Genomic DNA, 72,089 nt, shown 5'->3' on the forward strand with positions numbered 1-72,089 from the left:
TTTTAAAAACCTCTGAATTCGTTATGGTTCATGTTTTAGTAATTAATAAGAGTAGTGAGCCCAACTCGTAAATTTGTCGAAAGTTGATCACTTTTTTGTAAATATCCCAATTCAATATAGAAACCTAGTATTTTTTTAGTAGAAAACTTAAATATTGATTAAAACATGTATCTCAAAAATACATCTTGTATCCTTATGATACATCGGGATTGTTAGATTTTGTCTTTATAAGGTTGGGAATATGTGTTTTATATAAGTCCACGAATCCCGACTTCAAATGTAATATAAAATTGTATTATCCCGCTTGAAATACTTATTAATCATTAAGATCAACATCAGCTGTCATCCATCACGTTCAACCTGTTTGGCCCATCGCACGTGATGCTGATGCCGACATCATTCGGCTACTATTGGAGTACTCGCCTATCAATATACGATAGAACCTAAACAGCACGGAGTTTTCCGTGTCCTTTTCAACACAAGTTAATCTAAAGAGTAAGGCTAGCCTTATTAACTTAGTAAGATTTTTAAATTTTTCTAAAGATTATTGAACTCGGCGATATCTACAAACATGATTCGATTCCATTGGGATGTAGAGGAAAAAAATTCTATATAATTTGAAAAACAATTCTTAAAAAGGATTGTTTCTAATCATTAAATTTTACTTTTAAATTTGTAAGTTCGTGGGAGTTCAGTCCCCGCCCATTTTCAAAAACTAGGATTAAGCTCCGAAAAAAAAAAAAAATATTGAATCTTTTTTTAGATCTAATTATTTTTTCATGAAATCTAGAGGGTTTTCGTGATCGATTGCAAATTTGGTAATCCATTTGAACAAAACTACCTTAGTAATATTTGAAATCTTATTAAGCTAGTAAAGAAAGTGTTATTTTCATCTTAAAGAGGTTTTAAGTTTATGTGTCCTTTTCCGTTTGCAATATATACCTTTGAGAGTTAATATTGTCGCACCAACTTTTACTAACACCACACCAATTGTGTGCAATTCTTTAATGATTTACCTAAGAATTGATGAGGCATTAGTAAAATTTGGTGTGACAATACAACTAATTCTTATGTTGTTTTTCCCCTTGCTTTGTCTTCTCTTTAGAGTTTCTTGTCCTCCAAAAAAGGAAAAAAAAAAAAAAAAAAAAAAGACTTCAGCTAAAGAATCTAACTTCAAAAAATCCCAAATGGATGGATTAGCTAGTGAACTTTATTGATAAATAAGAGAAAATAAAAATGAAAATAAAGAATCCTTTTTCGTATGTAAGGTTTTAATATGAGTTAAAATCTCATATGATGTCTCATTTCTATAGATACGAACGGTGTCTACATGACATAATTTTATTAGAAAATAAACACATTAGGCTGCATAAACAACTTGATTAGGAGCCCAGGTGTTTTAAACACCAACTAAAGCGTGCGACATAGACACCTAAGCTATTTTATATAATAACAAGACACCGTATTGGACACGATGTCCCATTAATTTGCTTATTCAAATTACTTAGGAGTTGTTGATTTGACTTTACATCCAATAGACAACATAGTTGATTTGAGTTGAGTTTCAAAACTATGACTTTAGTTTTGTGGGTAGGAAAAACCTTATTTTTATGCTCATATTTAACATTTATGAGTTATATGATAAATAGTCTAATTAATTTTTATAGAAATATTATTTTTATATTTATTCAACAAATTTCAGACAACAAGTTACCAAACAGTACACTCAATTTAATAAGTTAGTTCAACAACAGAAAACAAAAGCTTTCTCTCAACATCAAACAATTCAATACCCTTTCCTTCAGAGATAATGTGAATCGAAACACAACTTTTGAGGTTTGAATTATAAATGTTTTCAAACTTATCCAAAAATGCCCTACCAGTGAAGTGGTGACCATTTACACCCCTAAATTTCATGAATAATGGCGACTTTGTCAAAGTCCCAAATAGAAAATTAGAAAAATCAAAAGAAAGGATCTTGGAAGAGATCGACCCGTCTAGGGTAGTGAGGTCACTACATCCATTAACAAGGGTTGTTTCCCCTTAGAAATAGTATTTGTGGATAATTACTATTAACTAAGAATTATTTTTCATTAAAATTTTATTTCTTTATCAATTATGTAGATTGAGAGAACATAAAGAAACTTTCTCTCTACCTTGATTGGATATATAAGAGAGAAAAAGAAGAGAATATGAAGTAATGTGTTCTATTTTCTCACTTTCTCTCCATATCTCCGATTTGGGGGAGAACAAAATTGAACTATTTTTTCTCCTACTTTCTCTCCATTAACTTTCTCTTCTCTCCTCACTTAACTTTCCAAACAAGTGAAATGAAGAGAAAACTGATTCCTTTCTCTTCTCTTCTCTCAATTTCTCTCAATCCAAACAGAGTGTAATGGATTTTTTTTTTTATAAAAATTTTGACCTTTACTGTCTTCGATGTAGGATTCAAAAATTCCCCTCAACAAGATGATGGTGACAAATATATTTTTCAATACTATGTAATAGAAATAATCGTATATGATAAATAAAATTGCCGACAAAGTTTAGTGCAAAGCTATAAAAGAACAAGAAGATTTATTAGATACATTTATTTGAGTATTAAAAAAATATATAAACAGACATATTTTAATGGACTAAGAAGTCTGGCATGATCATTGTTTATTTCGATTGTGTAGACATGAGACACACAATTCAACTAGTGGCATTAAAAAATGAACAAAAAAATTGTATATTTTTTTCTGAGAAAAATAATTCATAACAAACACCAATCATGCATCCCAAGGTGTTGACCATATTATATAGGGTATTTTAGAAACACCCCCTTAAAAATTGGTGATATTAGATTTACCCCCTTGACCATAAGTCAATGTAGTTTTTTTTCTTGATGATTTAATAGTGAAATTTTGATTTAGTATTTAACGTATATTTAAAAATCATTTTGAAAAAAAAAATCTCCATTAAATCATCAAAAAAATGCAATGTTGACTTACGATAAAGACGGTAAACCTAATATCACCAATCTTACAAGGGGGTGTTTCTAAAATACCCTATTATATATATTAAGTTTAAAAAAAAAAAAAAGTAAGAACATATCACTACCATTGGATTTTATACCTAAGGATCCTCAACAGATGATTGGTAATAGGAGCAATTCATCGGCCGGCCTTCAGAACAAGAAGACTTTAGTATTAGATTAAGCATCTAGGCACCATGAAGGAGATGAACTCTCGTTCCAAGGAGTCTCACTAACATGAATCTTATAGAGGCATCATTCTTCAACATGAATCAAATGTAAACCTCAAAGTCTCTTTGACAAGTCCCACATCAGAATCTTAGAGTAAGGAATCTAAAGGAGACTGGTATAATTGTATATCTCGAGGTGATTTCGACTAAAATAATATAATCATAAATCTAACTTAAACATTAAAGTCTCTTTAACATATACCATATCAATACCTTATTACATGGAATCTAAAGGAAAGTAGTATAACTATGTATCTTGAGGTGTAGGATTGAAAAAAAATTCAATCCAACATAATATAAAAAGCTTCTATTACGACATCAAATTATACTAATAGAATCCCAAGATGTGAGTTAACTCTTTGGAGATTTACATATGAATTTGGGTATTGTTAGCAAAAATTGACGTGGCAATAGAATCTCGTAATAAATTAGATTTTAAAATTGTTAGCTATACTTCAAATTTTTAAATCTTAATTATTTTATAAAGATCTTTTGATTCCTTAGCAAATGTGCGGTTGAAATCTGGTGGATGGGTACGATGGATCCAACCACACTGATCCGAAGTCGTTCCTAGCACCTCTCTCCTCGTGGCGGCGTGGTACCTGCCAAAATCACTCTGACGCTCAAGTTAGAGAAATAGAGGAATAGTCTCTAATATTGATTAGACTCTAATCTCCCATCAAAAGATCCCTTTCAATAATGCTTATTGTGCTATTTATCCCTCCTAGCCCCCTATAAGGTTTTTCCCTTTGTAGGATATAATCATGGGATCTCCATTGACTCTATGGAGTTATTTACCTAATCGAGATTTTCTGGATAGATCGTACTTATTTGTAAAGATCTCTTTCGGGATCTCTGGGATTGACGTGTCACATCAGTTTTACGATTTTCTTATAACCTGGCCTGCCTTACTTGGCAATTTTGTCCGGCTTATTGTTATGCTGCCCTACCAGTTAGCTAGGGAGATTTCTGTTCTGACTTGCCTTGCTTGTAGGGTTGCGCCCCGTATACTGTTCCATGCCAGGTACCACTTCGCCGATTTGGACACGTGTATGACTTGAATTAACACGCAATTATCTCCCTTTACAGCAAATATAATTTTAAAGAAGTTGTTTGCTTAAAAGACTTCAACACAAATAAGAAACTTTAAATAAATGAAAGAGCATTTCCAATCTACACTCTATGTCTTTACAATCCTTATATCCTCTTAAGAAAATTGTCCCAAAATGAAGAAACATCCTATGTTGTTGGAAATAGATCGATCGCCCAATTCCTTATAACTCAGCTCTTGTGTCGATGACCTCTACCCAAACAAACCTCACTAAAGAAAAACGATAAATAACTTGATCATGTCCAGGAATTCCATGCTTTGCTCATTTTCTTTGCAAGATATCGAGCAACATTGAATCCAAACACCATCTTTAGCCTTAAAGGCGTGCATTTGAGGTTTGCATTATTAATGTTTGAAACCTACTTAACCGAAAAATGGTGTTTTTTTTTTTTTCTTTTAAACTTTTGATTTTGTTTTTCTCCCAATTTCATCCCCATGTGACTTCTTATGGTCGAAGGAAGAGAAGAAACAAGGGATCAGGTCATGTAGATAAACCATAGTCCTGTTGTCGAGCCATTGAAGCAAATTAGAACTCATGAACCAACGTTCGGAAATAAACCATAACCAACAATAGCTTTAGCTTAAATGGGAACAAAAATCTAGTCCATTTTCAATTAAAGTGTAACCATGTCAACATGATAGGATATTAATCCTTGCTAGCAATTCTACATAAGAATCGTGATAATCTGACTCACCACGTGACATACTCAATCGACACCCCTGGCGTGACAGGCTAGGGAATAATAGATCTGCTCTCATGTGTAACTCTGAAATTCGATGGGAGCAAATCTATGGTTCTTGAACCTGTCACATCAGATGTGTCAATTGAGTATGTCACATGCGTACGTCAGATTATCTTGACTCATTTTGGGGACCCACACTCACCAGACTAAAATATCATCTTGACCATAATCAAATCAATATGTCAAGTGGACTCTGAGATTGTGGGTTCAAGTTCACCTTACCCATTTAAAAAAAATAAAAATGTGTGGAAGTATTTGTTTTAGTGGTGGACCCCTCTCAAGAAAATGATGACCATTGAAGGAGACCAATCCGACCTTGAAAGATATTTTTCATTGAAAGTGTTGACTTTGGATTGGACATTTTATACATTAAATAGTTTAATTTCCATGACTTCGAAAATATTATAAGAGTATTTTACCAAAATTATTGATTAGTAAAGGATCATATATCCATTTTGATATTTATTTATGTATGCCAAAATGGGTATCTGATAAGAGTCGTGCTAGAGTGACCTCAAGCTGGAACCTCACACTGCACTTCTTGATGTGAAAGTAGATAAGAACTCTTAGATGCTTTTTCATTCATATCTTGATGTTGCACCACCTCCTAATCCTGAGTAGACGATAATCCACACCGCTTGTCCATGCTAAGTCCTCTAATACATTTTTTTTCTTTAAGTAATTAAGTAATACCTCTCAATTGTTTGGTTTTGTGTTTTTACGATTGGGATTATGTATTTTATATAAGTCCATGAATCCCAACTTCAATGTAATATAGAAATATATTAGGGAGAATGACTCTGAAGGACTATTTATTGAGAATATCTATTGAATAGTTTCCTAATAAAGAATACGGATTATTTAAGTCCCAATTAATAAAATATTAGTCTATTAAACATTTTTGGAAGATTTTTTTAAAGAAAAATGCCTAAAATATCATTTTAACAACTTTACAAAGTGTTTGATCTAAAAATATAAGGAGTCAAATAAAAAACTTGAACAATTTATTCTGTTATTAATATTTTTATGAAAAAAAAAATTATTTATTAAAAAATTCAATATAATTTTATTTGACTCATTTGTGTTAACTTGTTAATGTTTGAATTGAATCAATTTGATGAACATTCAAGTCGAGTTTTAAAATATATTTTAATTATTTATATATTTTAATAAATCTAATTTACATAAATCAAATCAGTTTGATGATGATCATACTCATCTCTATCATCATCATTGGTGTAGTCATCATCATCTTTGTGTTTTAAAGATTACTAATTTTGGTGAGAGAAACAAATTTTTTTTTAATTGACCTATGAGAGATGGCCATAATTAAGGGGCAGGTCATTAATAATAAAAGATAGGAGTAGCTCAAATATTCTTAAATAAATATGTTTTTCCAAAGTTCAAAAAATCATTGAAAGGGTAATTGTGGTATTTTCGCTTCAAAAATGACTAATATTTGATAAATTGGATAATAAAGAGTTCAAATATTTTTAGAAAGGATTTTCTGATATATATTTTCAAAAAATATGCCTTTGCGGTCTTTGTCCAACATCAAGATCCATCATCATCTAATCCTTATCGAGCAACGACAATCCACACTACTTGCCTATTTATTTGCTCCATCCTCATTTTCAATGCTAAGACCCGCCAATACCTTTTTCTTGGTACCACAGTGACATTAAAGAAAAAATATTTAGTCTATCATATAGACATATATATATCGAAATCCTTATCCATTATAGCAAAAAGGACAATAAATATTGACAAAATTATCAATTGGAGTAAAAAAAAGACATTAGAAAATCCATAATCCTATTAGTTTTCTTAAGAATATGAGAATATTCAACTAACTCAATACCCTTCATGAATAATGTAAATTCAAACACCATTTTTGGCCTTAGTCATACATTCTTGACGTTTGCATTATTAATGTTTTTAAACCTACTTATCCAAAAATACCCCAAGAGGTGACCATTTTCACACATGAATTCCATGAATAATTGCGACCTCATCAAACCCATATACAAAATCAAAACCACTTGAAGGAAGGATCCCAGAAGGGATCAAACTATCACATTAGGACCTAGCGCTGTGGAGGATTGTCAGCATAATCCCATATCACGTGAGTCTCTTGGGTTGTGCAATATATAAAACGGGGACAACCCTCTCCTTGCAAGCCAGTTTTCAAGGAAGAGTTCGGCTCATAGGCTTTAACATGATATCAGAGCAAATGTACTTCAGGGATGGGTTGAGTTAGTATTTCCAACTCTGCGTAGAGGGGGAAAACCAGTCCTGACGTTGGGGTGGGGAGTGTTAGCATAGTCCGACATCGTCTTGATACTTTTGGGTTGTGCAAAGCATAGAGTGGGGACAAACCCTTCCTTACAAGCCAGTTTTCCTAAATGAGTTAGGTAAATGGGTTTTAACAATATAAAGGTTTAATTAGCTATAGAAAGCCTAAGTAATTCTAAGGAATAAAACAATATTTTGTTTATTTGCTTGTTCGAACCGATGAATCTATCATTTGTCATTCAATTTGTTTTACTTGAATATTAAAATACCTTTATAATCATTTCTTCGACCTTGGATTCAAAAATTCCCATCAACAATGATGATTATGACAAATATATTTTTCAATACTATTTTACTGAAATAATCCTATATGATAAATAAATTTTTTGAAGTTTAGTGTAAAGTTCTAAAAGGACAAGTAGAAGATTTATTAGATAGATGCATTTGAGTATTAAAAAAAGATTTGAACAGAAATATTTTAATGGATTAAGTCCGGCACCAAATAGTTCGGATCATATTTGTTTTGATTGTGTAGGCATGAACTATACAATTCAATTATTGGCATTAAAAAAAAAAAAATTGTATATATTTTCTGAAAAAATAATTTATAACAAACACCAATCATGTTGATAGAGCATGCATCCCAAGATGTTGACCATATCATATGTCCTGAATAAAAATGTAAGAACATATCATCATCGACGAATTTAGTACCTAGGGATCATCAACAGATAACTAGTAACCGGAGCCACTCATCAGCCCGACATTTGGACCATGAAGACTTTAGTATTAGATTAAGCGTCTAAACACCAAGAGTGTCTTTAATACAAATCTGACTTAGGCATCTGTCTTTGACATAAATCTTACTTAAATATCAAAGTCTCTTTGACAAATATCACATCAGTACATTCACGTAGGTAATCTAAAGAGACTGGTATAATTTTGTATCTCATGGTGATTTCGACTACAAAATATGATCATAAATATAATTTCGGCATCAGTCTCTTTTGAGGTGTAGGATCGACAGAAAATTCAATCATATATAATCTATTAGATTTTAATATTGGTAGTTGAACTTCAAAAAATTTAAATCTTAATTGTTTTATAAACATTGTTTGCTTAAAAGACTTCAACACAAAGTCCTCATGAGAAACCATAAATAAATGAACGAGCATTTCCAATCTACACTCTGTATCACTACAACCCTTATATCCTCTCAAGAAAATTGTCCCAAAATCAAGAAACATTCTATTTTTCTAGAAAAAAAATGGATGAAACAGATTGATCATCCAATTCCCTATACCTAAGCTCTTATGTCGATTAAAAAGATCGATGGCCTCTGCCCTAACTAACCTCGCAAAAGAAAAATGATAAATAAGTCTATCACGTCCAGGATTTCCATGCTTTGCCCATTTTCTTTGCAAGATATCGAGCAGCATTGACACCACCAGCCGTCAGTAATCCAGAGATAGCTTGCCTTGTGCTTGAAACCATAACCTTATGCCTCAACACCTTTTGCATGCACTCTGTGGTCTCTTGCCTTGAACTGACGACAACTTCACGTATAATTCGACCTGCAAATACACTCACGTAAATCAAACCATTTATCCCCATATAGGTTGGATTATTAAACATCAAACTAGTTAAGAGGTTGCATGTGAATCCAAACATACTGACTTAACTAGTTTGAAGATATTCTTTACTTTTCTCCCACAATATAATAGAACAAAAGACCAAGGTAGATTGATACCAGATTCAGTCAGTTTTTGTTTTTCTCCCAGTTTCATCCCCATGTGGCTTCTTATGGTTGAAGGAAGAGAAGAAACAAGGGATCGGGTCGCAGATAAACCATAGTCCTGTTGTCAAGCCATTGAAACAAATTAAAACTCGTGAACCAACGTTTGGAAATAAAACATAACCAACAATAGCTTTAGCCTAAATGGAAACAAAAATCTAGTCCATTTTCGAACTAAAGTGTAGCCATTTCAACATGATAGGATATTAATCCTAGTTAGCAGTTCTGCATATAACAAAAAAAGAGTAAGAGAAGAGCATGACCTGTGGCATCAAAGCTGTCATGAAGGGCAGTATCGTATTTATATTAATCTGTCCTTTTTTGGCTTCTTATGTTACTTATGTACATGTTGGTCGTTATAAAGTTCTTGTAAGGAGATTTTAAACCATTCTTGATTTTAGTTAATATAAATAGGAAAGAAGTGGGGATGTGGGACAGATTTCCCAAGAGTCCAACCAGCCTTAGTTACTAAAATTTCAACTCCTACTAAGGGTCGTTGAGCTCACCTTGTGGCATAAAAAAACATGATCTAATGACACAGGGTTGTAGAGAACAAAATTCTATGAACTTTGAAAAAAATTCAAAAATATATTATTTTTCACCGTTGAATTTTTATTTTAAATTTGGGTGTACTGTGGAAGTTCGGGAACCGTCCATTTTCAAAACCCTGGATCAAGCCAAAAAAAAATTTGTCTTTTGATTTTTTTTTTAATCTGAGTTCATCCATGAAATCTAGAGGGCTGTAGTGTTGGATTGCCAATATGATAACCATTTGCAAGGACCCTTAGTAATAGTTAAAATCTTACTAAGTTAGTAGGGAAAGTGTTTTTCATTTCCCAATGCCCCAGTCTTCACCTTTTTCTCCTTTGTCCCTTCTTTTTTCTTATTCTAGATCTTCTCCATTGAAAGCCTAAATCTACACAAAAAAAATTCACTGTCCCGGGGTCAAGTTCAGCTTACCTATGGAAAAAATTCCATCGAAATTGGCATGCTGTGGAGACAAAAAACTTAATACTTTGCTCAACATGTTAGATATGATGTTTGTGTCTATCTTGACTGGATTTGAAAATAAAAGGAGGAATTCCTATTCTTTATACCCTTGGAGACTTCGATCATGTTGACACTATATTACTTATACCCAAAGGATCTATGGTTATTATATTAAGGATCTATGGTTGTGACTCAGATAGAAGACTCAATAAGAAGTTTAATTATAACTGATCTGAAACTGAAGAAGCTTTGCAAGAGTCAATAATTTGAGGGTGAGAAGAAACCTGTGTAATATTTCCATGGTGGCTATCAGATGATGGAAGTCTCAGCAATTCTTCGGCAGCGTACTCTTCAAGAAATGGCTTATACATTGTCTGAAACAAATCAAACTGCCCTTGGACAATATTTTTCACCTGTGGTAGGTTATGCAAATTAGAAAGTAGAAAAAATTTGGTGTGTCTAGGAAGTTTAAATCCCACCGAATGTTTTTAAAATTATCTAGCTTTCTGAAAAATAAGGAAACAAACACAATAGAACCAAGGTGGGATCTAAAACTTTCTGAAAACTACTTTTTTATATATAAAATAGTTAGATTTATCCCAATCTAACTGCCCGTGGCATTTTTTGATTGCACTGGAGATGTTGTTTATATAACCAATCTTCAAAAAACTCAAAAACAAAACTTTGGGAATGTCCAAAACATATAATAAAACTACAAGAAACCATCTCTCCCTCAATCCTCGATAATGGTGAAACAAGTGATTTATTGATTCCTTGCTTTCTTTCCACAACATTCACCTGTTTGGGATCTGTGCTAATCAAATAGTCAATTGTGAAAACATTATAATGCAAACCCATCCAAAAACACAGCCACTTTAGATGGAATTTAGCACTCCACAAGCTTTACAGGGAAAGGAGAAGATCCTACAAGGGAAAACAACACTAGGAGCACTTCTCCAAATTCTCTTATCTTCCTCTTCGGTATATAATACCTCTTGCCCAGTCTTTCAAGAAAATTAGATTGAATGTCTATTTTATAATCACTGAGGTGCCCTCTAAGGCCCCAACTTCCTTGAGATATCTTCATCCAACAAAACCACAAAATCTCTATCAAGATACCCCTTAGAATCTGATTTGGCATACATCAAGGAGAATTTGACTTGAAGAGGACACTTATCTACCATAAATCCTCCCAAAATTTCACGGATTCCCCATAGATTTCGACTAAGTCTTTTCTACAAAATTTTACCAAAATAAGATGGACTGATACTAACCTAACCATGATTCATGGATCCGAAAAGTTCTAATAATCACCCTTTCCCACAACTTCCCCATTAATCTCTAAATGTTGTAGGACGGAAAAAATATGCCTACAAGTCATTTTGATTAAACCCAAAATATTAAAGAATATTGTGACAACCACTCAAGTCACCCTCCCCAACGCAGCATAGTTCCAAGTCACCCACAACCACTAATATTTCACAACATAATTATGAACTTCATTTGAGTCTTCAAGCCTCACCAATCTCCTCTCTCCTAAAACATGAACAACTTTCCCATCTAAATTTTCATGACATGCCAGATTTATTACCTCTCTATTTTTTGACTGATAAACCATCTATCACCTCTTCAATGAGATGCCTCTTCTTCCATTCTTCCACGTGTCTTTCGGCTTGCAAAAAAAAAAAATCTGGAGTTGACTCTTTGTTGACGCCTTCGTAAACTCACTTCCTATTGTCAATGTGGCTCCTTTCAATGGCTTTAAAAAGACATTCTGCATCTTACTCCAACCCATTATAGGATACTCCAAGAAAAGAACCTAAACAATGATTTTCTCAAGAACTAATAGAACATCTCTTATATGGTTCAGGTCTCAGCAAATTTAGGCCCCCATCAATTTGCAAGTCACCAAACTCCAATGTCCCCCTACAATATTTTTGTCAAGCTTCTGCACTTGCTCTTCTTCAAATAATATTTTTGTACCCTTCATTGTCCTGTGGTAGAGTGCACAGTGTTCGCCACTAGTAAAAGCTTATGCTTCTACTGATGATTGCCGTTAATATTTCCCTTTTTAAACGCAAATGGAGAGTTCAACCAACGAGATATATGTTTATTATTCTCCTTTAAATATAAAAATCTCTTCATAAGTTCATATGTCCCATTGACTCCCTTCTTATATTTCGATATTAATCCCCATAATCTCGTATCTGATGCATGGAAGTTTATACCTGGATGAAAGACATATAGAACCTAATTTATCCATCCCTCCCCCACAGTGTTCCATACATTTTGCCACCCGTGGGTCCTAGTGAAGCTAACTCATCACCATCATCATCGTCATCATCATCATCATCGAAGCCTTATTTCAAGGATTTTGCATCTGCTACAAGTGAAACTTACCCCTTATCTAAGAATTTGATTCACCATCTTCATTCTCCTCTGCCCACACAAACAAAGGCTCTCCACCAACTCTTTGGTTTTCAGTTGATGTTTTAACTAACAGCATGAAGATCTTGCTCGGCAAAACACTTTTGTATACCTCAAGGAAACCACTACATGTGCCTCTAGTGCTCTACAAATGGAATGACAGTCCTCATAAGGGAAATCCACCAACCATCCTTCCTTAATACCTCATATGTGATAGTGTGTAAAAACGGGGGTGGGAGGATATGTTGCAACCAAACATCTGAAGAGCTATAGGGGAGCTATACCTACTTTCCTTGGAAATTAAACTACTTTTTCCAGCTTTAATCACAAACTACCATTCTCGTCCATTCAATGACAACTGACATTCTCTCTGCCACATGTTCATATCCACTTCCCACCCCCAATTGTTTGAATGCTCCAACTAAGCCCTTACATCTCCTTTAAAGGATAAGATAGAAACTTATCCAAAAAAAAGGATAAGATCTACGGTTTAGTTGTATTTCTCTTGGCCAAGTTATCCAAAAAATCACAATATCCCTCAACCCTAGAGTTGATCTCCATCTGGAATGCAGACCAGTCTCACTTCACTCCCTATGCCCTTCTTGGAATACTCAGATTCTCATAAATGTCTTCCATTTTGTCTATTTTCAATCAGAAAATATTGTTTGGCATCCCTAAATCTCCAAAGACCTCTCTTCCACTCTATTGAGACATTCTGATATTGTCTTTCCCAGCCACAATGACACACGTTGCCTTTGGAGTTCAGTTTGAACCCAAGGCTTGAGTCCTTCAAGGAAGTCAAATAGCTTGTCCTTCTCGGACATGTCACGAATGTCAAGCATCAATGCGGAGAACTGCTTAACATAGTCATGCACGGCGCCAGTTTGGCGGAGTTGCCTCAATTTTCTTCGAGCAATAAACTCAACATTCTCCGGGAGGAATTGGTTCTTTAGCTCCCGTTTGAGGTCTTCCCACGTGTTGATGGCATGGTGGCCATTTTCCATCTCCGTGTATTTGGTGCGCCACCATAGCTTGGCGTCACCCGTTAGGTACATCGTGGCCGTGGTGACCTTTACCTCTTCTGAATCGGGGCGAGCTGCGCGAAAGTATTGTTCCATGTCAAACAGGAAATTTTCTAATTCCTTGGCATCGCGGGCGCCACTGTAAGCTTGTGACTCTGGAACACGCATTCTTGTAGTAGTTTCTCCCCAGGTAGGGTCTCCAGACCCAATGGCTCTCACTAGAAGGTTTACCTTTGTAGTGAGCTTAGTAATTTGCTCCTATAGGAGCGTTAAGGACCCTCGTGCATCCTCCTCTATATACCATTATTTTTTCCTTTCCGTTAAGGTCACTATCGCCTCCATACCTAAACTTCAAATACCTTCCTATTGACAACTAGGATATTTCAGTTCTTATCTAATATCTCCATATCATAATAGAGCCAGCAACCCCAATCAAACCTCATAGAATTATCTCTCTTAGTGTTTGTTCAGCTTCATTGACCATTAATTCACAATTTTAGGCATATATACTAGAAGCTTTAGTTTTATTTTATGAAAATAAAAGTAAAATAGTTTGAACACATACATGCTAAATGTCAGCGAACACAGCTTTTTCTTTTATCACTAAACACATAGCCAGTTATTTCAAAAGCAGTAGAAGTTTGGCAATTAATCTTATTTAAAAAATACTATAGAATGCTAGAAATTTCAATCATGGCATCTAGGTAAGCTATGATCAAGCTTACCTTATTTCTGTCCTCCGCAAACAACATCCGCAAGTCACCCATATACGAAAGGCTACAAATTTTAGCATACAGATCTTCCTGCATGAATGAAGAATATAGATAAAACATTCCATTATCATTAATTCATATTAGATTGACTGCACAATGACGAAGAAGGAGACCTCAGTGAATTCTGGTGGCAAAAGGAGGAGAGCAGCAGAAGTTGCGCCTTTCAAGTTAACAGAGTTAACATATTCTATGTCCAAATTATCCACGAGGATCTGAACCTGTAGAAAGAGTTAACAACACCACAGATAAAGAGAGAATGTTAACAGATGATATCTAAACTGCAACTTGGTCTGGTTCAATCTGAGAACTGAACCAGACTGATAGCTTTGGGCTCGTTTGGTTCGGTTTGGAACAAGTTGAGGTTCGGTTCTGGGTTCAGAAAATGGAGAACTGATTTGGTTCGGTTCTTGGTTCAAGGCATGTATAGAATTGAATCAAACCGAGAACCGAACTCTTATTGACTTACTACCTTTTAAGGATTTAAGACATAGATTAGTGATTTTTTTATGGTTAAATTAATTACTTTTTTTTTATGGATAGATTAATGACTTGTTATATGAAATTTTGTGTTCATTATTTACTTTATTCATTAAAAATACGTTGCTTCCACGCAGGTTTATAGGATATTGACAACCTATAGAACCGAACCGAACTAAAGACCTTAGATCGGTTTGGCTTGGTTTGGTTCAGTTCTATGGGCAATTTGGTTCAGTTTTGGTTCTTATTAAGTGAAACTGATCTTTGTCATCTGGCCACAAACCAAACCAAGTTGCAACCCCAATCTAAACTCATGGAATAGAAGCACTAAAGAATTTATGGCAGACAGTAAAGAATATCTACATAGCAGGTTTGACCATCCAACAAACAAGAGATATTAGTCTATATTTCTTCTACTAACCGACATGCTAAATTAACAAGGTAATCATCATCTATAACTATCCCAAAACTTGGAGTCAGCAACATGAATCATAGTGTGGCATTCAACTCTATCTAGACCCATAGCTTCAGTATAGGTATGTGCCTTCAGATATCTTCCTATTTTGTTGCACTCCACTTGCTTCTTAAGAGGCTTCAACTTGTGCCAGAGAATTCCCCGCTGGTGCTGTATGTTTTCTTCATTGTACATGCCCAAACAGTCCATGGCTTAAAGAAAGACTCCTAGTTGGTTATGTTATCCTATCTTGGTTAACAATTGTATGATAGACTTGTAGCCTGTTGCTTGTGGAAGGTTTGTCGTAGAGATAGATCGACTCTTATTCTAGGAGGTTAGTTGGTCCCTGATGGTCCATTAAAAGGAGTATGTGAATTACTCCTTTCATGGGTCACCCTCAAGGCTAAGCCACCATCGACATATGTAATTGTTTAAGAAACATGTGTTTGCATTACATGTTGTTAAGACACAAACTAGGTTCATTATGCTAACCAAATTAAAACAGGCACAACAAGCAATTATTCCTAAACAACCCATTGAATGACATCAAGGTTGTCTAAATGGAACATATATTTAGACACACAACTAGCAAGTCTGTTGTCCCAGGTGTGTCATATCCCAGCTAAGCCCCCGTGACCCTCTTATATTAATAGTTCTCCCCTTCTCCAATAGATTGGTCTTTTGGAGTAATTGGTTGGTTAACATAGTCATGTTGTGGTAATAAAAAGTGGCAAACAGTAAAGGGTGCATAGCATCAAAAAGTAGAGGTTTTTTAAGAAACAAAGAAAAAGTATTCTTAGGGAAAGCATACTGGTTTTTGTAAACGACCACTCAAGTAGAAATGCTCCCAGTTCAATATATCTTGAACCAAAGTATGCATTCGGACAACCCCATACTTTATCATCTGTTAAGAAATAAAAAATGGGAAATACATACATTCTATAAAGTAGAAAAATGGGTAAAATGAACAGAAAGGTTAGTACCTTGTCGTTCAAATCCACAAAGGGGTTGAAGTGTACTCCTACACCAATTTCATCTGCAACTCGAGTAATCTAACATAGCCAACCAAAACATGAAAGCTAATAACGGTTAGATAGAACAAAAACCACAAATGAAAATTCCATGAATAAGAAGAAAGAAAAGGAAGCAAAGGGACAATTGTGCACCAATTTTGATCCGCCGAAGTTTACCATCCATGAGGCATAATGATCCATGTTCATTTCTACATTCTACGTTTATAAGCAATAAAATCAGTTAAAGCTTTCAATTTGTTTCCTTTTGTTTTCGATAGGAGAAGAAAAGAAAAGGTTATTATCCAAAATTTACCTCGGAATGCCATTGCTTGGGATCTGATACACCTATAATGTAATCTACCATAGTTGTCTGAAAACCCCACATGCAGATATAGAAAATAAAATCCAACAAGAGAAAAGCACAATATTTTTAATTTTTAATGAAGTAACATGTGAAAAGAAACAAAAACATTTATAAAAAAAAAAAATCAAAATGGAAAACCTTGTCACGGTTGTTGGGAAGGAGGGATGAGCCATATGCACAACAGAATTCTACAGGAGGAAGAACATTTAGCAAACTTGCAATCTCTGATTTGGTCTCGTTCAAAGTGCTATAAGCACCATGTCTAGAGGATCTGAAACCTCTCACCATAGATAAATTGGATGGAAGACTGCTAGACCCAGAAACACACCCACAAGTTTGGTCTCGTTCAAACTTGATATAGTTGAGGCTCATTGCCCAAAACTAGCAGCTTGGCTCAAGTTTCTCCTAAATAAACACATGCTAAATAAATACATGTCAGGTAAAGTAAAACTCAAAAATTTCAGTAAGTACACGAAATGAAGAAAACGAGCAACTCATCATGGCACGCAATGTGCAATCATAAGGCACAATGTGCAAACATATGTACATAAATACAAACACATGCATACTCTAAGAGGGCATAAAGTTTGCAAACACAATGACATGCGGCTCATCTAAAAGAAACACACCCACAAGTGCTCACGCACGCAACACACATGCACCCCGGCCCACTGTTGGGTAGAATCTTTTTACACATTTAGATAAAGGAACTAGCCGCTTTACTCTTGTGGTCTCCCTCTATTGCTTCCGTGCTTTCCTGCCTTACTACTCTAATTCATTCGCTTATTAGTAGTATCCCTTCTCCCTTTAGGTTGACTTTCTTTCTTCTGAATTCGCTTACTAGTCTTTCTTGCCTACCGTACTCTTCCTGACTACTCTAATAAAAGAGCATCCTTTATCAAGAATTTGTCCATTTCATTGGAAGAGTTTGTAAGATGACTATGATCCTAACAAAGGAGAACTATGAAAATAAGTTATAAATCCACTTTGCTGCCTACTACTAAATCACCACCCTCCCACATGCGCACACACAACATGACAAACACCCATGCGCATGCACGTGTTCGTGTCGCTATGCATATACATGTGTGTTAAGTGATCGTCTAAATTTCTTTAAGCATGATATGAGGACAAAGACTAATGGAGATGGCTACGAAAATAATAGATATGCCATAAAATGAATCCTAGTAAGTGCATTTCTTATAACAATCTCTAATCATAAACCTCCATTCAAGCATGTAGAAGGCCAATAATGAGTCATTTCTTGTACGAGATATCGTAAGAAATCAAACTCCAATAGTAAGATTTATCCTATCTATTGAATTCAGTTGTGAATTAAAATCCATGTTTTAATAAAAAATCTCAATCCGATAACTGATTAGAAGACAACACTCATCCATTTGGAGCAACAACAACTTAATTTGTAATTAACACACAAATAAATAAATAAATAATAGCACAAAAATATTTTAAAGAAAATTTCCACAAACGTGAAAAGGTTGGTTTTAAAATATTTAATGTGTGAAGCATGTGAGACTCAAATTTTCTTTATTGGCACACAAATTAGAACAAATGATGAAAGCTAAGATTTTCATTGAAGATTTTTCTCAAACAGTTGAGGTGCACATCAGACTATTCTTATGGTTACTTAAACGGAAAGATTGTTGGTTCTTGTAATGGTTAGAGGAATAGATTTCACAATTCCGTAAGTTTTTTCTCTCTATTAATTTGAATCCAAAGAAATTGCACTAAAAAAAAAAATACCTAATTTTGGGTTTCTTGGACAAAGAGAATAAAGATGAAGGGAGGACTAAGATCATTGGATCGTGGTTTTAAAACCCTGTATATCAAGTTGACTCGTCCGAGTCATCTCGTCTGATTCAGACCCAAAATTTACTGATAACTCAATCATAAATCAATCGTGCTCTGTGAGGACATATAAATCAAATTACAAATTCTTAATTAAATGTATCGTGTATTAGGTATGGGTCCGGGTGCAATGGCCGTAGTTGAAGTTTAGGCCAAGAATCGAATGAAAAACGTATTTCAAATTATTATAATTTTTTTTTTTTTAAATTAACATATTATCTACAAAATAATTAACTTAGTCATATTCCGTTATATTAAATATATAAATCAATGATTTTTTTAAAGACAAAATTTTATCTTAGTTAAAAAGTAACAAATTTTTAGAAGAGATTACTTATTTTAAGTTTCAATACGGAGCAGACTTCAAATGAATATATATATATATATATATATATATATATATATATATATAATATATATATAATATATATATATATATTTTATATAAATTGTAGAAATTGAATTATTTGAAATAAAATAATAACTTAAATCAACTATATAATGAAAATAAATGATAAAATAGATTGGTTACGGGTATCCGTGGGTACCCATTGGATAGAACCTAAGGTTCCTATCAATTCAATTCCATTTAAGACCCAGTTCTAATTGATTCCAATAAAAATGAAAACGGAACTAGGGTTTTCGATTTCTATTCCGATTCCGTTTCTGTTAAATGGGTACCCATTAACACCCCTAGTCAGGGCCACTCACAAGGGTGCACCCTCACTTACCCAATGTGTGTGATGTGCAGGCATTGCACGTGCCTGAGAGAGGGACCAATATGCCTTTGCTCCAGCCCTAGTAGCTCTTCTGGTTCATCTAGTAGGACGTAAGTTCGGACACCCATATCATAAAAAAATAAAAAAGAAGACCTGTCAAACTTTATTTTCTTTCTCTTCTACTTCCCTTTCCAATAATAAGTCATCGAACATTATTTTCTTCTATTTTCATTTGTCAATAATACCCTTTCAATTTTATTGTCTTTCTTCTTCTACCTATTTAAGTTGCATAATATGAAAAAATTCTAGTATATATAATAAAACACAATTGTGGATCTCACTCTTTTTATTCCTTTAAATGGGGAGGTTATATTTCTTGAGTTTGTAATATCTTTTTAATCTTTAAGGACATAACTTCAGTACAGGGCCATATTAAAGGGTGTGAATACTTGGGGTTAGGCCCATTTTCATTTGGGTTGAATCATATAATTTGACTCCAACTCCAATCTATCTAAATTAAAGTATTCATCTGCTTCCAATCAAGATCAAGGATACATCGTCTTCAACTATGCTTCTAACAACGCATCCTTGAGGAGGCATTTGTAGGCATCCAAATTTTAAGAAAGCCCTTATAAACTTTGTAAATCAAAGTAAGGCCCCTAAAAAGTTGGAAATGGAATCATGTGTCCAAATTGGGCCCTTACTGGTTGGAATAGGATTTCTAAAGATTGAGTTTGGGTTTTCGAAAATAAAGCCCATGATCCAACAAATAAAAGCGATCCACATGAGTATTAGGCCTTACACCCAGATAAATGAGTTTGGCTTACCAACAGTCCATGGAATCTCTAAAATTGGATTTGGACAAATTTAACCATTAAATAAGCCAACCAAAGTTATTTAAGTTAGGGTATAATTGGAAAGTTAAATTATCATTAAGTCTATAAATACCAAAGATTCTCTCATTGAGGGGAAGGGGAATCTGGATCACTTTCTCTTAAAAGACAGAAGTTCTCCCTCTAGAGAAGAAGTAACTCTCAAGCCCTCCTCCAAAGACAAAGTAAAGTTTTTCAAAGATTCAGACTCTGATTAAAGAGAAGATCAAACATAAAGTCCTTCTCTAGAAACCAAAAAAACATTCTCAGTCGATAAAGCACAAAGTTCGAAGAGAAAAAAAAATCTACATAAACCTTTACAAAAATCAAGCTCAAAAGCCCTTCTCAAAAGCTAACAAATCATTCTCAATTGATAAAACACAAAGTTTGAAGAGAAAAAAAAATCTACACAAACCTCTTTAGAAGATCAAGCTCAAAATCCTTCTTCAAAAGCCAATAAAATTTTTTTAATAGATAAAACACGAAGCCCAGAGAGAAAATCTACATAAACCTATATAGAAGATCAGAGTTTTAAAGTCATTCTTCAAAAGCCAAGAAATCTTTCTTAGCCGATAAAACACGAAGCTCGGAAAGAGAAAAATCTATAGAAATCTCTATAGAAAATCAAATACAAACAAAGTCATTGTTAAAGCAAATTTCTCAAGCTTTAAAACACGAAGCCCGGAGATAAGAAAAGTTAAATACGTCAATTTTTTATACTTGACTGTTAATCAGAGGAAATCATTAAGGGTATGTTTGATTGCACATGGAAAATAGTGTGGAAATCAATTTCCATGGAAAATGACATTTTTCAAGTGTTTGATTGCACATGGAAATGGAAATTCATTTTCCACCCCAATCAAAAAGTCCACCAAAACATGGATTTCATTTTCCCACCCATATGGGTGGGAAAGTGAAATCCACCCATATTTTCCATCCCCAATTCTTCCCCACTCATATCTTCTTCTTTCCTACCACCACCACCACCATTACACTAACATCGTCATCATCGTCATCACCGTCGCCGTCTCTAGCCACCTTCTCTCTCTCTCTCTCTCTTTTCTCCATACCTCACCTCCCCCCACCACCACCACGTTTTCTCCCCATCTTCCTCATCATCTTCTTCCTCACTTACCTCTGCCGTCGTCACCATCACGTTCTCCCTTCTTCTTCATCACTTACCTCCATCGCCCTGTCGTCGTCGCCGTCACCACCACCACCACCACCGTCGTCACCACCACCGCCACCACCACCATCTCCGTTGCTGTCACCGTCGCCGCCGCCACATCCTCCCCCCTCCCTCTTCCTCCTCATCTTCTCTTCTTCTTTTTTCTTTCTCATATTGTTTCCATGATTTTATCCAAGTAAAATCAAACAATGGAATTTGATTGTCCAACCCTACCTATTTTTCACCACTATTTTTCCATGGATTTCAAATTCTATGGAAAATCACTTTCCATGCAATCAAACATACCCTAAGATCTGTATCTCCTTTTTATCAAAATAAATAATATCATTTGCGATCTTATGTCACGAATCTCGAAGTAGATTTGTTAAAACTTATTGTTGACAAAGATAAAGGTTGTTTGTTAAGATTAATAGATGGATAAAAGTTCTTGAGTTGAGGGTTGGATTGAAAGAGGGTTAAGAGATGGAGTAGGGATTTTGATAGAGTTTTATGTTGAAAAATGGGGGTTTTAGAGCATGAATTACTCATAGGAAATAATGCTATTTATAAAGTTTTTGGAGAATTTTTAGAGATAAAATGTTCCAACCCTAAAAATAAAGAAAATGAACATGAGATTTTTTGTTATTTCTTTTTTGATTTTTCATTTTTATGGGGGTAAAGGTAAAATTTGTAAGAAGAAACCCTAAAAACATTTTTGATCTTTGGTTTTTTGATAAATAGAGGTGAGAGGACAAAAGTACTTTTTGAAAGGGTGAGTAGGAGAGTGACATATGTAAATGTGAAGTGGTTGGTAAAAAGTAAATCTTGGTTCAGTTTTAAATAACTCATAAAGTAAGGGTGGATGTATATTTTTGAAATGGACTAATGAGAGAGCTCAATGTATGTACTAGAAAATTTTCACATTTTTTGTATAGGGTTGAAAGTTCTTCCAACTTTAGGGATTTTTACCAAAGACTAAAGTGTCTTTTTGGTTTGACCATATTTTTTGAGAATGGTATTCTTAAGTTTTCACAAGGAGTTAATTCTTCAATAAGGTTGTAACATTGGGCATTGGGACTTATGGGAGACCACCATGTGTCCTCTTTTGGGAGGAGATATAAGATAATGAGCTTAATATGGGCTTAGGATGAGCATGACTTTGGATTTTGATTTTGAACTTATGATGATTTATGTTTGAGCATTTCACTAGGCTTGAATGTGGATTTGGTTATTGGGTTAGGATATGTGTAATAAATTGGTTAATGGAGAGTGAATTTGGATTATGGAACGGATTTAAATTGGGTTAGTCCATGGATTTGGAGACATAGATTAGGGAAGTGGGTATGAAATTCGATTAGATTAAGGAAGTGGGTATGAAATTGGATTGGATTAGAGACAATGTTTGAGCATGTAAAATAATATGAGATGATGCATGTGTGAATGTATGCACGAAAAAAGTACTAAATGGCAATGTGGGCCCGTTGAAAGCTTTAAGTTCTTCATTTAAATCAATTTGAGAAAATTTTGAATTTTTCTAATGGATTCGTACAAATTGAGGTGTCTATAAGATTTATTTGGGAGAGATTCTATTTACACATAAACTTTTACTCATCACACATTAATCATTTTGAAATTGTATTTGCATTAGATTGGTGTGTTATAAGTAAAAGTTGATTTGCTAATAGAAACTCTCTTATTTAGTGATACCCTCCACATTTTGACAGATACTTGAGATACCCCCATGTTCTCAAAATGATTGCATACCTCCCTTGACTTTGATTTTTTTCTTATATACCAATAATAATACAAGAGTCTCTGTTGGACCCTTCATTTCTCGTCTTAAAAACAGCCATCATTACCCTTTTGAGTTAAAATTGCTAGGAACGAATTCTCTTTAGTATAGTTTTCCTATAATGGTTTTAAATATGGTCAAGATGACAACATCTCTTTTGCTTAAACTTGCGAGATCAGTAGCCATCCATTTTCAAAGCCTATGATATAGGCAAAAATATTTTTTTGTTTTTTTTAAAGAAAAATAATAATAATATGGTATTCTCTTGGAATAAAGATTTGTTGTTATAAAATTTAAGTGTTAAGTTGATGAACCAATGGTATGATGCCACATATATTGAACCATTTAAAATGCCACAAAATTTTCTCTCACATCCAAGTAAAATAGTGAGGAAAAAAAGCATTACTAAGCCTCATCCATTGTCAAAAATACCTCGAGATTCATAATATAACTTATCAACATGCATAACAAATATAAAAATCCCATTTTACGCATCTCGAGGTATTTTTTATGGAGGATGGGGTTTAGTAAGGCCTTTTCCCCCACTATGCTAGAAAGGAAAGGGTCTCCACTAACCAATCATTATTTATATTTTCACACACGTGGCATCTTGCCATTGGTTTGTCAGTTTAGTGTAGAATTTTAATAGGAAAAATTACTCGATGGACTTGACGGAGGTTTTTTTTTTTTTTTTTTCTTCTAAATAGTCCTTGAATTTTGGGCGGTAGCTTGATAGTCCATTTAGTAAACCTTTTTTCTTTCTTTCTTAATGGTCTCTTGTTATTGTCGAGGTCACCCACTTTTATTGTCAAGCTTGAGCTTACAACTTTTTTTATTATTCTCGAGGTCAACATTTTAATTGTCGAACTCACCATTTATTATTGTCAAGCTCATCAATTTTTATTTATTTTCAAGCTCACTGCTTTTTATTTATTGTCGAGGTCAACACTTTTTATTATTGAGTTCGAGATTTTTTATGCTTGAGTTCAACAATTTTTAAATTTGTTGAACTCTATACTCAACAATAAAAAATGTCGAACTTGACATTATCAAACCCACTCATTTTTATTTTTTTGAGATTTTTCGACTAAAATACATGGAAATATCAACTAAAAACTTGATATAATGAATTGTTTAAATGATTTCAAACCAAAAGAACCATCTTTGATCGATTTTCATCCAAAAACGAAATTAAAAAATGAAAAAATTATAGTTTTCTACATGTCTTCAAAATGCTTGAAAAACCCCTTGAAAAATGAAAATGACTTCTTCTCCTTTCTCAAATCCTTTACATTAGAATGAAATCTCCTAAACTCGTTGGGATGTCAAAAATCCAATTTTTTAGATGAAAACGATGAGTTTGGACGGTTAGGATGCATTCAACGTTTCCATTGTGAAAAATGTGAGAAGTGAGGTTCAAGCACTATTAGAAGAATTTTTTTTTTTTACTAAATGGGCTCTTAAGAGAAGCCCTAAAAGTTAGGGACTAATATAAAAAAATCCCTTCACTAGGGACCTTTAAGTAATTTTTCCATTTTTATAACAGCAAATCTCATTTCATTCTTTAGGCTATGGAGAAAATGCAAGGACAAGATTTAAGAAATACTTGCTATATATAGGATGTACGCCTAAAAAATTTACCTGGTACAAGATTCTAATTTAGATGGAGTAACCTTAGTGGAAGACACATAAGGGACATCTTGACATGGTGGTGTGCACATGCCTGTAGATGCATTTCTTCGAGATACAAGTAGAACACATCTACGGATATGCACACGCTACCATGTCAAGTTGTCTCCTGTGTGTCCCCGATGAGGTCATTCTATCACGATTCACGACTCCTTTATCGATTTCAACCCTTATAAACTCTAGACCAAAAAAATATTTTTGGACAATGTAGATTAAAATGGAATTTTTGTTAGAAAAAGGAAAAAAATTAAATCATATCTTTTTCTTTGTTTAGGTACATTTATTTTCATAAGTAAGTTTGGTAACCTTCACAAATCGGTGGTTCATAACCGAACCATTTTCATTAAACAATTTCCGGTCGAGCCTGGCAGACCACCGGTTCGACCCAGTTTTTAAAACAATACTGTAGAATATCCCCTAAAATGTGGCGTTGGTGGAGCAGTATCATTTAAAACAAGATTCTGACATAAATACTCTAGCATTTTGCCACTTTGTTGTTGTTTTTTTTCCTTTTGTCAAGAGCACTCAACAGTCAACAGTCTCTCTCTCTCTCTCTCTCACTGTTTCTTAAATATATAATTCTTCTTTCTTCCTCCCAAGTCCCAAGTCACCATCTCCTCTGTGTAGTAGTGATTACTAGGTACTACTACTACTATCATGTTTCTCTATCATCCCAATAATCTTCTCCTTCAAAATCCCAAAAGGTGGTGGACTTCATCTCTACCAGGTTCTCTCTCTCTCTCCCTCTGTGGTTAACATGTTGTTTTGAAGAGTGATTGACAATGTTGTTCCTCTTGTTTTTGTTCTTGAATGTCTTTTTTAAAGCATTTCTGTTAATGGGTTCTCTTTATTTTCCAATTTGGTGGTGATGTTTTGGTTTTTCCTATCTGAATTAGTTTATTCTTTCTCTTTCAGTGGCTACTACTGCATAAACTGTTCACCATTTTATTATAATTGGACTTGTTCATATATGAACGGTTTTTTGGGAATTTTTTTTTTTTATAGCATTTTTGTTAATGGGTTCTCTTTAGTTTCCAATTTGGTGGTGGTGTTTTTGTTATTTGAATTAGTTTATTCCTTTTCTTTCAGTAGCTGCTACTGCATGCAATTGTTCCCCATTTTATTGAAATTGGACTTAATCAATATGAAAGATTTTAGAATTCTATAGGTTTTTGGGAAAATGTTGTTCCTCCTATTTTTAATCTTGGATGAGTTTTTCTCAGGATTTCTGTTGATGGGTTCTCTTTATTTTCCAATTTGGTGGTGATGTTTTTTTTTATACCTGAATTCGTTTATTATTTCTCTTTCAGTGGCTACTACTGCATGCAACTATTCTCCATTTTATTTAATTGGACTTGTTCTTATATAGTTATATGAAATGGATTGTAAGGTTTTAGCATTCTATGGATTTTTGGGAAAATGTTGGTTTCTCTATTCACATCAAGTAGATTACCATTATTTGAATATTGGGTCTTTGCTTTCTGAAGCATTTTAATAAGCCCTGAATGCTAGGTTTTGGTTAGAAACTCATCAACTCAACATGATTTAATTCAATATTTTTGTATCGAGTTGATCTCAAAAACTTGAATGACCTAACTCAGTTCTTGTCAAAAGATCATGTTTTTTTGTACATCTGAATGAAGTCTTTGAAGAGATGATTTGGGTGTGTTCAATGAAGGCCAATTATAACCCCAATTAGAAGGAATATATAAGTTGAAGGTTCTAAAAGAGCGAGAAAAGGCCCAAAAGAATGTGGATTGAGATAGCGAAAGTACATATGAACACACTTTCAATAACTGAATATGGCTTGGAAAAAATTGAATGGAGGAACAGGATTTGTTTTGTTGACCCCAAATAGTTGGGATAAGGCTTTGATGATGTCAAAGATGTTTTCCTAAATTTATCTGTTCCTATCTCTCTTCATTTTATATTGGAAATTCTGTTTTCACATCATTGATCTCCTCCACGACATAAGTCAGCACACCCTCTCGGTTCTACCATGAAACATGACTCTCCATTGCTGTTCTCCCTTTGCCGGCCTTCATGTTCTTTTTATGTAGCAATGACACAATACCTTATGCTGTTTTTTCCCTTTTGGACACATGTTGACACATAAATACATGTCAATAAGGAAGGTAGTGCCCTTTATTTAAAGATTTAGATGAAAAAAAGACTTCTAAGATAGGGCTGGTGTATTTTACCCTTTATACACTTAAGTTGTTAAACTCAAGTATGGTTATTTATTTATTTCTATGATAGAAATTTTTTTATTAATCCATCAAATGGAACTATGGTTGTCTGATATTATAGATTTACTTATATTTACTAATTAATCAAATAGGTACATAGTGTGTGGGAATGTTTTCTTTGATTTTTATATGTACTTCTTTTCTATTTTTTTTTAATGTATCAGTACGAAGATTGTATTATTTTTATATCATTATTCCATTTCTATGGTTGTCTCCTTCCTTTACTTCCCTTGTTATTTGAGAGTTGGTAAATATCTGGCCTTCAGGGGAAGAGAACAAGTTCTCTGGCATTTAATTCCTTCTACAGTCTGTTGGGGACTATAGAAGGAGAGGAACACCCGTGTGTTCAAAGGGAAGGAGTAATTGACCCAGAAGATTGTCATTAGCATTTTTTGGCCATTGTTTTCTTTTGGTGTAAACTATTCAAGGAGTTTAAGGGTGTCTTCTTTGAAAACTTATTATTCAAATGGCAATCTGTTTGTAACTGAGAGGTTTAATTTTTTGAACTTTTCATTGTGATGGTCATCTCAACTATCTCTATATATTTTAATAAATCTTATATTTTTCAAAAAAAGAAGAAGAAGAAGAGAGAGAGAGTAGATACATTTACAAAAGAGACTTTCCTTGTCGCAATTTCATTTCTCTTAAGTCAAGCTTTACCTAGGCTCTCCAAACATGATAATCTTGTGGGGGATATTAGACAATTATGTTTTATTCCCTTTGTTATTGTACTTTTTTATATACTATCTTTATACTCATGTAGATACAATACTGTTCTTTTTTGTTCTCCATGTATTGGGTATTTATTTTCTAACACTTACTGTTTTTTATGGTTTTCTTGCTTTGGTGTTCTTAAGCCATTTCTGTGCACCCTGGTTTAAGCATGTTGGGAAGAGCTAATAACGCCATTCTGGTATGTTTATCTTCTTCTTTTTTATTTTTTGTTCTTTTACTGCATATGAACCAATAATAAGTTGAATTACATTATAGTGCTCCAAGGGGCCAAAGGAAAGAATAAGGGAGATGTTCACCAATGTTGAACTTTCGATTTCTTCCTATGACACTGCTTGGGTAGCGATGGTCCCTTCTCCAAATTCCTCAACATTTCCATGTTTCCCTCAATGTGTAAATTGGTTATTGGAGAACCAACTCTCCGATGGGTCATGGGGTCTTCCTCTTCGCCATCCGCTAATGATTAAAGATGCTCTCTCGTCCACATTGGCTTGCATCCTTGCACTCAAACGATGGAATGTCGGTGATGGACATGTCAAAAGAGGTATTTCCATTGTTACTTGTACTGATACTCATCATTTTCCACTTTTATTCTTCCATTCAATTATAAAAAAAGGGGTTTATCTATTTGCAGGCCTCCATTTTATCAGGTCTAATTTTGCTTTTGCCACCGATGAGAAGCAACATACTCCAATTGGGTTTGATATTATATTTCCTGGTATGATTGAATATGCTCAAGATTTGGGTCTAAATCTTTCTTTAAGCCCAACAGCTCTAGATGCTATGCTTCAGAAGAGAGAGATGGAGTTCAAAAGGTTTATTTTATCTTTGCTTTGGCTTTATGTTTGGCCTTCACTTTTAATCAAAAATTCCTATCAAAGTAGGAATCCTTATGCTTGAATTATCATGGGTTGGAGTTTAAGTTCATCTTTTGATCTCAAACCTTAGAATTATTAGTGTTACTCAAAAGTGTATGAATCCAAGCTTACTTAGATGTCTCTTGAATCAATTAAATGCTTTGATTACTAAATCTGAATTGCTATTTTTTGTACCTTGAGTTGGAAACTAGTAATTTTTCGTGATGTTATGGTTGATGATTTGATGGAGCCTTAACAGTTATAACTTGTGATTTAATGTACAAGGAAAGAAATTGGGGATGCTACTCTGGAAACTTCAAAAGAATTCTGTCAGGAGAAAACCAAAACAGTCTCAATTGAGACATTCCGAGTCAATCTGAATCATTCCGGAAGGGTCAATATTTAGTTCCGGTCTAGATCAAATCTGAAATGGGCCACCAAAGCTTTCTGAAATGGCATGAACCATTGAACCATGGTGCCTTTCTTGATGGAAGGAATTTTTTTATTTGGGTACCAACTATTGGGGTATTAAAGTTATGAGCCACACTAAGAAACTATGGGAAAGAGAGATTGAATTAAGACAACAAAGTCTTTTCCCAAAGATTTGGAGTCGGCTAAACGAATCCTATTCCTCCAATTTGATTTTATTCCGATGATTAACCATCAATGCAATCTTTCTACCTAGACAAAGGATAGAGAAGTATGGAGAAAAGATGAAAATATTTATTTTGTTTTATTGACTTATAGATGAGAAATTGAGAATGAATGGAGTCCAAATGGATACGTTGACATAATTAAGGCCATTTATGTGGGGTTTGTAACTAGTTTGAGGGAAATTAGAGAGGAAGCGATTGAGTTCCCTGTTACAATAGGTCTGCATGAGGGTTTGGTTTGAGTTTGTATTTATTTATTTATTTAGTTATTGATAAACTGATGATGTAATTGCTTGTATTCAAGTGCATGTTTATTAGTGTTTATTATTTACGAATGATGTAGTAGTAGTTGATAAAACTAGAGAGTGACTCCACAAAACTAAAATTATGGAGATAGATGTTGGAGTCCAAGGGCTATATAATATGTAAAATCAAAATCGAGTATTTGGAGTGTAAATTTAACAGACACCTACCTAGAGGAGGAATATCTAGTAAAAACTAATGGTTTAAAAATACTTTGGAATGGCAACTTTCGTTATCATGGGTCCATTATACATAAAGATGGAGAGATTGATGAACATGGTGCCCACAGAATCAGAGTTGGATGGTTAAATTGTAGTTGCACTTTTGGAGTGCTATGTGACAAATGCATACCAATCATCAAACTAAACGGAAATATTTATAAGGTTGTAGTAAGAGTGGCTATACTTTATGGAGCTGAATATTGGGTATCCAAGAAGCATCATGTTAATAAATGATCGTAACGGAGATGATGTAGAGATGGATGAATAGAAAGACTAGGAAAGATAAAATTGGAAACAAACTCCGAGAAAATGTAGGAGTAGCCCCACTAGGCTTTAAACTAAACAAAAGTTAACTGAGATGTTTTGGGCAAGTTCAACGAAGGCCTATTGCATCGCTAGTTGAAGGCCCTAAATAATGTGAGATGAATACCCAAAAGAAAACGGATGGAGATAGTGAAAACAGATAGGAACTCATTTTCAATGATAAAAGACTTGGCTCTAAATATAGTGGAATGAAGAAATAGGATTCATTTAACCTACCCCAAATCTTTGGAATAAGGCTTTGTTGTTGTTGTAGGATTTGTTTAATCAATTTGTTTTTTGGTTGGAAAAGAAACTTCTTGCTTTTTTTGGTTGGGTCAGTGTGTTCTCATTATCTGCATTCATAAAATTTTTTGCCTTCTTTCCTTTATGTTTTTTTCAGAGGCTTCGGAAGCAACTCTGAGGGGAGAAAAGCATATTTGGCATATGTGGCGGAAGGACTGGGGAAGTTACAAGATTGGGAGGACATCATGAGATATCAGATGAAGAATGGGTCACTGTTTAATTCACCATCCACCACTGCAGCTGCTCTTTCTCACCTTCAAGACGCTAACTGCCTCAATTACTTGCATTCAGTCTTAGAAAAGTTCGGCGATGCAGGTAACTTATCCACAATGACCTAAGTTAACTAAATTATGTTATTTTAAATTTATTTGGTTTCTTCTATTGCCCCTTTTCAGTTCCAACAGCTTATCCGCTAGATATATATTCCCATCTCTGTATGGTTGATAGTCTTGAGAGGTTGGGAATTGATCAACATTTTAAGAGAGAAATAAAAAGTGTTTTGGATAAAACATACAGGTAATGGTCCAATTACTAGATTCTTAAAATTAGTTAATTCGAAGTTGTTGAAAAACCAAACTTTTGTTGGTGAACAGAAGCTGGTTACAGATGGATGAAGAGATATTTTCAGACATCGCCACAAGTGCTCTGGCATTTCGGATCTTACGGATGCATGGATATGACATCTCTTCAGGTATATTTTTGTGAAGTTTCAAGACTTTTTTTTGTTGCTAATGGAGACTAAATCAGTTCATATATGTGGTTTAGATTCCTTTGCTCAATTTGACGAAGAAGAACATTTCTTGAATACACTTGGAGGGTATCTAAAGGATATCGGTATTGTTTTAGAGATATACCGTGCTTCGCAAATCATCATATTCCCCGATGAATCAATTCTCGAGAAACAAAATTCTTGGTCCAGCCGTTTTCTGAAACGGGAACTTTCCAATGCTCCAATTCATGCAAATAGGTTCTATAAGCATATTATTCAAGAGGTAATTTCTTTGTGAAAAGCTGGCATTTTCAAGCTAGTTTTGCCAATTTATTTTCATGATAATTTCAAATTTCATCTGATTAAATTTCAGGTGGATGATGCCCTTAACTTTCCCTACCATGCGGACTTAGAACGCCTAGAAAACAGGAGAAATGTGCAGCACTATGATATAGATAATTTAAGAATTCTAAAAACTTCATATAGGTACACTTTAAGTAATATTAAAAGAATAAAACTTTAAAAAAATTATTCACAGATAATATCGATAATGTGTTGATCCTCTTACCTTTGGCTTGTATCAGACCCTTAAATGTCGACACCAAAGATTTCCTAGAATTGGCTGTGGAGGACTTCAATATCTGTCAATCCATACATCGTAAAGAACTCAAACAACTAGAGCGGTAGCCATTTATACACTAAAATCTTCAAGGAGTAACTATTTTAGTCTCAAATGCTTGTGTAAGTGATGTATAATGTCTATTTCTACATAAGCAGATGGATTGAAGACAACAGATTGGATAAGCTAAAATTTGCGAGGCAGAAGTTGACGTACTGTTATTTCTCTGCTGCGGCGACGCTTTTCTCTCCTGAACAATCTGATGCTCGCATGTCATGGGCCAAAAATGGTGTGCTCACTACTGTGGTTGATGACTTCTTTGACGTAGGAGGTTCTAGGGATGAACTACTAAGCCTAATTAAATTGGTTGAGAAGTATGTTTCCTCCATTCCCTCTTTCTCTTTCTCTTTCTTGGCAATTTTTTTATTTTTTTTATTTTTCTGATTCACTTGATTAGTGTTCCTATCGAAAGATGATGGTGTTTAACTACACAGGTTTGATGGAGTTTTACCCACTGATTTTTACTCTGAACAAGTTGAGATAATATTTTTGGCACTTAAGAACTCAATTAATGAGACTGAAGAAAAGGCGTTCGCATGGCAAGGGTGCAGTGTCAAAAGCCATCTAATTGAGATAGTGAGATCGTATATATAGTTATCATCACCTCTCAGAAAAAAAAAGTGTTTATCCTTTATTATGAAAGATTCTATTGCCACACCAACTTTTGCTTTCACCACCTCAATTCATATGTAAATCACCAAAGAATTAGCACACATCTTGGAGTGGCATTAGCAAAAGTTGGCGAAGCAATAGACGCTCTCTTTATTATTATTTGGGACTAGAGGGTGATTTTGAGCTATTTCTCTATGGCAGTGGCTTAGTTTGCTGAATTCAATGATGAAAGAGGCAGAGTGGGTAAGAAACAAGTCCGTTCCAACAATGGATGAGTACACTACAAATTCCTATGTATCATTTGCTTTGGGACCTATTGTTCTCCCAGCTCTTTATTTTATCGGACCAGTTTTATCAGAGGAAGTTATCAGAGATCCAGAGTACCATAATCTATATAAGCTTATGAGCACATGTGGGCGCCTCCTCAATGATATTCAAGGCTTTAAGGTATGCATTTTCTAAATGAACTCTAGGTGCGGCTTTGCTTTCAATAGCAGTGTTTCTGTGGAATGATTCATCTTTGGATTGCTTTCTTTAAGAATGGGATTGTAACATAAAAATGACTTGCCCGAGTCATCTTGGGATCCTTCGTGGACGAGACGAGATATGCCTTCTTATTCTTCTCCTTTCTGGTTCACTGATCTTCAAATAGCTTTAAAATTCATCCAAGATGCAGGGATGACTCTTCTGAGCCATCTTGTTATCATTCATGAATCAAGATGAATCGTGAAACCAAGATTTAAAACCATGGGCGAGAGTGTCAGGGAATTTTTTGTGATGTGTGTGGGGTGGGGGTGGGGGGAGATCTAGAAGTGCTTCCAAATGCTTTCAAGGATATTTTGGTGGTTGGAAGCTAAAAAGACTCTCTTGAGAAGCTGCACCGGTGACCAAACACTACTTAAGTCTCTCATTTGTTATAAAATGTCTCTCATTATTGTTACTTATGTGTTATGTTGCAGAGGGAAAGCAAGGAAGGGAAACTGAATGCTGTAACCTTGTGCATGATCAAAGGCCCTGGTGTTGTCACTGAAGAAGAAGCCATTAGAGAGATGAGGTGTGTCATTGATAATAGTAGGAGAGAACTGTTGAGATTGGTGTTGCAGACAAAGGGTAGCGTGGTTCCAAGAGCTTGCAAAGAATTGTTTTGGAAAATGAGCAAAGTAGTCCACCTTTTTTACATGAGGAATGATGGGTTCACATCCATGCAAGAAATGGTCACAGCTGTGAATGCTGTTATTTATGAACCTCTCAATCTCCCTTGTATTGCTAGCAAATGTTGAAAGATGAAATCCCATATATAACTAGTTGTGAAAAGATATGAGTTCAATAAGTGAGATCGAATTTGATTATATTCCCTAATAATGTAAAGAGTTGTTGACGATAATCGTTTTCTTATTGTCTTATACTCATGGTATTGTTTTTTTATTTCAATATTGTGGAGTTTATATTTTCCCCACTCTTGGGTGTGTCCCTTATGGGTGAGGGGGAGTGTTGAGTGTATATTTTCCTCGACTCTTAGGTGTGTCGTGCTCTAGTTAAGCTCTGTGACTCTCTTGTAGATACGTGGATTTCAAAACCTATGGGAAAGGTTTGAGCTCATCTACATGGGCTTAGGAGTCGTTTCCATTCAATTAAAGTGTGAATGGATACTATAAGAAAATATATTTTGAAATCTGATTTTTGGCTTGTAGTGACTCACATATCCAAAAGTGAAGGAAATGGTCTACTTAGAGATCTATGGTAAGGAAGTTCGGTTGAAGGACAAGAAAGGTGTTAGGCACCTTATCCCACCCATCATAAAATGGTTATTAATATATGACCATAGATATGGTTTTGAAACATAAACTTAATTTTAAAAAGTAAAAGAAATTATGAAGAAAATTAAGACCTCAAATAATTATAGTCTAGCCTTAAGAAACTAAGAAAATGAATCAATGAGCAAGTCAAAATTGAAAAATGTGCTTGTTGGAAATTTTTGTTAGCCTAGGACTTTGGTGAGAATTCATGAAGATTTCACCTATTTTTGAATCCAAAGGCTATTTTTAGAAGATTTATAATATGGTTTTTGGAAGAAAAACAAAATGAAATAATAAGTAAAAAATGAAAATGTAGCTTATAGGAATTTCTTATGAGCCCAAGATCTTGGTGAGAATCCATAAGGATTTCACTTTTTTGGGATCCAAAAGCTTTTTTAGAGGTATGTGCTCACTTGGGAGTATTTTGTTGTTGGTTTAGTCTTTAGGAGGTATCCAATGGATCCACCATGGAAAGGCTAAAGACCTTATGCATGCAATGTGTCCATTTTGAATTATTTTTGTTAGCTTTAAATGTTGAATATAGATCCATAGGGACCTACACTTTTGTTTGCATCCCTTTTATAGGTGAGTGTGTGCAAAGTGTATTCATGTGGTGGACTTAAAAATAAAAGATTACCTCCAAAGAGAGATTACTCTCTAGCCCTTAAGCTATTGAAATAGGTAAAACAAGAAAAACTATTATTCTAAGAATTTTATGAAATTAAAAAAAAAAAAAAAAACAACTAATCTAAGAATTAAACTTGCAAAAAAGTAAAATGAACAATGATTTATTCTAATCCTCATGAAGCTTATTGAGGGTTATAGGAGGAGATTACCCCTAGGAGGTTTTACTCTCTACCTCTTTGTCTCAATTAAACAAAAATGGATGTACATTATTATGGAATAACTTGCAAGAATGTAAATAAGGGGGTTAAATAGAATGGGGAGATTGGAAAGGGAGAAAGGGGGTTCAACCTCACCTTGGTTTTCCTCTTCTTATTCTTCTTAGTTTGAGCTTTTTGAAGGTTTGGGAATGGATTTGAACAGAGTTTAGGTAGGTTATAATATTTTAGGAAGTAATTTGGACATAATTTTTTCTTATCTAGAGCTCATCCTCCTTGAAGAGAAATTTGGACAGAAATTTGGATTATTCATCCTTTTCTTTTTTCTCCCTTTGAATAGGGGTCATATTTATAAGAGTTTAGAAGATCATTGGGGATAAACTTGTCTCAAAGCAAGTAGTTCTCACTATTTGCAACAAAACCTTCATACAAAGAGTCATTTCCATCTTCTGACATTAGCTTTAATGGTTTTTATCCTCTAGTTGAATTTTACTAATTTTAATTACCAATGGGTATGATGGTAAACATCCCAAAAGTTATGGAGAATTTTTAATGAAGGTTAAAAGGATCCTAAGACATTGATCTTAAGTCAATTGAGAAGAAAATAACCCAAATGACATATAATTAGATGGTAAGTTTGAGAGAATCTTTAACAAATTAGGGATAGATTGCTCATTAGGCACAAGTTCTAGAGAGTTCTCTTAAGTGAAAAAATTAGTCAAAAATTATGAACATTGGTCATATTACATTGAATGCCATGAAAATTATTTGAATGGTGAAGAATTTAGGAGTAGAAAGGGAATTTGTATCTAATGTGCCACAACAAATCAAGGTTAGTGGGGTAATTGACTTCAAGTGGGGACCAATTTGATTAAAGGTCATTATTAGATGACTTGTTGAATTACTAAAAAAAAAGATAAAAATACTGTTTAGGCAAAAAAAAACAAAGATAAAAAGGTAAAATGACAAGATTTTCTTAAGGAAAAAGAAAGTAAAATTAGGCTTAAAAGGTAATTAACCCTTAACAAATTTGAATGCACATGGGCCTCCTAACTGTCTAATAGAATTGGCCTTAGGTGACCAATAGCTAGTGCAAAATTTCGTTTTGGCCATTGGTCATCTTCATACCATTCAAAATTTCTCCTGGCCATTGGTGACCTATGACCAGGCTAAAAATTAAGCCTGACCATTAGTCACGTCCATACTGTACAAATTTATCTTCTTGCTAGGTTAAAAAGTAAGCCTAACCATTGGTTACCACCATACTAGGCCAAAATAATAATAAAAAATGCATTAGTCTGTTGTCTCGTTGTGAGGCCCTCGCGATCATTTGAAAATTGATTCGAGTCGAATCCTTTCCCGAAAACTTTTGGTGCTCTTGGACTCTGTCTAGGCAAAGATTGGGGTGTCTACATCTCTTATATTTATAGTCCCCCCCCCCCCCCCTCTCAACAGATTGGTCTTTTGAAGTAATTGGTTGGTTAACATGATAACAGAGTGCTAAGTCCGTATAAGTCCCAAGTTCGATTCTTTCCCCTATTATGGGTGAGGGGAGTGCTAATCATACATTTTCTTCTACTCTCAAGGTGTGTCCCTTTTGGGTTGTGTAAATGAAGATCGTATATGTTTAATGCATGTTAGCACAAGTATTTGAGAGCTTGACAGTCAAAAACAAAAATATTTTGTATGAAAAATGAAAATAATAATGGTATATTAGCTACATGTCTTATGTAAGTAATTTTTATTATTTTATTTCATTGTCATAATTTTATTAATGTATTTATAAGAATTTCTACTTGAAATTGATTATTTAGTTTTAATTTTGAGTTTTTCAATCATATAGTTCTCAGATCGAATTTGTAACTAAATGTGAAAATATTATATGGACCTAATTGGAACGGACTCCTTTTGGATCATTTCTAAATCAAATTGTTATTATACTAGGTTTGAATTCAAATACCTAATTGTGAAACTCCACTTCTCGAGATCTTGGATGATACAACTGGTATGACCCTTGACTTTATCTGACAGTAGAAATATCTTTAAACAAAGCTAGACCCTTTGAATGGCTTAAACAAGAGTTGCCACTGTTGATGGAGGCGAGAAGGAGGAGGTGTTGTGCCTACCAAAGATTCTTTGACTGTCTACTTAATAAAGATGATGAAGGAAATGATAGATTGAAGAAGATGATGATAAAACGCTGACAATATTTTTATCCTATGTGGGTTAGAAATTTCGGATTGAGCTGATTTTTTGTGAGGATGATCTCTATGGTGAGAACATCACCATCACCAAAAATCAGCCCAATCTGAAACTTCTAAGTCCATCAAAAGTGGTATACAAATTTTTGATAAAAATTTGATGATTCACAATTCTAAAATAATTTTGATGGGGTTAGAAGTTTCAGATTGGGTTGATTTTTGGTGAAGATGATCTCCTCAGGATAGAAATCATTCTCACAAAAAAATCAGCTCAATCCAAAATTTCTAACCCACAAAAAACAAACATTTTGCTAGCGTTTTGTCATCCTAAGATTGTCGACCGAATGCCTTCCATATATAGATGAGTCCCGCTTGGTAGCCAATGTTAGGGAACCAACACAGACTAACGCCTTTGTCCTATATGAGTTAGAAGTCTTAGAATGGATTGATTTTTTAGAATAATGATGTCTATGGTAAGGAAATCATCCTCACAAATAATCAGTCCAATCCAAAACTCTTAAGCCATATAGGACAAATTTTGGCTCCCTAACGTTGGCTGTCGATCGCTACCCTGTATATAATACAAAAAATTTCAGGTGCATACCTGGTTGCCCTTCTGCTAATTGCCTCAAATTTTGGTGGGGTTACTTACGCTCCACGACCATAAAATGGCAAATTTTTTGCTTGCCTTGTGATTTCTCTTGAAAATTATTCAAAACCTCGCCATCTAAGAACTTTATGAATTTTCATTGATTTGATGGTGTACCAAGCTAATAATGGGTCTTGGGTTCGGATTGGATTGGTATTAAATTGGAACCGATCCAGTACGAAATTTAATGGATCCGGACCTGAGTGGATCTCTCATTTTATGCTCCAAATCCAATTCGGATATGATATAATATTAATTTGATAAGTAATCCAATAATATACATATTAAATCAAATAAAATATATAATATAATATAAATAGTGATTATTTCTATATTTTCAAACACATTATCTGATGGTTCTCTAGTGGATTAGGTCCTTGGTTGATCCGATAAGCTATCAAATCAGATCCTTATTGAAATCCAAATCCTTGATCCAGACCAATTTGGGATCTTAATATGATCCATTCACAACTTTAATATTAACATTTGATAAAAATCCGATCTGATTAGGATACAATCTAGGTTTATTTATTTATTTATCGTGATAGCAACATTTGATAAAAATCCAATTTAGGTTATTTATTTATTTATCGTGAGTATCATTATACCCTTTGTGATGGGACTAGTCTCTATGGTCGCATTGCATATCACAACCTCACGGAAGTTTCTCGATATACAATAGAGTAAGTCAGGAAGACATGTAGTTTCAAACACAAGATTTGAGGGAAGAAACTCTTATCGCTAGTTTCACCATTGAGCCAACTCTTAGAGAAGACTAATGATTTTTTGACTCCCTCACTTTGACAGACTCTCTTGACGTGACGAATTAGAATCATAGATCATATATTTACATAAATATATGCAGTTGTGTATCCCAAGGAAAAGTCTATGATTCTAGTACATGACACATCATCATGACTCTCAGGGTATCCTATCCGATTGATTTCAGGTCGGATCCAATCCGAAGCTGATCCATTGAAAGCCGTAGGAGAGACTTTCTTTTCCTTGCTTTCTTTGCAAGAACAACGGTCAAGTAGTGACCCTCCTCTCCCCTCCCACCCATCAATTACTTTTCTTTTTGACTGGTGGAGGGGAAAACAATTGAAAAAAAAGACCATTGACGCTCACCCAAACGGCTATAAACCAACGTCTCTCTCTCTCTCTCTCACTCAATGCGTCAGTTTTGATAAATATAGGGAAATGGGTATGAGCTAAATGTCTGGTTTTACCGAAATACTTCCTGAAACAACTCCTTTGTCCTTTAATTTCTCAACTTAAAAAAAAAAAAAAAAAAGATCCTCTTTTGGGTAGAGAGAGAGAGAGAGAGAGAGAGCATTAGATATTGTGGTTTGTGGAAGAATCTTTTTGTTTATCATCTCTCCAACCTCTTTCATGAAATGGGTTCGTTGCATTTAGATTGATGTCCCCCAAAAAACAAAAATTAAATTCAAGAAGAAATGGTTTTTTCAAGAATCAAAATGGCTTCTTCTTCGCCTTATTCTCGAGTTTTGAAGGATCACAACAGGCTTAGAGACAGAGAAACCAATTCCCAATCCCAAGGTGCTTTCCAGAAGAACTGCAAAGAGTTAGTGAGAGATCATCTCCACACCTACATTGATGAGAATTCTCAATATCGGTTCGATAACAAAGACAAGACCCATCATAATTTTCGCTCAATGAGTAGTACAAAGGAGACTCATCGAGTCAAGCCTTCAACTATTAGGAGGAGACAGTTGCGGGTACTTGATGGATGGGCAGCTCGACAAGCACACGAGGCCGAACTCCTGGCTCTCTCCAATTCACAGACCGTATCTACAAGTGAGTCGACGTTCTTGAGAGAGAGTTCACCCACTCAATCAGAATCTTCTGTCGATCTTCCAAATCTCCGGGCTTCGTCCCTTGTTCATAAGTGGAAGGAGTTTGAGGTGAATTCTAATTACAATTCCCTTTGTAGTAGTTGTAGGATGAATTCTATAATTAGCAATATTGAGAATTCTTCTGTTTGCGACTCAACCGATGAGAGATACGAGAATTCGTTCACAGATCTGGAGTCCGATCGGATTGCTCCAAGTGAGTCACTCTCATCCTCGCAGGGGCAAGTTTCGGATATAGGAGAAAGCGAGAGGGTTAGAGTGGCAGATATCATAAGAAGGCTGACTTCGTTTAATCGAAATCAGAGTTCTATCACTTCAAGCCATGACATTGATAGAAATGTATTTCCATTTATTGGAAATTGTCCTCGAATCAGAGGGCGGCAAGCAATTATGGATTTGTTTTTGCGAATGAAGCAGGAGAGAGAAAGTGAGCTTAGCAGACTGGAAGAACGTCGTGTAGTATCGAGATTCCCACAGTGGCGTCGCATTCAGGTAACTTCTTTCCATTTATTTGTTCCAAATCCATGATGAATATTATTATGGTTCTTGGGTTAGAAAATATGTTTATTGAGTTGTTAATTCCTTTTGTACACAGTCGTTGCTTAGGCTCAGATTACTGCAAAACAAAGTTGATGTTCAAGACCAATGTCGTCCTGCTTCAACGTCTGAACTAGACCAACTACGGCAACGAAGTACAATCTTTCACCTAAGGTACGATTCCATTTCATTTCATTTCCATTGTAAGCCTCAACATGTGTTGATTCATAAAAAAAGGAAAAAAAATTGTGTTTCTAGTTAGATTGGACACTAACCAACACAAACAATGTCTATGCATCGTCTGCTTGGACATCTGTTCTTTATATGTGACACTGATATGAGATGTAACCATGAACTATATGTGTAGAACTTGTTGTGAAATGTCTAGTATTCTTTTTGGGCTTGGGCTTGGGCTTCAAGAGGCAAAGCAGTATCAAGGGGGACCAATTCCTCTCGCTCATGGCCTTGGGCAAGCAAATTTTTTTTTTTTGGGTATATATGTATGTTCGGATAAGGGTTTTAATGGTTTTTGTTCTGTGATGTTCCTTGCGGCTAAGTGAGTTGCGAGTTTGTAATCTTTATAGTAATGGGGCATACCTTTGACAAGTGTGATTCTATGTTCTGTTGCTACGATTTTGAAATTTATTATGACATTCAATCTCTCTAATTTCTTCTGACATTTTCGAATCTTGGGTCTAAAGATCCTGACCACAACTTAGCTTTTGGCATTAACATAGGTTTTGATTTAAACCAGGCAGAGATTCAACCCAAAAGTCAAATGGGATGATGGTGGGGCAGTCCTGAGTCGGGGAGATAACGTGAGATCACATACCGAGTTACAAAATAGCACCCTGGATTCACAACACTCTGTTATGTCTGATGAGCTCACGATTCAAGACATTCATCAACAGGTGGTAACCACATTTGAGCATAACCACTCAATGCCATCTATAGGTGAACATCTGCAAGAAGAAGCCAATGTGTCATGGCAAGGGTCAAGCTTAAACGTTAGCAATATTGATTTACAAGGACCATTGTACACTACCCCACATGGTTGGGATGGAAAGGCAATTACCGAAGAAATAGACCTTGATACACGACAGCATGAAGGATCCATTGATGATTGGGAACGGGTTACAGTAACAGAAGAACCAGATCTCAATACGCACATCATAAAACCCATTGATGAAACCTGCCTGAGTTATGTTTATCCTCCACATGGAGATGGGAAAGATTGCTGTCAGGACATGCTTGAGAATTATTCAGATAATGAAGAAATTTGTGAGCTTCTTGAAAGGTATCAATCTGGTTTGATTTTTTTTTACATTGTTTCCATCTCCAAAAGGAATTTCTCAAGTGTTATAGGATTATAAACTGTTAGTGTATATTTTCCTCCAATCTCGAGTGTGTCATACCCCAATTAAGCCTCATGACCCTCTTAAACTCATAGTTCTCCCCCTCTCCAACAGATTGGTCTTTCAGAGTAGTTGGTTGGTTAACATGCTATCAGAGTACTAGGTTCGTATGGATCACAGGTTCAATTCTTTCCACCCTTATGGGTGAGGGGGAGTGTAGAGTGTATATTCTCCTCCACTCTCGGGTGTGTCATACCCCCAGTTAAACCCCATGACCCTCCTATATTCATAGTTCTCTCTCCCTCTCCAACAGATCGGTCTTTTGGAGTAGTTGGTTGGCTAACATAAACAACAATTTTATTCATGTCCAGATTGATCATCAATGACCATTCAATTCCTAGGTAAAAGAAAAGCTACAATATAATGTCTTTTAATGATCAGAGACCTTTTATGTTTGCAGAAGAAATGTATCAAATTTGCTTTCTAGTGGTTTCCGAGAGAGAATGGAGCGATTGGTCTTTTCCTACTTACAAAGACAAAGGCATTGGGCAAGAATCCAGAATGTCAAAGAAGAGGAAGAAAATAAACCCAGCGAATTTCACTATCATGAAGTCAGTGATGATTCTGATCGAGTTGCATCTTCATCATTGCAATTGCCTCAACTGTGTCAATCTTACTTCCAAGATACCCGGCAATGCTCCCCATTCATAAATCGTCCTTTGCTTGTGAGATTCATTTCATTCCCTTATTCGTAATTTTCCTACCAAGGTTCTAACTTTCTTGTGAAGTAAATAATCTCGTTGTGTCTTTGGTTACAGGAGATGGAACTCATATACGAGTTGAGAGGGAATATGGCAAGGCTTCATCACGAGATGTCTGAGCTGCGAAAATCAGTAGAGAGCTGTGTGGGTATGCAGGTGAAGTTACAGAAGTCTATTAAGCAGGAGGTTTCAACTGCTGTATCTCATTCCAGTAAGTATAAAAAGATGCTCTTTTTTCAAATTAGAACCACAAATTACTTGAGAATTCAGTTTATAAGAACGTGTATCATCAACCCCTAATGATCACATGGTTCCTCTGCTTTCGATTTTATATTCTCGTCAAGGTTCATATCTGTTCGTGTATGAGTGAGCTAGGACATTCCATGTGTCAACAACCTCAGAATATTGGGCTTAGACCCATAGTTCAGTTTGTTTGACACATTGCAAAGAAGCTTTTGAGGTCATGGGTTCAAGTCTAGCTTACCCACCCAAAAAAAAAAAAAAAACCAACTCAAAATATTGGATCCCTCCTGGAACATTGATAATGGACATTCAGAAAGCTCACATGTGCATTACGTCAATCCACCTCAAACTTTTTCTAATACTTTCTTATTGATCATAAATCATTAAGCTTTTGAAGGACCTCTACTTTTCTGATTGCAGTTCGAGGAGTGGAGGAAATGGAGGTCTTCAATAGGGTACCAATGAGGAAAGGCAATTGTTGTATCTGCTATGAAATGCAAGTCGACTCGCTTTTGTATAGGTAATTGTTGTAAACTTCTTCTTTTTTAAAAAAAAAACTTTTGAAGTACCAAATTTTAGAATTTTCAGCCTTAACAACATTTAAGAGATTTCTTTTATTCCAATGTTTTTTTTCCAGATGTGGGCACATGTGCACTTGTTTCAAGTGTGCCCATGAGTTGCAGTGGAGCAGCGGTAGATGTCCGATATGTCAAGATACCATTGTGGACGTGGTGCGGGCATATTCTGACTCATAGTGAACGAATTCTTGCTCTGGAGGACCATTTCTACTTTACAAAATTTAATTTGATGATACCTGAATAGAAAAATGGAAATTTATTTATTTACATGGCCAGCTTAACTTATATGTTTTGTGTACAATACCAAATGTTATACATTGAACTGGGTGTCTCCCTTATAAACATACATACTCTGTATACGTTGAGTTTGACGAGAATAAATGAAATTATTCATTTCCATTACTCTCTCTTTGTGTGTATGGGTGTACATGTGGTCTTCACGGGGGAAAAATCATATAAATTGCAGAGGAACCGAAGAGATGGATAGAGATAGGAGGGGGGCGGGGGGACACTGGTATCACTATTGGTCTCCATGGTACATATTGAAACAATCTCAAACGATTTTCGTTCGTATTATTTCATAATGGAGCTATTCCTAAATTCTCTCGAATACACTTAGTTCTGATGACTTTCTTTCCTAGTCTTAACTGACATATAGGTAAGCAAAGTTTCTTTGAAAAACAACCAAGCCCACAACAGAACAAGTAATTGTGCCTTTTGGAGGAATAGACATGTTGACACCCCATCACTACTCCATTTGAGCCAAACAAGAAAGCAATTGTTATGTGATCAGATAAAGATAATTTAATTCTTCTACTTATTTAGGGAAATTTCAAGTTATCATTAAGTTCACATGTGTGCACTCAGTTGTGGCGAATTTGACATGCTTGTGTAGGATGTAATGGTGTGTATGTGTTTTCGAGTGTGTATACCCAAGTGGGAGGTCATGGGTTCAATCCCACAATGGGCAAGTTTCCTCTGTGGAGTTGAAATCACCTAATCCAGTCGAGCACAACTGTTACTACCTTGTATAAGTAGTTGCCACCTTAATGAAAAAAAAATGAAGAAAAAGTAACCCTTTACTCTAACCGTTGCAATGTCAGGATCTTTAAGTACATAATTAACTAGTTTTATATGTGTCATTGAAACTACTAGGAAAGCAAAAGAACTTCAAGGAACTATGACAGTAAAGAACTTGGAACATAATTGAAAAGGAAGCTACGAGTCTACTCTCGAGAAGACCTATAAGTTTGGGGTTGGTTGAATGAATCTTGAACCTCCATTCAATTCTTCCCAAAGCCTCATCTATTGTTATTGGAAGTGAGTTCATATATGTTTTTTTGGGTCTTTCTTTCGTTCTTTTAGAACTTTTAACTTGCATATTCCTTCTTACGTGGACTGCAATTGGCCTTTCTGAAAGCGTGCCAAAACCATTTCAATCGACTTTCTCTTAATTTGTATGCCATATTTAAGTTACTAATACATTTTCTAGATTGTGTTCATTTCTTTTTTCTTTTTTTTCGTCTTTCCACTCATCAATCTCAGCATCATCATCTCAGCTACGCTTAATCTATTATAACAATTATCTCCAACATTCTCTAAGGTGGCCTTGGAAGGAATCTCTATATATTAGTGACGATTGAGAGCAGTTTTCCATGATAGATTTTTGGATCAATACGGGGATTTTTTATTTTGTAGAATTTATTCACTTAAATTAAGCCGTAGACTGATCGATGAGAGGATTCATACTATTTTCGAATGTTTAGACACACTTCTAGTTTGGACCTACACCTGTTAAGAATACCACTAATTAAGAAAAAGGAGACAACATATGCAAGGTCTATGCTATTGCAAAAAATTGGGAACTAATAGAAGATTTTTAGAAGAATAATAGTCAAGTTACTTTGTGAGAGCTTGACAGGAATTTATATTAATTAAAAGAGTCAAATTACAAAAAAACCCTTACAAGTAAGAAATAAATTAAAGACTATCACTACTAAATAATTATGACTAAAATAACAACTAACTAGATTATTTCAATACCCCCTCTCAAGCTGGGCCAAATATATCAACTAAACCCAATTTGACAAAGTGAGAATTAGTGATAGACGGACTAACAGACTTCGTAAGCATATCAACAAGCTGATTTGAAGAAGGAACGGAGAGTGTCTGAAGGTCACTAGATCAAACTTTCTCTTTGAGAAAGTGAATATCAACCTCAATATACTTAGTTTTTTCATGAAGAACGGAGTCAGAAGCAAGCTAATAACAGACTTGTTATCACAAAAGAAAGTAGAATAACCAAATATAGGAAAATCCAACTCTGTTAGCAAATATCGAAGTCAAATTAGTTCACATGTATCGAGAGCCATAGCACGATACTTAGCTTCAGCAGAAGAACAAAATACCACATTTTGATTTTTACTTTTCTGTGAGATAAGATTATTACTATAAAAGGTATAAAAACCAGAGATAGATCTCATCTTTATAAGAGAGCCAGCATAATCAGCATCTGTAAAACAGGACAAATGGAACTGAACAGTGAAAGAATAGAAAAGCCCAAGACCAGGACGTGACTTTAAGTAACGAAGAATGCGATAACCTGCATCAAGATGAGAAGTACACGGAGTATGCATGAACTGGTTGACCACACTGATCACAAAGGACAAATCCGGTCTAATGTTAGTCAGATAAATCAGACGACCTATAAGTCTCTTATAAGAAGAGGGATTCGATAAATGGGTCTTGCAAAGCCTCTGATACAGACCGAGGAACACGAATAGAATTAGTGACTGCAAGGTAGGCCTAATAAAAGAAATAAAGATCCTAATAGGAAACAAATTGGGCAATAGGATGATCACTTACCTTTACGAAGGACAATAGGTAAGTGAGAGTCAAAAATAGAAGGGATAGAACATGTATATGTGTGAAGGTAGAAAATGGCATACCTAAATCCAAGAAGGGGGTTGGCAAAGGTGTAGAAAGGTGAATGTGACGAGTGTAAATCTTAAGTGACAACGAAGATAGAGGAAAAATAAGAGAAGGCATCACGATAGGAGACGGGTCCTGCAAAGTAGAGAATTTTGCAAAGTAAATATAGTATGAAAGTATGAAATATTTTCAAAAAAAAGTAACATCAAGAGAGTAGATGACACAGTGAAAAACTTGATCATAACACCGATACCCCTTGGACATAGAGGACTTGTCACGCCCCAAAAACTCAACCCGAATCCCCATGATTCCCAAGTTGAATTCCGATGCATGATATAAAACCCATGTCATGATAATCAATACATAAACTTAAACGACAAATAATATAACTATATGTCATACCTGATCATTTCTCAACAGAACAGACACGTATCCTCAAACATCAGAAACACTTGATATATATACATAAAACAGTAATGACATACTATGGTGTTCATAATTACATAACCAAAAACGATAATTAAAGACTTAAACCTAACTCTAGTTTTAAGATTTATTACTAGTAATACCCATGCTCCACTCTTGGAAGCTTGGACTGATTATCTATAAGGCCTTGGCACTGAGCCTCCTCGGAAGGATCACCTAAACCAGGTGTGCCTGAAATTTGTGATGTTGTAGGGGTGAGTAACAGAGGAGTTACCCAATAGGGGAATCTTACAATTCAAAATAACAGCATCCTATATGCAATTTAAACATTCTAAGAATTCATAAATCATGCATATTTGATATTCAACACATAGTTGAAAATAATTGAACACCGATATCATAAAATTTAGTAGGAAATTAAAACACTTAAAAATCTGAAGAAACAATTGTTCATAATATAATCATCAAATAATAGAGTACTATAATAGAGAGTTGAGGGTCACGACTGATGTGAACATCTCAGTCAAAATACGATTATTCCAATACTTCACTAGTATGGAACCCCACCGTTAGTTCCTGATTTTATGGCCAGCCTCTGCCATAATTTGGGTAATTGTTTTCTGGCTCAAGTTGGCCGTTGACCAAGGCCTTAAGAAACGGGCCAAATCAAGTAGGTCATTCTTTCTTGACTACTCTAAACTATTAATGATCATTAACTAGCCATCTTCATCTATGCCAATCTGGCGTGCATGTGATCCTCGATATTCTCTATCAATCATACAACTATCTACATCTTGTTCTCTATTAAAGATAGAAAAGAAACTCCCGGATTCCTGTTGTGATGTTGTGTTCTTATGCATCCCATAATACATAAGAACTCAAACAACGCAACTGTTATCCTAGAATAATATATCATTCCGGAAATGTCATAACATATTATTCTTTATAGGTTTTCACAATCTCTTTAATAAATCACTAAAATACTATATATAAGTATTTATTTTCTTTTCAAAACGTAATGAAAATAAAACATACACGTGTTTTAAATACCCAGTCCACTCTTAAATGTACAATCTCATTTCTCATTTCTTTTTCTTTTTTTCGTGTCTTACACGACCTTTAGTCGAAGCATTTCACTCATTCGTGTCTTACACAGTCTATGACTGAAGCATCACTTCATCTTTTCTCTCCTTTTCATATCTTATACGGTATACGCCGAAACATATCACTAACTGGGTATTTTAAAAACACAACAATCAATTAAGAACTCGTTCTCATATTTATTTTAATAAATTACTTTTCTACCCAATTTTTTAATTAAAAATATTTCTTGGAAATCCATCACTAAAATGATTAAAGTAAACTGTCCACCAGTTTAACTTATTAAAAAATCATGTATGTTTATAAAAAAAATGTGAACAAAATATATGTATTGTGTGTAAAAACAACTTATATAGTTGCTGTATTTTCTTTTTGACAAGTACAAAATACATATAAAAATACGTATAAAGTACTTATAAAATACGTATAAAACAACAAATATTTTGAGCATTCAATTAAAGTATATATAGTAAAATATTATATAAAAACAACAACTTTCATAGTTGTTGTATTTTATATTTAACACGTATAAATACGTATAACGTATGTATAAAACAACCATTTTTTTTAATCCAATCTAGCATACATGTTGTCAATTTTATACAAAAATAGCAACTTTCATAGTTGCTGTATTTTATTTTTGGCATATATAATTACGTATAAAACATGTATAAATCAATTACAAACATGTAATAATTCTTTTTAAACAAAATAACAAATACTAGCATGCTTTAAAATCATAAAAATAATAATATAAATATGTATAAAGAATATGCATGTTGTTAAAAATTTACAAAATAATTTTAACTTTAAAATTACTAAATCAAAATTATTTTAAAAATAAAACAAATTCAATTTTTACAATTATAAAATCAGCAATATATATTGTAAAATCCCGAATTTTTAATTCGTATCTCAAGGAAAAAATAAATAGTGGAATTTTAAGAAAATCTTAAAAGTGGGATTTAGGGGTAAAACTTTAGGATGTTTCTGATCATTTTTAATGGAATCTGACCTCACCATTAGATTCAAAATGATCGAAAAACATAGTTTAACGTATAAGCACGTTCAAATGCGAGTCCGAATATAAAAGTTACAAAATCCTCGATTATCGGATCGGACCAGGCTAAAACAGTGACTTTTTGTTAGAGTAATAATTTTTAAAATTCAATTATACCATTAGATTCATAACGAAAAATTATTCAACATGGACTATTTTATTTGTTATTTTTGGAGATCAGGAAGTCGAATTATCGCCAAAAACGATACGACATCAAGTTGAGGGGTCACATCAGGCTAAAAATGTAAAATTTTTATGGAGACATAATTTGTAGAAATTGACTATAACATTAGATCCGGAACGAAAAATTAGGTGAAATAGAGTATTCATTTGTCAGTTTTGGAGTCCGGATGATCAAGTTATCATCGATCGAAACAATTGACAAAATACCGAATTCGTCCCACATTTTATTTAAATAATAATTTTAATTTTTTTTTATATGTCATCTTCCCCAACGCGTCCATACGGTCGAGACATATAAAAAAAACGAATTTTTTTCTCTTCGATCTTCAATCTCAGATCTCTCACAAACGATTCGCCGTAGACGATCGACGCAGAAGGGAGAAATGTCCGCAGCTACGTTCTCTACAAAACCCACCCAACCTTTCTTTGTTTCACTTTCTATTTTACCTGATATCGTCAAAAATCAGCCGTATTTGGATACAAAAATTTCGAAACTTTGACCTCGGATTTCGTCCGTTTTCGGGTCAAACCGTTTTCCGACGCAGAAGGGAGAAACGTCCGCAGCCTCATTCTCTATATAACCCACCCAAATTCCTTTCGTTTTCTCGCCTTTTTCACCCCGTATAGTCAAAAATCAGTCATATTTTTATACGGAGATTTCGTAACTTCAACCTCGATTTTCATCAATTTCGGGGTCAAACCGTCTTTCATCGTAGAAGGGAGAAGAGACGAGCACATCGAGATCTTCAAAATCACCAAGCCGGTTTCAAAAATCAGCCGCTTCGAAGTTCGGTCCGTCTCGATTTCCGTATCGTTCGCCTCGATTTCCGCGCACGTGCTTCAATTCCGTCGCCTAGTGATTGTAAGGAAATCTCAATTTCTATTAGTAATCATAGATTGTGAAAATTGCATTTATGATTTTATTGGAAAAATTTGGATGTATTTCCGAAATATAGAATTCTTTGTTTATTTCAAAATTCACGCCAGAAATTGCATGTTTGGTATGTTTAATTGTATTTTTAACAAATTATACGTGGGTAGATTATTATAACGGATTATTTCCATAAATTGGGTCTTGTGCACTGTTCGGACCCCGTTTTGATATAAAAATTGTATTCTTTTTCAATATTATTGATAGAAATAAATTCTATAGTTGGAAAATGTGATTTAATATTCAATGAACTCATTTTGAGTTGATGAATATCAGAAAATGGATGTTTTATTGAAGAGATTGAAAATTGTAAAAAAATCGGAAAGAGGGAAAAAAAGGTATGAAACGGTAAAATGTCAGAGTCACACCCAAGGGGTGATGTCTGCATTTTACGTTGTTGTGTTGTGTGTAGGTTGGTGAACAGATATCCAGGGATAATGTTATTGGTTGCATGTTTATTTCCTTTCTGTTAGCGCGAGGCGCTGTTTACGTTTCCATTATGTTATTTATTTTAGGCCGGGTGGCCACACTTGCATGGTAGGAAACTGGATATCTATTCTCAACCTTGTATTGTTAATTTCTCTTTTGTTTTCAAATGAAAATAATATATATATGTAGCTATTTTGTGAGCTGTTAAAGAGTTTGTGAATGCCTGAAGGGATAGTGCGTCATATCATCCAGAGTGATGTACTATCCTGGGATGTACGGTAGGGACCACCAAACTCATACGTGGTATGGGACGCGTATGAGAGTGGAGTCACAACTGGAATCCGAGATATTCCTCTCTATCTTTACCAGTGAACTTGTAATGTAAAGGTGGTCGTATACGAATGGTTTGTATATTTGGGAATCATATGCACGCCTGATAGGCATAGACGAAGATGATTGGTCAGTGATCACTAACAATCTATAGTAGTCGAACGTTCTGACACATCGAAAAGAGACCCATTGCTTACGGTCACGTCAAACGGCCAACCTGAGCCGGATAAATGGTCAACCAAGTGTGGTAAGTGCAGCGACCGACCACAAAATCAGGAACTAAAAACCAGAGAAGAATTGTAACATTATGTCCCGACTGGGAGCGATCCAGTCGTGAATCCCAACTCTCTAATTCCAATACTCCACCATTGTGTATTATGTATCTGTTGTTTATTTTGATATATAAAATGAAATCCATGTTTATTATTTCCCTTTGATCAATTAGATTTGTATAAAAAGATAATGTTATAGTGAGTACTGCTGATCGATGTAATGTGAGTTTTAAAATGTTTAGTTGTTCATCCCTGGCTATATGTACCAGTTAATCGTAATTTCTTCTGTAAAACTTTGACTATTTTAAAATGATTCAGTATGCTTATTCGTTCATGTTAGGAGGGGTTATTGGCAGAAATTGTTTGTTTCCCTACTGGGTTACCATTGTTACTCACTCTTTCTTTCTCCATTTTTTAGTTTCAGATCCGAAGTTTGGCGAGGCAGATATAGAGCACGAGTGAGAATCATCTGGTGGGTCAGATAGACAGCCAGAGTTCGTCACTTGGTGAGTATTGGGGTTATTACCCCTAGTGGTGTCGATTTATCTGAGAGTATTATACATGTTCTGAGTGTTAGGATTTCTGTTAGAGTGAGAAATTTTGTATAATCCTGTATCCTGGTTATTCTTCCGCACTCTGATCTTTCGTAAGTTATTAGACTTATATAGGCTTCCGCTAGTATTATATTTTATATCTGTATGCAGGATTGTATGCCGTTTATCAGGTGCTGATTAAACGCCTTGGATTGCTAACATAAACAGAGGAGACCATGTCGAAATTTCGAGGTGCCACCTAGTACCTCGAGATTTGACATGGGGATTTGTGTTAGCGTTCGGCGGGGCGCCACATATATATTTTTAAAACTATTATAAATAGTTGCAAGGGCCTACCTTTTTCTTTATTTCTCTTTCTTTTCCTTTCCTTCTTTTCTTTCTCTTCCTTCTTTTCTTTCTCTTCTTTCTTTCTTCTTACTTTTCTCTTCTTTCTTTGTGTAAAAATGAAACAATCAAACAAAAATTCAGCTAATATCTTATTTGATATTTTCAAAAAAAAAATATCTAGATATTACAAAAATTCTAATTCTTTTATAATTTCTTAAAAATATCTTAGTCAATTTGACTTAGTCAAAGTTGTTTGACTAGTCAACAATAATTGACTTGACTTGACTTGAGTCAACAATAGTTGACTTGGTCAACATTTTTTTTAAAAAAACATTACAGGAGTAATCCAAGAAAACATATCGAATGACTTTGTCATCCAATTTTGTACGATTGGGTGTTTTGTCTTGAACAAAGCATGTGCACTTAAAGACTCGAGGTGTAATAGGGAAGAGAATACTATCAGGTTGAATGACATGAAGAGACACCTGTCCCTCTAAGGTATGACTCAAAACACGATTAAAAAGAAAAGTTGCAATGAGGACTGCTATATTCTAATATGCCTTTGGAACATGCATTCCGAGAAAAAGACAACGGATAATGTTCATGAAGTGGCGATTCTTACGTTTTGCCACCCCGTTCTACCTAATAATATATGGACAAGTCAATTGGAGAAGCATACCATTCTTACGAAGATAGGAGCAAATCCAATCAGATGTATATTCCCTCTTCCTCCATTATCAAACCTAAGGGATTTAACAGTGATATTGTACTGAATTTGATCATTTTAAGAAAATTAACAAAAATTGGGAGCACCTCAGAACATGAACGCATCAGATAAACCCAAATGTAACAAGAATAGTCATCTATAAATGTAACATAATATCGATGACCATTAAATATAATAACAAGGGAAGGCCCCACACATCAGAATGAACTAAATCAAAAATTACATTAAATCGATGCATACGAAAAATATAAGAAATACATGTGTGTTTAAAAAGTTCACACAGTGCATTAAAATTTATGTCCGTTATAGACAATTTTTAAAATAGGAAATAAAGAACATAAGTGTTGAGAATTGACATGTTTTAAACGAGCATACCATAAATCTAGAGTCTGTGATAAAAATGTGGTTGCTAGATGATGGAAGTACAAAAGTCAGAGCAACAATGGGCTGAGATCCAAACAAATATAGCCCATCTCTCTCATACCCCTTGCCAAAAATCCTCCTCGAAGTCAAGTCTTGAAAAATACAATGAGTAGGAAAAAGATAACTAAGCAATTATGAGATTTAATAATACTACTAACAGACAAAAGATTAAGAGATAGGTGAGGGACATGAAGCACAAAATCTAGAGAAATCCTAGAGGACAAAGGGATGATAAAATAGGTGTAAAAGATCCATTAGCAAGGCAAACCTCCCTATGGGTGGTGGAAAAAATAGAAGAAGTAAAATAGATAGACTTACCAGTCATGTGATCAGAGGTATCAAAATCAATAACCCATGTTAGAGGATTAGAACTAGACTAAGTGAAATTAAATGCAGAGGATGTACCTGAAGGCGTAATATCTGAGGCTATAGTCGAAGAGGTTTGAGTGTGAGCTTGAATCTGATCCCGGATAATATAGGCAATATGAGTTTGTAGTTGTTGCAAGTCAATTGTGTCAAGTAAAGAAGAAGGATCAATGAGAGGAATAGATGAGGACTCCACTGTAGGAGCACGATAAATAGTCTCTCCCAAAGATAAAGTAGATGAAGATCATGGTATTAGATGAGGATAGAGCTGAAAACAGTGAGCCTTCTCATAATCAGTTTTTTCATAGTGACTGCAAGTAAAGCCACTCCCTTTACCATTACCACGACTATCACAACCACGATTCCCTGATCTAAAGGTATGAGAGTCGGAGAAAATCAAGTTGGCAGCTAAGGCCATCTGATTTGTAGTTGGAGTAAAAAGAATGTCAGGGACCTGAGTCTAAGAAGGAGAAATATAGCGACGACGCTCATCATTGTCAATGGTCGTAAATATCTCAAATAAAGAAGGTAAATGGGTAGTTTTGAGGATTTGTTTCCGAAGTGCATCAAATTCTAGATGCAGACCCATAAAAAACTGGTAGGTATGATATCAAGCAATCCTCTTAACCACATAACCGGTTGCCTCTAAAAACAACTTAATCATAGACTCATACTAAGAAAGTTCCTCCTAACGTGACTGAAGGAATCTGAAGTAATCGACTACACTTTAAGTCTCTTTAGTAGCCTGGGCAATGTCTTAATAAAGCTCATAAATCATCAAGTCATTCCTGGCATGTGCATATGTCTGAGTAAGTGTTGGCCATAAAAATGGAACTGTCTTATGATACATGAACATTATATAAATGCGCTGCTCTATAAAGTCAAATAACCATCTAAAAATAATGCAGTTATCGATCTCCCATGATTCAAATTTAGGATCAGTAAATGTTGGTTTGGTAATAGTCCCAAAGAACCATCCAGATTTCCTTCTACTACTTAGATAGAGTTGTACAAATCGGGACCATAATTGAAAGTTTCGACCATCAAGAAGGGCAATGGTGATACGTTGGGCTGAAAAATTTGCCCTAAGAATCGAATTAAAATTCTTAGACTCTGGATCTGTCGTCATTACTTGTTAAAAAAGAAGTAACTTTGGTTTAAGGGGAGATCTCCCGTAGTATTGGCCCAAAGTGGAATAAACCACAGGTAGAAAGGGCAACAAAATTATCGTAGGGCTTCTACACAGTTTACACAACAGTTCTGTTGTTGTCGCAGGTCCCAAACAACAATCTTGTTATTATTGTAGGTCTCCACAGCAACCTAAAATAAACAAATAACAAATATGTTGCTATCGCAAGTCTCCACAGTAGCCCAAAACTGCCAAACAACAAATCTGCTACTATTGCAGGTCTCCACAATAGCCCAAAATAATCAAACAACAAACCTACTGCTATCGTAGGTCTCCACGGTAGCCTAAACAACAGTTATGCTATTGTTGCAACACCCAAAGAGTCCAACAGGTATGTTACAACACCGAAACATAAGTCTTGTTGTTGTGGGAAACCCACACAGTAGTTATAAGTAGTCTAAAGAGTCATGTTGCTATCGCAGGTCTCCACAGGAAGACTAGAACCTAAATTGTAAACCCTCAAACATTCCAGAAATTGTTATTACTACTGTCGTACATCTTAAACAGTTAAAAAATTGTTATCATAGTGAATGTTTACAAAAACTCTAACATAGGTTAGAAACATAATGCATTACTATAGCATGTGACAGAAAAAAGAGGTAAAACAACCCCAAAGGGGAGAAGATCGAATGAGGCTAACTCTAGGTTAGGGTTTAGTGAATATAAAGAAAAAGAAGAGGAACCAAAGATGAGAGAGGAGAGGGGGGCGAAATTCCTTGACTCTGATACCAAGAATAATAATAGTCAAATCTCTTTTGAAAGCTTGACAGAAATTTATATTAATGAAAAGAATTAAATTACAAAAAAAAAAAAATTGCTTACAAGTAAGAAATAAAAAAAATATTATCACTACTAAGTAATTATAACTAAAATAACAACTAGCTAGATTATTTCAATACTAGTGAGAGAAGAGTAGTGGCCCTCTAAATAATAAAATTAAATATTAAGAAAGTTGTAAATAATAAAAATAAATAAAAATAAAGTGTATTTTACACTTATTAAACATAATTAATGTTTGGAACCCCAAAATGCACCAATTTATACATGCATTAGTCGTTCGAGGACACGATCATAGAACTATTAAGAGTTATAACCAAAAAATCTAAACTATAAACTAGTTCAAAAATTGAAACCCCCTCTTCATGTTGTATCTATTTGTCATTATGACTCCATATTTAATTAATTAAAATTTTGATTGTTACAAACACCATTTTACTTAGTTGAATTATCATGAACGACTATGTTCATAAGAAGAATGAGTGACAAAACACTTGAAGTTGAAGTGTGACAAAGAATTGCTCAAAAGGTATATGTTATTGTAAACTTTATAATTAAAATTGTTTGAATATCTAGCAAACAACCCACTGATAATGGAATTATGTGAGACATAAAACCCTGAAACAAGCACCTTTGTGACTTCAACTAGGTAAGTAAAATTACAATTGATGAGAAAATTATATTTTGTGTGTGTGTGTGTGTGTATGCACGAGTTATGACTACCTCCTTTACAAAGGTACACCATACAATAACAAAAATGGTTAATTTCGACTACTTTACATATAAATATGATGCACTAGACGTCAAATACAAGAGGAATAATGGAAATTCAGTGCGAAAATCTAGAATTATCATGTCATACATGTTTAAAGGTTGTTTTGGATTAATTCATTTTGGCCTCAATCTCAAGGTGATTGCATCATTTCAGAGTTTTGTGGATTGTTCTGAATCTAATTGGCTCTATAGATATTTCCCCAAGTTTGGGGTTTTACTAACATTAAGATCTTGTTGACCTAACCAAGAGCAGAGCCAAGTCAAGTACATCATCATGAAATCCAACACGTATCTTAAGGATACATTACGCCCTCTATGATAATTCCAACCATTGGATCTCATGTTTTTTCACGATTCAATGGGATCCCAACCCAATATATAAAAAAATGATTGATTGTTGATTCACTGTTGAATAGGCTTAACACTAAGATCTTGGTGAGACCAAATCGTAATCGCTCAATCCAATAAAAGGTGATCCTCTAGATCATAAATAAAGTGACATGAAACAAATAATAATAAATAAATAAACTTAAAAAGGAAATAAAATTAAATGCATTATCATCATCTCACATCTATCAAATTCAATAATCCAATGTATACCATTTCTTAATACACATTGTGGTGTGCCAACTACTTTGACAACCTTTTTTGTTCCCCGTCAGTTTAATAGTTGGTTGGTTGTAGTCTTGTAGTTGTATGTATGTAGAGTTGAAATAAGAAAACAACAATATTTCCCATCTCCAACCATCCTACGTACTATTATGTCTTTGTCTTTATCTTTCTCTTTCCCTCCAAAATGTTGAAAAAGTCCTCCCTAGCTATATTTTATATATTTTCAAAAACTACTCACCACTATTAGTAATTTTTTGTTTTTCATTCTTAAATCAACTTCCTTCCCTTGTCGTTGCATCAAAACCTTATCCCAAAATTAATGCGCATGTCTAATGGTTTCACCATATTAAACTATCAAAAAAAAATTAATGTCTAGTAATAAGATATATATCAATCCATCATATCAAGGATACATTATAGTAGAACGTACAATCATTACCCTCCAGGGGATTTGTAATGCCATGAAATTTATTACGTATATCGAGGAATTAAGTCAATTATATTAACCTATTTTCTTATTAAGTTTTAAAAGAAAAATAATTAAAAATAAATCATGATATTATCGATCTAAAATAAAAATTCCTAGAAGGAAAATTTACTAAATGAACTATACAATTAGGAGAACCTTATAATGATTATGATTAATGAATTTGAACATTTTGTCGAAGTAGATAAAACTCAAAATTTTATAAGAAATTCTTTTGATCAAATGGACATTATTGTTGAATTCAAAAGCATCGAAAAGCATAGTTTAGACTATCAGCATGCTTAAATCCGAGTTTAATATGATAAGTTATGAAAATATTAATTTTATCAAGAAAACTTAGGCATAAAGGGTATTTTGGTCAATAGAAAAAAATCGGTGAGGAATTTTGAAAATCCGAGATGCTCAATTCAAATTGGTCTAAGGTAACGGACATAACGGAGAAAAAAATATATTATTATTTAATAATTTTTATATTATTAAAATATTAAAATAAATTATTTTATTAAAATTGGGTTTAATTATAATTATTTATATAAAAATGATAAATTTGAAAATTTTGAAATGTTAAATGGGTAGAATGTAATTAAAATAAATATAAATATTATTATATTATATTATATTTTATACATACACACACACACATATATATGGGAAATGTTCAGCAACAAACATTTTGGCAAAACATTTTTCAAAACATGGGTTAGAGGTTTTGGAATGGGCTGAGTTTTGGTGAGGATGATCTCTACGGTGAGGAGATCATCATCACCAAAAATCAGCCCATTCCAAAACTTCTAATCCTATCAAAAATGGTTTACAAAAAATGGACGGTCCATGATTTTTCAACTTGTAAACTGAGGTTAGAAGTTTTGGAATGGACTGATTTTTGGTGAGGATGATCTCCTCACCGTAGAGATCATCCTCACCAAAAATCAGCCCATTCCAAAACCTCTAACCCATGTTTTGAAAAATGTTTTGCCAAAATGTTTGTTGCTGAACCGGACCGTATATATATATATATGGGTCCTTTTCACCACCCTACGCTTTACCAAACGTGTTTTGTCCTACATGGGTTAGAAGTTTGGGAATAGGCTGATTTTTTGTGAGGATATCATCCTCACTAAAAATCAGCCCATTCCAAAACTTCTAACCCCATAAAAAATGGTTTACAAAAAATGGACGGTCCACGATTTTTCAACTTGTAAACATAGGACTAGAAATTTCGGAATGGGATGATTTTTGGTGAGGAGGATCTTCTAATCGGAGAGATCATCCTCACCAAAAATCAGCCCATTCCAAAACTTCTAACCCATGTAGGACAAAACGTGTTTGGTAAAGCGTAAGGTAAAGTGTAGGGTGTTGAACATTTCCCTATATGTATATATATTTCGAATTGGTCTAAGGTAACGGACATAACGGAGAAAAAAAATATTATTATTTAATAATTTTTATATTATTAAAATATTAAAATAAATTATTTTATTAAAATTGGGTTTAATTATAATTATTTATATAAAAATGATAAATTTAAAAATTTTGAAATCTTAAAGGGATAGAATGTAATTAAAATAACTATAAATATTATTATATTATATTATTATATATATAATATTATAATATTGATATGTTAAAATGCATTAGAAGATGTGATATACAATTGTATTCATTTATATATTATAATATAAAATATTATATTATTATAAAGTAAAAACAACAAATTGATGTCCATTATACTCATGAGATTGAAATCGAAATAGAGACGTGTGAGTTCGAAAGTGGATTTATGCATGTTGCATTCAATTAATATTTAAATGCGTTTAGGGTGTGAATTAAGATTCATCATTAAAAAAGAAAATATCCATGATTTCGAAATCTACTTAGTCACCGAATTATTTGGTCGAATCGTCGAGAGAATTAGCTAAAAAAAATCATTTTAATGTCATAGGGACGAGTAAAACCCAATTGCTAAAGTAGAAAACTTATAATTTCAAATTCATAGTATAGTTTTCAATAAAATCTGTTTTATTTTAATTTTGATAGTTAGCTTCAAATTTATTATGATTTAAATTCAAAATCATGCATTAAATTATAGAATAATTCGTTTTATATCTTTTCTCTGATATTTAAATATCATGAAACAAAAATAAATGAATTTTGGTGAGTATAACCAGAAAATCAATTTGTTTAATAAATTGATTTCCATAGTAATTTTCGTAGAGTGTCCGCTTTAAAAATTATTTAAACGTCTTGTTTTGAAAATGTATTTTCATTGGGTGATTATAAAAAAAATGTTTAAATTTAAATTTGAAATCGAGAATGAAAGTCTCGATTGTTTATAATCGAGAATGAGATTTTCGATTGGTTGAAATTGAAAATGAGATTCTTGACTATATGTGATTGTATTTAGGAATTTCTAGGTTTAGAGTACTTTTGAACATTGTGTAATAGAGCATGGGATACAATTAGGATGGCAATCGTGGGATGATGTACTTATATATTTATAATTCTAGAATACTTGGGAATATCCTCACATTTGCAAATTTATTTTAATTTATTTCAAATGAATTTTGAAAAATATAATTGTTATTTTTGTTATCAATTAAAGGGGATAATGAATGCCCATAAAATTAATCGGTAACTCTTTTCGGAAGTAACCAATCAATTGAGAATAATAGGGATTTGATATTCTCTCTGGTAGTATGGGATACCACTTGAGAATATCTTTATACATACTATTCAGAAAATTCTTATCATTTTTGGAAAATAACAAATTATACTATAAAGATGATTTGTAGATGACTAAATTGATTAAGAACACATGCATAACACAGAGGTACGATGAATCTAACTTGTCAAATGATCATTCACAGTTTATAGTAGTCAAATGATTAATCTCCATTAGAGATCAACGACTAACCTGAGTAGGAAAACACGGTCAACCAATTATAGCAAATTGTTAAACCGACCATAAAATCGGGAACTAATGATAAGTTTCAAACCAGTTATGTACTAGAACATCAATATACAGATCGTTATTTTTGTATCGATTGTGTACCTCGTCATTCTTATCACATACATTACCAGGATTTATATTCTTATGACATGTTTATGTTTTCTTATATTTTATTATTAGACAAAGATATTTCGTTAATGTTTTATTAAAGATTAGCTAGTTTTGAGTGTTATTCATTTTGTTTATTTATTTAAAAACCTGCATTATTTATAATAAATTAGCTTGTTCATTTATTAATATTATGACTATTAATTTGAAATGTGAGTTTATTATTTAGTAATTTCCCTGTTACTCACCCTATCAACAAAACATTACAGATGTCCTAACCATTGAGATGCATATTCTTGATAAATAACATTATATAGAGGGATTGCAAGATCAGAATGATGAACGCTATTTCTATTATATATAAGCTGAGATTTGAGTTTAGCATAACTATTTTGTATAGTTTTGGACTTCCTTGTATATATTAGTGTGTTATGTATTTTTGTATGTATATGTCCAGAGAGTGAGAATTAATGTTTATGACGTGGACAACTGTTGATAGATTTGAGATGTATAATTGATCCATGTACACTTTTAGATTGTAATTATAGTATATATTTTTTAAATGATGTATATTCATTATAATATGGTGGTTGGAATACAGTGGATATATGAATTTTGATTATACAAGTATATTTCTATATGTGAAAATTTTTCATAAGTCTAATTTTTAAGAGAAATTCAGTCAAAATTATTTAGAAGAAATCCATATTGTATTTAAATGTTGAAGATCTTCATTTTGATATTTTTTCAATTTTTCGCTCTACCCTTGAGATTTAGGAAAAGCTAGATCCTAAATTAAGGGCATGATAGGGTTGGCTCAACAATAAATCTAGCAACAAGGATTTGTTTACTTTGGTCGTTTGTTCTTTGAAACTAAGCTGCCTTCTAACTTACTTTGTTGCATGTTAGGAATCTTTTGTGGAGTCGAGATGTGCGACCGTACGGATTAATTTTGAAAGATAATATAATCACACAAAACACAAGGATTTATTTGGTTCAACAGTGTGCATACGTCCACGGAATAAAATAAGAACAATAACTATTTTCTCATAAGTTTTACAGTCCTAGAGATCTCTATTTATATAACTGAGAGTTACTAAAACATATAAAACCCCCCAAAATAGAAATCCCCCAAAACTAGAATACCCTTAACAAAATATTACACGATTGCCCTTTTCACATCCCCTTAAAAATTCGTGTCGGGAGCGTTACCTGATTCACCCTCATAATTATGTGTAGTGCAACAGAATACAAGACATTTACACAACACTAATCCTATCCCAAAGGGTTATCTAGGCTTGAGACTATGTAATGTAAAAAAAAAACACTACATAAACGAACACAGAGTTACTTAAAAAAATATCAAATAAAGACTACTACACCTTTTATTTTAAATAGATTAAAACACACAAGTAGATGGAGGGCTTCTATAAACATTTCAAATCATGTATTTTTTTGTTTTATTTTGTCTATAAATTACCTATAACAAACATCCTAAAAAAATTCTAAATAAATAAAAACACACAAGTGGATGGAAGGACTATAAACATTTCAAATCATGTATTTTTTATTTTGTTTTGTCTAAAAATTAGCTAAAATTATTGATGACAGGAGATGGGGATAAAGCACATGATTGGTCTCATTTGTGATGACAGTTTTCAAAGGATGCTTAGTTGAGTTAATGAACTTCACAAAATTTAAAAAAAAAATGAACTTCACAAAATTAAAAAAAATTAAAAAATATAAACAAAAACAAAAGCAAAAGCCCAAAGAAGATGTGATATCAATTTTTCATTACAATGTATCATTTTATTTCTTTGCTTTCAATCTTTGCTCATGTGAGGGACCATTTCCTTAATTAAATATCCAAACAAGGGGACAAGTTATCTTAATTAAACTAAAATAACATATATTAATTGAATTCTTTCTATTACATTTGTAAAAGGTTGGCCCCTTCATTAATTTGACATGTAGAATACATTTATACTAGTTGTATAGTCCTCATGTACATCAAGATTTATGTCTTAGCAATCACAAATTTCAATATTGATGCATTTTATTTATGTAGAAAAATCTAGAAAGTGAAAGGAGAGTGACGATTTCTAGTTAAGTTTGTCTTCTAAATGACAACTACATCCCTAAGTTCAAGAGACCTAATCCACTTTTAAAACACAGGTAGGTCTGTTAGTGTCATATTGTTAAATTGTCATTAGGGTCTCATGCATCTTAAATATCGTTGGAATGAACATTTGCGTTAGGACGGATACATGATGTCCCGCTTGCCTTGGTTATAAAGTGGCACGATAACGTGGGAGTGTAGGATGATAGTGCCGTGTTCTCCAGAGTTCGAACAAGGATAGGAAGGCTATTAGAGTATTAATATGATGCACTGTGATAAGGTTTACATAATACATTATGTCCATATCAATATAGACGCACATATGTTATAGGTTTAGTAAAATAATCAGAGTGATTTATGTGTCATATATGCTTTTTATTACAATGCATCATATTAATATTCTAATAAAGATATTGTAATTTAGGTTTAAATGAGTTACAAAAGAGTGTATATGTGTTAGGATTAGGACTATAGTGGAACAAATTTTAGTCATGTATGGATAATAACACTGAAGTTACTATACCATTTTGGTGCAAAAGGTAACCAATTTGAATTTTATAACATGTGTGATAGCATAGAAAAAAAAAATGTGAGAAAAATGATTTTTTGGTAAAATGTATGGTTGTGCATTTCAAAGAAAATGATTTTGCTTTCTTTGTGGGAAATATTTTTCGACCACAAACGTTGGGAAAATGATTTCTCATATGGGTGGGAAAATTCTAATGTTACTATTTCCTCAACTCCCAAAACTAAAACCCAACTCTTTTTTTGATATTTTCTTAGAATTCTTTTTTTCACAACGATTTTATAGATAAATTTATTATTTTGTTTTCAAGAAAATGATTTTTCTCCAATAATATAAACCCCTAATTAGATTTTTTAGGGAAAATTACTTAAATAGTCTCTAAGTTTGGACGGTCTCTAAATAGTCCATTTAGTAAACTTTTCTTTTCTTAACAGTCCATAGACCTCATCTCCCACATTTCTCACGATTGAATGCTTTAACTTTTCATCATTTTCATCCAAACTTTTTTTTAAATTTGTCGAATTCAATACTCAACAATAAAAAATGTCAAACTCAACGCTGTAAAACCCACTCGTTTATATTTTTTTTGAGATTCTTTGACTAAAATACATGGAAAGATCAACTAAAAACTTGACATAATGAGTTGTCTAAATGATTTCAAACCAAAAGAACCATCTTTGATCGATTTTCATCCAAAAACAAAGTTAAAAAATGAAAAAATCATAGTTTTCTACATATGTCTTCAAAATGCTTGAAAAAATCTTTGAAAAATGAAAATGACTTCTCCTTTCTCAAATTCTTTATGTCATAATAGAATCTCCTAAACTCGTTGGGATGTCGAAAATCCAAATTTTTAAATGAAAAAGATGAGTTTGAATGATTAGGGCACATTTAACATTTCAATCATGAGAAATGCGAGGAGTGAGGTTCAACCACTGATTAGAAAAAAAAAATGGTTTATTAAATGGGCTATTAATAAAAGCCCTAAAAGTTAGGGACTAATTAAGAAAAATTCCTTCGCCAAGGACTTTTAAGTAATCTCCCCATTTTTATAATATCAAATCTCATTTCATTCTTTAGATCATGGAGAAAGTGCAATGAGAAGTTTTAGGAAATACTTGTTATATATAGGATTTAGACCCAAAAAATTTTCTTGTATAAGATTCTAATTTAGATGGAGTGACCTCAGTGGGGGACACGCAAGGGACATCCTGACATGGTGATGTGTGCATGCCTATAGATGTGTTTTCTCTAAGATACGAGTAAAACGCATCTCCTGGCATGCATGCACCACCATGTCAAGGTGTCTCCCTTGTATCCCCAATGAGGTCATTCTAGCATGACTCTTCTATCTATTTCAACCCTTATAAACTCTAGACCAAAAAAATATTTTTGAAAAAAAGTAGATTACAATGGAATTTTTGTTAGAGAAAGGAAAAAAATTAAATCATATTGTTTTCTTTTGGTAAGTACCTTCACAAATCTGCGGTTCATAACCGAACCATATTCATTAAACAATATCCGGTCGAGCCCGGTCAGACCACCGGTTCGACTCAGGTTTTAAAACAATACTCTGGAATATCCTCTAAATAAAAACAGTATTTTTCCACTTTGTTGTTGTTGTTTCATTTTCTCAAGAGCAGTCAACACTCTCTATTGCTCTGTTTCTTAAACATCCCCTAAAATGTGGCGTTGGTGGAGCAGTATCATTTAAAACAAGATTCTGACATAAATGAAATTAAAAAAAAAGTATTTTTCCACTTTGTTGTTGTTGTTTCCTTTTCTCAAGAGCACTCAACACTCTCTATCCATCTGTTTCTTAAATATATAATTCTTCTTTCTTCCTCCCAATTCCTAGTCACCATCTCCTCTGTGTATATAGTAGTGATGGACTCCATCACTACTATCATGTTTCTCTATCATCCCAATAATCTTCTCCTTCAAAATCCCAAAAGGTGGTGGACTCCATCTCTACCAGGTTTGATCTCTCTCTCTCTCTCTCTCTATATATATATATATATGGGAAATGTTCAGCAACAAACATTTTGACAAACATTTTGGCAAACATTTTTGAAAATATGGGTTACAGGTTTTGGAATGGGCTGATTTTTGGTGAGGATGATCTCTACAGGGAATAGATCATCATCACCAAAAATCAGCCCATTCCAAAACTTCTAACCCATCAAAAATGGTTTACAAAAAATGGACGGTCCACGATTTTTCAACCTGTTAACATGGGGCTAGAAGTTTTGGAATGGGCTGATCTTTTATGAGGATGATCTCCTCACCGTAGAGATCATCCTCACCAAAAATCAGCCCATTCCAAAACCTCTAACCCATGTTTTGAAAATGTTTTGCCAAAATGTTTGTCAAAATGTTTGTTGCTGAAAGGGACCCTATATATATATATATATGTGTGTGTGTGTGTGTGTGTGTGTGTGTGTGTGTGTGTGTGGTTAACATGTTTTGAAGAGTAATTGACAATATTGTTCCTCTTGTTTTTGTTCTTGAATGTTTTTTTGAAGCATTTCTGTTAATGGGTTCTCTTTATTTTCCAATTTGGTGGTGTTGTTTTGGTTTCCTATCTGAATTAGTTTATTCTTTCTCTTTCAGTGGCTACTACTGCATAAACTGTTCATCATTTTATTATAATTGGACTTGTTCATATATGAAAGGTTTTTTGGGATTTTTTTAAAGAATTTTTGTTAGTGGGTTCTATTTATTTTCCAATTTGGTGATGGTGTTTTTGTTATCTGAATTAGTTTATTCCTTTTCTTTCAGTGGCTGCTAGTGCATGCAATTGTTCCCCATTTTATTTAAATTGGACTTGTTCAATATGAAAGATTTTAGCATTCTATAGGTTTTTGGGAAAATGTTGTTCCTCCTATTTTTAATCTTGGATGAGTTTTTCTCAGCATTTCAGTTGATGGGTTCTCTTTATTTTCCAATTTGGTGGTGATGTTTTTTTTTTTTTTTTTTATCTTAATTAGTTTATTATTTCTCTTTTAGTGGCTACTACTGCCTGCAACTATTCTCCATTTTATTTAATTCGACTTGTTCTTATATAGTTATATGAAATGGATTGTAAGGTTTTAGCATTCTATGGATTTTTGGGAAAATGTTGGTTTCTCTATTCACATCAAGTAGATTACCATTATTTGAATATTGGGTCTTTGTTTTCTGAAGAATTTGAATAAGCCCTGAATGCTAGGTTTTGGTTTCTTCAATGTTAGGTGCTCTGTTTAGAAACTTGATTTAATTCAATATTTTTGTATTGAGTTGATCTCAAAAACTTGAATGACCTAACTCAGATCTTGTCAAATGATCATGTTTTTTCGTACATCTGAATGAAGTCTTTGAAGAGATGGTTTGGGTGTGTTCAATGAAGGTCGATTATAACACCAACTAGAAGGAATATATAAGTTGAAGGTTCTAAAAGAGCAAGAAGAATGCCCAGAAGAATGTGGATTGAGATAGCGAAAGCACATATGAACACACTTTCAATAACTGAATACATGGCTTGGAAAAAATTGACTGGAGGAACAGGATTTGTTTTGTGACCGCAAATAGTTGGGATAAGGCATTGATGATTCCAAAGAAGTTTTCCTACATTTATCTATTCGTATCTCTCTTCATTTTATATTGGAAATTCTGTTTTTTTTTCACATCGTTGATCTCCTCCACGTCAAAAGTCAGCACGCCCTCTCGGTTCTACCATGAAACATGAGTCTCCATTGCTGTTCTCCCTTTGTTGATCTTCATGTTCTTTTTATGTAGCAATGACACAATACCTTATGCTGTTTTTTCCCTTTTGTACACATGTTGACACATAAATACATGTTGATAAGGAAGGTAGTGCCCTTTATTTAAAGATTTATATGAAAGACTTCTAAGATAGGGCTGGTCTATTTTACCCTTCATACACTTAAGTTGTTAAACTCAGGTATGGTTATTTATTTATTTCTATGATAGACAAAATTTTATTAATCCATCAAAAGGACCTATGGTTGTCTAATATTATAGATTGACTTAAATTTACTAATTAATCACACAGGTATATAGTGCGTGAATGTTTTCTTTTATTTTTATATATACTTCTTTTCTATTTTTTTGAATGTATTGATATGAAGATTGTATTATTTTTATATCATTATTCCATTTCTATGGTTATCTCCTTCCTCTACTTCCCTTATTATTTGAGAGTTGGTAAATGTCGGGCCTTCAGGGGAAGAGAATTAGTTCTCTGGCATTTAATTCCTTCTACAGTCTGTTGGGGACTATAGAAGGAGAGGAACACCTGTGTGTTCTATGGGAAGGAGTAATCGGCCCAAAAGATTGTCATTAGCCATTTTTTGGCCTTTGTTTTCTTTTGGTGTAAACTATTCAAGGAGTTTAAGGGTGTCTTCTTTGAAAACCTATTATTCAAATGGCAATCTGTTTGTAAGTGAGGTTTAATTTTTTGGACTTTTCATTGTGATGGTCATCTCAACTATCTCTTTATATTTTAATAAATCTTATATTTTTCAACAAAAAGAAAAAGAAAAGAAGAGAGAGTAGATATATTTACAAAAGAGACTTTCCTTGTCGCAATTTCATTTCTCTTAAGTTAAGCTTTACCTAGGCTTTCCAAACATGATAATCTTGCGGGGGATATTAGACAATTATGTTTTATTCCCTTTGTTATTGTACTTTTTTAAATACTATCTTTATACTCATGTAGATATGATACTGTTCTTTTTCGTTCTCCATGTATTGGGTATTTATTTTCTAACACTCACTGTTTTTTATGGTTGTCTTGCTTTGGTGTTCTTAAGCCATTTCTATGCACCCTGGTTTAAGGATGTTGGGAAGAGCTAACAGTGCCATTCTGGTATGTTGATCTTCTTCTTTTAATTTTTTGTTCTTTTACTGCATATGTACTGATAATAAGTTGAATTACATTATAGTGCTCCAAGGGGCCAAAGGAAAGAATAAGGGAGATGTTCACCAATGTTGAACTTTCGATTTCTTCCTATGACACTGCTTGGGTAGCGATGGTCCCTTCTCCAAATTCTTCAACGTTTCCATGTTTCCCTCAATGTGTAAATTGGTTATTGGAGAACCAACTCTCCAATGGGTCATGGGGTCTTCCTGTTCGCCATCCACTAATGATTAAAGATGCTCTCTCGTCCACATTGGCTTGCATCCTGGCACTCAAACGATGGAATGTCGGTGATGGACACGTGAAAAAGGGTATTTCCATAGTTAATCGTACTCATACTCATCATTTTCCACTTTTATTCTTCCATTCAAATATAAAAAAGTGGTTTATCTCTTTGCAGGCCTCCATTTTATCAGGTCTAATTTTGCTTTTGCCACCGATGAGAAGCAACATACTCCAATTGGGTTTGATATTATATTTCCTGGTATGATTGAATATGCTCAAGATTTGGGTCTAAATCTTCCTTTAAGCCCAACAGCTTTAGATGCTATGCTTCAGAAGAGAGAGATGGAGTTCAAAAGGTTTATACTTTCTGCTTTATTTTATCTTTTCTTTGGCTTTATGTTTGACCTTCATTTTTATTCAAAAATTCCTGTCAAAGTAGGAATCCTTATGCTTGAATTATCATGAGTTGGAGTTTATGTTCATCTTCTTTTGATCTCAAACTTTTGATCCACTCTAATGATGCTATATTCCCACACCAGCAGTACAAAAATTAGATTCTTTGAATTTCTCTATTTAACAGGACTTGGTGAAACTTTTGGATTTAATCAGGGTTTCGAATTATTAGTGTTACTCAGAAGTGTATGAATCCAAGTTTACTTAAATATCTCTTGAATCAATTAAGTGCTTTGATTACTAAATCTGAATTGCTATTTTTTGTGCCTTGAGTTGGAAACTAGTAATTTTTGGTGATGTTATGGTTCATGAGTTGCTGGAGCCTTAACAGTTATAACTTGTGATTTAATGTACAAGGAAAGAAATTGGGGATGCTACTTGGAAACTTCAAAAGAATTCTGTCAGGAGAAAACCAAAACAGTCTCGATTGAGACATTCCGAGTAAATCTGAAACATTCCGGAAGGCTCAATATTTAGTTCTAATCTAGATCTAATCCGAAATGGGCCACCAAAGCTTTCTAAAATGGCATGAATCATTGAACCATGTTGCCTTTCTTGATGGAAGGAATTTTTTCTTTTTTTTGTTTTTTGGTACCAACCATTGAGGTATTAAAGTTATGAGCCACACTAAGAAACTATGGGAAAGAGAGATTGAATTAAGACAATGAAGTCTTATCCCAAAGATTTGGGGTTGGCTAAACGAATCCTATTCTTCCAATTTGATTTTATGCTGATTGATTAACCATCAAAGCAATCTTTCTACTTAGACAAAGGATAGAGAAGTATAGAGAAAAGATGAAAATATTTATTTTGTTTTATTGACTTATAGATGAGAAATTGAGAATGAATGGATTCCAAATGGATACGTTGACATAATTAAGGACATTTATGTGGGGTGTGTAACTAGTTTGAGGGAAATTGGAGAGGAAACGAATGAGTTCCCTGTTACAATAGGTCTGCATGAGAGTTTGGTTTGAATTTGTATTTATTTATTTATTTAGTTATTGATAAAGTGATGATGTAATTGCTCGTATGCAAGTGCACGTTTATTGGTGTATATTATTTACGAATGATGTAGTAGTAGTTGATGAGACTAGAGAGGGAGTCAACACAAAACTAAAATTATAGAGACAGATGTTGGAGTCCAAGGGCTTTATAATAAGTAAAACCAAAATCGAGTATTTGGAGTGTAAATTTAACACTAACACCTAGAAGAGGAATATCTAGTAAAAACTAATGGTTTAAAAATACTTTGGAATGGAAAATTTCATTATCTTGGGTCGATTATTGTAGACACCCTATTTTCACACTCACCCAATTAATCAACTCATCAACTCGATTGCTACGATTCCCAATGATGGATGAATATTCTAATGTTTTTTGTTGTTACTAGATGTATTTCCAAAATTCGGATGAGATATTTCAAACAAGCAAACTTTAGAAATCACGCTACATTAGAAAAATATGACCCAAAACATAGAAATCATCATTCTTGGGATAAAAACAAGCTTTACGAGAAAAATCATCAAAAAATTATCAAATTACCAAAATACCCCTAACACCAAAACATCTATAGAGCCTACACTACGCTTAGGAAAACCCTTTTGAACACATAAAACAACAAATTAAATCAAAAAAATCGTTTCGCCAATTTTCACAAAATTCAACAAAATTAAGAAAACGCCTTCATAGGGTTCACGATCATTTCATGCCAAAAACCCATAAGTGACACAAACCGATACTCTCATTGAATTCCTTACGAAAAACTGATGTCAAAACATTCCAAAACATCAAAAAATAACATCTCAACTCAAAAGTCCTCTTTGAGGGCAAAACGGTAATTTTCCAACCCTAAAATTCAAAATTTTGAAACTAGTAATTAAAACATTAATTAACGTAAAGTGAAATCTTAATAAATTAAATTAAAATTTTGAAAAAATAAAATCAATTAATCAAACCCACGGGACAAATTTTAAGTAGTGGCCCATTTATTTAAGTGGGGCACACATGATATTTTATAAAGAATCATCCACCGGGGATCCCGAAGAATTAAAAATATAATTTAATAAAGAACCCTCCATTGGTCCATTGGGGGGTTCTTCAAAAATTTTAAAAATCCTCATTCTACATAAGTCAAAATTTAAAATTCAAAATTCAAATAAAACCTAATTAAACTTTAATTGAAACAACTTAATCTTATCTCTAAGTGACCTAATATCCCAAAAGCTCTTAAAAAGGGTCCACCACCTAAATTCGCAGGTCAAGAAAAACCCTAGGAAAAAGAGGTCAAAAACTCCCCCAAGATTTTGAAAACCCTAAATCTGAAACCCCTAGTCCTTATCTAACATTCAAACTCTATTTTTTACCTAAAAAACACCCAAAAATTCTAAAAACACCCCGAAAAGCTAAAAAATATTTAGATTTAGGAGGAGAAAACCTCATCTCGGAGATCAGAAGCAGATTTAATGACGGAGACGAAAGCGGGAAGATTCACATAAGGAATGCTCTCCGCCAGTTCTGAGGGAATCGACCGTCGCAATCACCCAGGTAAACAAGGTAATTTTTTTATTTTAATTTTTAGATCATTTTTTTCCTTACAATGTAAAATTTTTGGAAAAAGTAGAGACCGGCGTTCGCTGGGCGGGATTGGTGCTAAAAACCTTCCAATCCCATAACGTGATCCCCGGACCCTTTTTTTTTTTTTTTGTAGTGCAAAGCTTTCCATTTTATGATAAACCGATGCAGATACAATATGCAAAAACAAAGTTAGACTGTGTTGCAAAAGCAGATGGCACCTACGCTCCAAGAGAGAAGAAAACGAGGTAGGAAGTAAGAGCTGAAAGAAAAGGAAAGGCTGAGGCAGATCCGCAGTTCCCTACTGCCACTAATGGTACAAGTGCTCAAAGTAATGGAGTGCCTGCTACTTCTTTTCACCAAGGAAAGCCAGGTGCACAAGAGGCTGCCATGGCTGAACTTGTTTTGGATGGTCATGCTACCATTTTCGATTTCACTCCTTTCAGTCCGTTCAGATTCATAAACGCTAGATGAAGATGAACTTGTAAGATATTCCAATAATGTGGCCTACTTGATTGGGTTTTCAAACTTGGATCTTTAAAATCCCAATCCTAATAAAAGTTAAATTTGAAGAAAAAAAAGTTTCTTTTTTATTTGTTCAATAAAACATAATTCAGTTTTTTTTAACAAAAAATTTTGTTTGTTCAATAATTCTTTTTTTTTTTTAAATAATTCAGTTTTTTTTTAAATAAAAATAAAAAGAAAAAAAAAAAAAATATATATATATATATATTTTTGCTTAATAAAATATAATTCAGTTTTTTTTCTCTAAAAAAAACTTTTGTTTTGTTCATATATATAAAAAAATTAAATTAAATATTTTTTTTCTTTTCTTTGAAAAAATCAATTAGTTTTTTTTTTTTTTTTTTAAAGTCATCACTCTTTATCTCCACAACTATCATTCTATCCTCAATTCAATATTCATTGAAATCTCGATTTATTTTGGGTTGCTCAAAGTGATCCTTGATTGGACCATAAGAAAAAAAAACCTTTTTTGTTTTGGTTCATTAAAAAATAAAAATGATTTTTCTATGCCTA

The 72,089-nt window shown here is 33.8% G+C and overlaps 3 protein-coding genes and 1 pseudogene across 10 annotated transcripts in view; 3 read left to right on the forward strand and 1 right to left on the reverse strand.

The window, feature by feature from the left end:
* Positions 1-8,471: 8,471 nt before the first annotated feature.
* On the reverse strand, positions 8,472-18,687 carry LOC147388348 (translocator assembly/maintenance protein). Of its 4 annotated transcripts, none has more exons than XM_086421250.1 (11): positions 18,475-18,687; positions 16,849-17,115; positions 16,660-16,716; positions 16,500-16,562; positions 16,317-16,385; positions 16,145-16,237; positions 14,516-14,620; positions 14,355-14,432; positions 10,465-10,593; positions 9,146-9,251; positions 8,472-8,969 (listed from the first exon to the last, which is right to left on the reverse strand). In XM_086421250.1, the coding sequence occupies exons 2-11, from the start codon at positions 17,080-17,082 to the stop codon at positions 8,779-8,781; spliced, it is 1,125 nt and encodes a 374-aa protein (XP_086277376.1). In that variant the 5' UTR covers positions 17,083-17,115; positions 18,475-18,687; the 3' UTR covers positions 8,472-8,778. The 4 variants fall into 4 exon arrangements, with proteins under 4 accessions (XP_086277376.1, XP_086277375.1, XP_086277374.1 ...); XM_086421249.1 differs by having other exon boundaries at positions 16,849-17,130; XM_086421248.1 differs by lacking the exon at positions 18,475-18,687 and having other exon boundaries at positions 16,849-18,424.
* A 6,624-nt stretch (positions 18,688-25,311) lies between these two features.
* LOC147388349 (ent-kaurene synthase-like 1) lies at positions 25,312-33,871 on the forward strand. The gene is made up of 14 exons (XM_086420609.1): positions 25,312-25,546; positions 27,926-27,981; positions 28,059-28,344; positions 28,435-28,615; positions 30,538-30,755; positions 30,836-30,956; positions 31,034-31,131; positions 31,206-31,432; positions 31,523-31,635; positions 31,734-31,832; positions 31,927-32,142; positions 32,263-32,404; positions 32,642-32,887; positions 33,400-33,871. The coding sequence occupies exons 1-14, from the start codon at positions 25,477-25,479 to the stop codon at positions 33,718-33,720; spliced, it is 2,394 nt and encodes a 797-aa protein (XP_086276735.1). The 5' UTR covers positions 25,312-25,476; the 3' UTR covers positions 33,721-33,871.
* Positions 33,872-39,229: 5,358 nt separating this feature from the next.
* LOC147388350 (uncharacterized) lies at positions 39,230-43,673 on the forward strand. 4 transcript variants are annotated; one of them, XM_086421923.1, is made up of 8 exons: positions 39,718-39,853; positions 39,972-40,294; positions 40,398-40,513; positions 41,094-41,636; positions 42,155-42,419; positions 42,513-42,666; positions 43,119-43,218; positions 43,336-43,673. In XM_086421923.1, the coding sequence occupies exons 2-8, from the start codon at positions 40,193-40,195 to the stop codon at positions 43,451-43,453; spliced, it is 1,398 nt and encodes a 465-aa protein (XP_086278049.1). In that variant the 5' UTR covers positions 39,718-39,853; positions 39,972-40,192; the 3' UTR covers positions 43,454-43,673. The 4 variants fall into 4 exon arrangements, with proteins under 4 accessions (XP_086278047.1, XP_086278048.1, XP_086278049.1 ...); XM_086421924.1 differs by having other exon boundaries at positions 39,749-39,853; positions 39,952-40,294; XM_086421921.1 differs by having other exon boundaries at positions 39,230-40,294.
* Positions 43,674-67,824: 24,151 nt separating this feature from the next.
* LOC147388351 (ent-kaurene synthase-like 1) overlaps positions 67,825-72,089 on the forward strand; it is a 12,951-nt pseudogene continuing 8,686 nt past the window's right edge. The window contains exons 1-2 of the transcript XR_015171166.1: positions 67,825-68,110; positions 68,200-68,380. The product of XR_015171166.1 is annotated as an ent-kaurene synthase-like 1 (transcript). The remainder of the gene's footprint in view (positions 68,111-68,199; positions 68,381-72,089) is intronic.

This window comes from Akebia trifoliata, chromosome 13, assembly GCF_017979445.1.
Source record: "Akebia trifoliata isolate Shusen 1 chromosome 13, ASM1797944v1, whole genome shotgun sequence".
In the NCBI taxonomy this organism is placed as follows: domain Eukaryota; kingdom Viridiplantae; phylum Streptophyta; class Magnoliopsida; order Ranunculales; family Lardizabalaceae; genus Akebia; species Akebia trifoliata.

What these genes read in the sequence shown, in the direction of transcription:
- LOC147388348 (XM_086421250.1), bottom strand. Translation starts at nt 17,082, where the DNA reads ATGAGCCTCAACTATATCAAGTTTGAACGAGACCAAACTTGTGGGTGT. An exon ending in TTCCCAACAACCGTGACAAG is followed by an intron (nt 16,717 to 16,848) that starts GTTTTCCATTTT and finishes TGGGGTTTTCAG; the next exon opens with ACAACTATGGTAGATTACAT. An exon ending in TGCCACCAGAATTCACTGAG is followed by an intron (nt 14,433 to 14,515) that starts GTCTCCTTCTTC and finishes TCATTCATGCAG; the next exon opens with GAAGATCTGTATGCTAAAAT.
- LOC147388349 (XM_086420609.1), top strand. Translation starts at nt 25,477, where the DNA reads ATGTTTCTCTATCATCCCAATAATCTTCTCCTTCAAAATCCCAAAAGG. An exon ending in TGATGGACATGTCAAAAGAG is followed by an intron (nt 28,345 to 28,434) that starts GTATTTCCATTG and finishes ATCTATTTGCAG; the next exon opens with GCCTCCATTTTATCAGGTCT. An exon ending in ATTCTAAAAACTTCATATAG is followed by an intron (nt 31,636 to 31,733) that starts GTACACTTTAAG and finishes GGCTTGTATCAG; the next exon opens with ACCCTTAAATGTCGACACCA.
- LOC147388350 (XM_086421921.1), top strand. Translation starts at nt 39,386, where the DNA reads ATGGTTTTTTCAAGAATCAAAATGGCTTCTTCTTCGCCTTATTCTCGA. An exon ending in AGTACAATCTTTCACCTAAG is followed by an intron (nt 40,514 to 41,093) that starts GTACGATTCCAT and finishes GATTTAAACCAG; the next exon opens with GCAGAGATTCAACCCAAAAG. An exon ending in TCATAAATCGTCCTTTGCTT is followed by an intron (nt 42,420 to 42,512) that starts GTGAGATTCATT and finishes CTTTGGTTACAG; the next exon opens with GAGATGGAACTCATATACGA.